This window comes from Phaseolus vulgaris, chromosome 7 (assembly GCF_051622355.1).
Source record: "Phaseolus vulgaris cultivar YP4 chromosome 7, ASM5162235v1, whole genome shotgun sequence".
Classification (NCBI taxonomy): domain Eukaryota; kingdom Viridiplantae; phylum Streptophyta; class Magnoliopsida; order Fabales; family Fabaceae; genus Phaseolus; species Phaseolus vulgaris.
In genome coordinates this window covers 23918284-23990372 of record NC_143504.1, presented here as the reverse complement: position 1 = coordinate 23990372, position 72089 = coordinate 23918284, and the positions used below count along the sequence as shown (strand labels likewise).

General features: G+C 36.9%; 2 protein-coding genes across 3 annotated transcripts; one reads left to right on the top strand and one right to left on the bottom strand.

Annotated features, from left to right (window-relative positions):
- The first annotated feature begins 20530 nt into the window (after positions 1–20530).
- On the top strand, positions 20531–24380 carry LOC137817240 (Leucine-rich receptor-like protein kinase family protein). The gene is made up of 2 exons (XM_068620486.1): positions 20531–23527; positions 23765–24380. Exons 1-2 carry the CDS (start codon positions 20839–20841, stop codon positions 24175–24177), a joined length of 3102 nt encoding a protein of 1033 aa, XP_068476587.1. The 5' UTR covers positions 20531–20838; the 3' UTR covers positions 24178–24380.
- A 436-nt stretch (positions 24381–24816) lies between these two features.
- On the bottom strand, positions 24817–66122 carry EMB2458 (FtsH extracellular protease family). 2 transcript variants are annotated; one of them, XM_090304300.1, is made up of 19 exons: positions 64040–66122; positions 61644–62115; positions 59413–59613; positions 59026–59319; positions 58653–58934; positions 52419–52508; positions 52198–52329; positions 48113–48286; positions 47039–47160; positions 46744–46945; positions 45775–45903; positions 38961–39143; positions 38654–38773; positions 37538–37723; positions 37332–37406; positions 26356–26415; positions 26177–26284; positions 25397–25477; positions 24817–25122 (listed from the first exon to the last, which is right to left on the bottom strand). In XM_090304300.1, the coding sequence occupies exons 2-19, from the start codon at positions 61884–61886 to the stop codon at positions 25060–25062; spliced, it is 2745 nt and encodes a 914-aa protein (XP_090160426.1). In that variant the 5' UTR covers positions 61887–62115; positions 64040–66122; the 3' UTR covers positions 24817–25059. The 2 variants fall into 2 exon arrangements, with proteins under 2 accessions (XP_090160426.1, XP_068476586.2); XM_068620485.2 differs by having other exon boundaries at positions 65039–66116.
- Between the last annotated feature and the right edge of the window lie 5967 nt (positions 66123–72089).

Below are 72089 nucleotides of genomic sequence, written 5' to 3'. Positions count from 1 at the left end.
CTCGTCGGCGATGTGGGCCACCGCAAGTCGCCTGACTTCAGCAAACGTCGCTGGATGAGCCCTGATCAAGGCCTCGCAGAATGGCCCTGGCTGCACGCCCTTCTTGAAGGCATAGACCAGCATTTCTTCATCCTTGGCCGGCGATCTGACCATCTGCGCTCCGAAGCGATTGAGGTAGTCTCTGAGGGACTCCCCATGGTACTGCCTTATATCAAACAGATCATAGGACACCCTAGGTGGTGCCTTATTCACAATGTACTGCTCGACAAAGATTTTCGAGAATTGTTGAAAATTGGTTATGTGGCCATTAGGCAGGCTCACAAACCACTCCATCGCCGTTCCCTGGAGCGTGCTCACGAACATCTTGCAGTAGACAGCGTCTGACCCTCCCGACAGCATCATCTGCGTGTGGAACGTGGTCAGATGAGCCTCTGGATCCTCCACGCCGGTAAAAACAGCTTTAACCGGAACCACGCTCGTGGGAATAGGCGTGTCGGTAATGAACAAAAGGCATTGGGAAAACACGAGGTGGCGTAGACGGCGCCACCTCTTCAGCAGAAGAACGTCCTTGCTGCTCCTGAAGAGCTCGACGCAGCTCCTCAGTCACCTTGCTGAGCTCCTCGTTCCTGGCGCGAGAGGCGACCAGGTCCTCATGTATCCTTGCCTGCTCTACGCGCGAGGCTTCCACAGTTGCCTGCAACGAGCGCATCATCTCTGCCATCTGCGCCATGGTCATGGCGGCGTCACCTTCAGCAGCGACAGGCGCCACGGGACTGGAGCGATTGCTTCTCATTTTTCTCATTAACTTCAGCGAACCACAGAAAAACAGCAAACAACACTTCAACCACGATCGAATCAGCGATCAATCGGAGAAAACTCAAGAAACTGCGCAAGAACCCAAGAACACCGCAAACCTTCGAAGAAAACCACAACTTCACCAAAAACCACCGTTTCCCCGCGAACAACTAAACAAACGAAAGAACTCGAATCCACCGAACAGATTGCGCGCAAGCAACAAAAGACCTCACTCCACCGATCGAAAAGCCAAGCGAACGGTTCAAAACGCAGATTCACCGAACGAAACTCAAAGAAACTACGAACGACGGTTGCACCAGCACACAACCACGCCAAAAACCTCGAAAACTTCCACGAACCCACGCTGTGGATGGGAGCAAGCTTTACACGGCCCCACGGTGGGCGCCTGATGATCCTGCCTGTTGACCGGAACGCTGGAGAATGCCTCGTCAAAGGATCGACGTGCGCACCGCTTCTCACCTCCGTTCCTCTTCGGGATCTATCTCAAGAACCTGCAAAGAAACGATACGGCGCCGCTGCGGCCGATCGCACTCCGACGCTCAAGTCAATGACGGTATCACCAAATACTAAGAACGAGAATCGTGCAAATCCTCTCTCACTCGCAAGCGTAAAGTGTATGAACTGAACGTGCGTACCTCAGAAAGTTTGTTAAGAGCTCTTATATACCTGGTGACTTTCTCTCTCCTGGCAGTTGCAGACTTGGACACGTGGCCCGCATCCAACCATACACGTGCCATCATCTGGAGGCTCCCTGACTTGGCGCTGCTTCTACTCTCATTTTGGCTAAGTTACGTATGCATGGTACTGCCCAGTGCATAGCAAACTTTGGAGTGCGATCTCTACTGGAACTGGCGAGTTAGGGCCTTCATACACCCTCCCTGTGGTCTCGCCGGCCGCCTTCATAATCTGCTTCTCCTTCACCTTCGGCGATGTGCTTGTTCTGGCGATCTCCGACTGCTTGGTCGCCTGAGTCTACATCTGGCGACTTCATCTTCAACCTGGCGATCGCCTATTCTGGTAAGCAGGAAATCGGAACATGCCAACTTAACAACTGGCGACTACACGTGCTTCCCGACTTCCTTCCTATCTGCCAACCTGGCGCCTTGTCAACACGCCTACACTGTAGCAGGATGCCACGTCATCACACCCGACCACCAGGGCGGTACAAATGGATTCCATGAAAATTCTCATTCTAACTTTCCAAAATGCATAATTCATTCCATTGAACATAGGTGGTCTATTAACAACAGATCCTTCAGCAAAAAGCACATTAAACTCAGACATTATTCCAAACAAACTTGATTAAAATACAAGTCCTAGCTCTTGATACCAATTTTTGGGTTTAATAGTGCCAAAGTTCAAGAGGGGGGGGGGGGGGGGGGGGTGAATTGACCTTTCAAAACTTTCTCGCAGTGTTTAACACAGTTTTACAGAAAATAAATCGATTTATGTGAAAATGAACAGATTTATTTCAGCACTGTTTTTGTTTGAAACGCGTTTATACAGCAAGGTTAATCACAAGATTATGCAGATAGATTTTCCAGATGCACACACATAGATATCAGATTAAAAACCAGTGAAACAAAAAACAGCAAACTTCAATTTCAAGCAAGTGATTAAGGTTCAATTGATAGCATGCCAATTAATTGAGTAACCTTTACAATCAACCTGTTCCAGTGGCTTTTAACAAACTGTGAGTGTTCTTTTTTATATCAAACCGTTTTTCAAAAATTAAGAACAATGAATCACAGAACAGCAAGCTTCAATTTTTAAGCAATTGTTTAAGGTTCAATTAATAGCTTTGACAATTTCTTGAGCAACCTATAATAGTCAATCTGTTCCAGTGGCTTTTAGCAGATTTTATATGTTCTTATCATAATCAAGCAACTTTTTCAGAAATTAAGAACAGTATGTACAGTGCCCAGAGAGAACAGATTTATTTTCAATTGAATAGATTTATTTCTTTGCTGTTTTATCAATTATGCAGAAACGAAATTGCAGAGAGTGAGAGAGAATGAACACAAGCAGTTATACTGGTTCACTCAACTGAGCTACATCCAGTCTTCACCAAAACCAGGTGGAAATCACTAAAACACAGTACAACCAAGTACAATTCCCACTATTCTTGAAACCTACAAGAACTTAGGTACTCTTGCTGAAAAAACTTATTTCAGCACACACCCACTCATCAAGAAAACCTATCAAGAAGAGTGTTCAACCAAACTATTACAGGAGATGAGAAGTGAAACGACTACACCTGATTGAGGATACAAAGATATGCCTTAAACCAGTAGGCAAGATTGCTAGAACAGTAGCTGCACCTCCCACCAAGCTTTTGGAACCAAACCAAGAACAAGCACTTTTTGATTTTTGAAATCTTTGAAGAACAAATGCTAATCCTTTGTAAACTTTTCAATCCTCTGCTGTCAAAACTTGTTTTTGAAAATGTATGAACGATTATTAAAATCAGAAACAAGTTTTCATTTTATAGAAAACCAACTTATAACAGACTTTTGAAAAACAGTTAAAGCTGTTATAAAATGAACAGATTGAAAATAAAATGAACAAATTTATTTTCAAAAGCAGTTAGAGAATTTGTTAAGTGAGGAGACTTAGTCAACCATTCTGGTGCTGAGATAAAACTGAAAATCGTTTAAGCTTGACATGGCACCAGAGACAAAAGGAATCTATTCATTTACAGATGAACAGATTTATTTTTCAAAACGAAAACAGAGAAAGTTTAACTTTTTAAAACTCAGTCGTTTTGAAAAGAAGAAGACTTAGTCAAAATACCTGATGCACAAAATCTAATTTCCACAAGACTTAGCCAAGGCATCAGTTTAAAAATGAATCTGTGTATTTAGAAAAGAACAGATTTATTTTTATGCAGTAAACGTGTTTTTGTAAAACATGTGAAAAACAGTTTAAGAAAACTTATGCTTGTTCTTATCACATGGTCAGTGGTTTTGAGGTGAGTTACTCAGCAAAAAGCCCACTCTTAGACAACCTCTAAGCACTACCTAAGACACACTTAAAGCAAAGCAAAAAACATATGAAATGTACATAGAAGTCTTCATCAAACACAATCTTCAAGGGGCAGCCACCATCTTCAACACCTAGGACTGCAAGAGGCCATGACTCTATCTTTGTGGTAGTGGACCGTTTTAGCAAAATGTCCCATTTTATTCCTTGCCACAAGGTAGATGATGCTCAAAATATTTCTAGACTCTTCTTTAGAGAAGTGGTGAGACATCATGGTCTCCCTAGAAGTATAGTATCCGATAGAGATCCCAAGTTCATAAGCCACTTTTGGAAAACTCTTTGGGGCAAACTTGGAACAAGACTACAATTTTCAACTTCTTGCCATCCTCAAACAAATGGCCAAACTGAAGTAGTCAACCGATCTCTTGGGACTATGCTTAGGGCTATCATGAAGGGAAACCATAAATCTTGGGATGAGTATCTTCCCCACATCGGGTTTGCTTATAACCGAGTAGTCCACAAGACTACTAATGCTTCTCCTTTTGAAGTAGTATATGGTTTTAATCCTCTCACACCTATGGATTTGTTACCTCTCCCTAATCCACAAGAATTTGTGCATAAGGAAGGAGTAATCAAAGCCGATTTTATAAAGAAAATGCATGAGAAGATTAAAATCCAAATACAACAACAAAATGAGAAGCACACCAAATACAACAATAAAGGGAAGAAAGAAATAATTTTTGAGGAAGGAGACTTAGTTTGGCTTCACCTTCGCAAAGATAGATTTCCAACTCAAAGGAAGTCCAAACTAAGTCCCCGAGGTGATGGACCCTTTCAAGTCCTCAAGCGAGTCAATAACAATGCATACAAATTGGACCTACCTCTTGAATATGGAGTACATGACACTTTTAATGTAATTGACCGTTCTCCATTTGTAGGTACCAATGACGACGAGGACGAGCTGGATTTGAGGACAAATCCTCTCCAAGGGGGAGGGGATGATGGAGGAGGGCCAAGCTCACCACACTATGAAAGCCAAGTTCCAAGTCTAGACCGTCTAGAACCATGTGGGGAGTGTCTAGACTCAAGAGGAGAGCGTCTAGCACAAGATAAGGGGCAGCTACAAGAGCAGCGTCTAAGAGGAAGCCTATACCGTCTAGGACCTATCACTAGGTCCATGACCAAGCACCTTCACGCACAAATGGGTCAAGCCACGGATTGGAGGGAGAAGAACTTATACATGCTACATGGAGGCCCATTAGGGGTGGCTTAGTAGTTAGTGTAGTGGTAGAAAGCATAAACTTGTCTTACATGTGATTTACCCTAGATTTTGTGCACATTCTAGAACATTGCCTCACATGGCCGGCCATGTGCCCATGTGCTCCATGTGGAGGAATTTCCATTTCATTTGGGAAGCATTTCATCTTCTCTTAGCTTTGGATTTACGGCCTCCTTAGCTTATAAAAGGAGAAGCCCATCACTTGTATTTTCAAGATTAATGAGAGTAATGTTATGCTGCCAACATTGTGCCATACATTGCTTTTGCCTAGTTTCTAGGACCTAATCTTCATCTTCATCACCTATCATAGGGCTGGCCGAACCTCCCTTATTCCATACTAATCATGCACCTTCAAGATCACCACAACTCCTAGGAGGATCTTGCACATCTCAATCCATAGCTTCCGCACCATTGATCACAAATCCGAGAAGAGCTCCATGAGAATGCCATCATCCAAGGCTACCACAACTCTTAGGAGAGCCTTGTTCCACCTACAATCCATTGAAGCTTCCGCAAACCACCATAAAAACTGTAAAAGAGAAGAGCTCAATGCCATCAATTGCAGTCCAAGGAAGAAATTCATTTCTCCCAACATTGACATCTCAAATTCACTTTTCATTGCTTCTACAAAAGCTTCACACATTTCTTCATTTGTGGATCCAAAGATGATATCATCCACATAGACTTGCACAAGTATAATATCTTCTTTTTTCTTCTTTATGAACAAGGTTTTATCAGAGGTGCCACGGTCATAACCTTGAGAAAAAAGAAACTCACTTAGCGTCTCATACAATTGTCTAGGTGCATACTTTAATCCATACATTGCCTTCTTGAGCTTGTACACATGCTCTGGATTTTTGTAGTCTTCAAATCCTGGAGGCTGAGAGACAAACACCTTATTCATTAATATATCCATTTAAGAATTCACTCTTAACATCATCCATTTGGAATAACCTGAATCCTTTTATGCTAGAAAATGCTAAGAGTAGTCTGACAGCTTCTAGTTGTGCTACTGGTGCATAGGTTTCACCAAAATCTATTCCCTCTTCTTGGTTGTAGCCTTTAGGAACCAGCCTTGCTTTATTTCTAGTGATAGCCCCATGTTCATCCATCTTGTTCTTGTACACCCATTTTGTTCCTATGATATACATCTCATGTGTTCTTGGAACTAAGGACCATACTTCATTGTATTCAAACTGATTTAGCTCTTCTTGCATAGCTGCTATCCAGTTGTTGTCTTGTAGTGCTTCCTCCAGATTTTTAGGCTCTACGTGTGAAACAAAGGCCATTTTCTTGCAAAAATTGTTAAGAGAATTCCTTGTTGAGACACCTTTCTCAATTTTCCCAATCACATTGTCAAGTGTGAGATCCTTGGGAGTTTTCCACTCTTTAGGCAATCCTGCATTCGCAACAAATTCTTTGACAACACTTGAATTAGTTGCATCAAGATCAATGGATTGATTCTTTTGAAGAATCGTTCTTAAATCATCCACACCAGGTTCATCCAGAACAGATTTAGGCACAATACAATCAGATTCATCAAACACCACATGCATAGATTCTTCCACAGTAAGCAATCTTTTGTTATACACCCTATAAGCATGACCATTAATAGCATAACCAATATGTATCCCTTCATCAGATTTAGGATCAAATTTACCTAGATTATCTTTGCCATTATTCAGAATAAAGCATTTGCAACCAAAGATCCTAAGATGACTAATACTAGGCTTCCTACCTTTATACAGTTCATAAGGATTTTTCTTAAGAATAGGTCTTATCAAAGTTCTATTAAGCACATAAGAAGCATTGTATACTGCATCTGCCCAGAAATACTTAGGTAGATTAGATTCATTTTGTTAGAATGTATGGCTTTAAACTAGAGGGGGGTGAATGGTTTAAAGAGGGTTTTCACAAACTTTTTAGTCTATAATGAAATTCCTTGCAGAAAACTTGATTCAGAATTCAGTTTGCCAAAAACACAAAGAAATTTAGCACAGCACCAGAAAAACAATCGGTTGTTTCGTAGAAACAATCGGTTGTTTATACCAATTAACAAATATAAACTGAAATTAAAGAGTTTAAGGAATAGAGAGATTGCACACACAGGTTTATACTGGTTCACTCTTAAACCAAGAGCTACATCCAGTCTTCCCGGAAAACACTTGGGAATCCACTAAGTAACCAAACCTAGATTACTTACAACACCACCAAAGAAGTGACCTTGATCCCCTCAAGACACACACTTCCTTTGTTTTTGGTGCCTTGACAACCTCAAGAGCACACAACACTTCTCGGCTTCACACACCAGAGTTTACACAAAGTACAAAAGGATTACACTTGTTACAAAATGATCTGAAATCAATACAAATTAAAATCCTATTCCACTCTCTCTTGATTAAAGCAATCTTCAACTCTTGAAAAGCAAAATTAGTGAAAAACTCAAATCTGTTTTTCTATTATTAAATCTCAGTTCTTGTTTGTTACATAATTTGAACAAACTATTTATTGCTTTCAAAGAATGGTCAAAGCATTTAAAACTGGGACGCATTCAGTTATAAAATCATTTAAAGCTTAGTCAAAGCACAAAACAGTTTTTTGTTATGGTTCCAAAACAAACAATCGATTGAATGCTCGAATCAATCGGTTGTTTTGGTTTGACAGCAAGTCAACCACCAAAAACAATTTTCAACTTTTCTTAAAACACCAAAGTATAAATTTGTACCGTCCCGTCCCCGGGCATTGACTAAAGTCAAAGTCAAAGTCAAAGATACGGTGGGACCCTGTGAGGGGCCCGAGGAAGGAGGACGAGGCGTCGCCAAGAGGAGCCGCCGCCAAGATGAGGTGTCGCCAGTATAAGGCACTGATGGCGTCGCCAGTATAAGGCACTGATGGCGTCGCCAGTATAAGGCGCTGATGGCGTCGCCCCCCAATACCCACAGGTAGGAAAGACTGTGGAGGGGCCGAAATCGCCAGAAGCCAAGTTAGGGAGAAGAGAAAGATGGCTTTAAGACCATAGTTATAATACTAATAAAGGTGGCTTCAAGGCCATAGTTCCAGTACCAGTGGGGAGTATCCTGACTCGTGAAGCCCATGCCACCTTAGGGTGATCCCTGGGATAGTTATGACCCAAGAGAGGGTCGTGCCCAGGGACGAATCAAGTGCGTGGTGCGAGAGGAAGGTAGATACACTCCCAGGGTGAGTGGCTGAAACCTGGGGAGCATGAGTTGGCACCCAAAATGTCACCCCCTACGCCAGCGGCACTTCGAGAAGGAGGGAACTCACGCGACAGAATGTCCCTAAGATTGGGATACAACGCCGTGAGGCCCTCCACGTGTGATAGTAATCAAGTCAGCGAAAAGTTAGTGAGTCAGCGAAAAGTTAGCAAAGGCAGTAAATAAGGGAACATTAATATTTCCTCATCAGGTATGTTTTTATTCCAGTTAACGTTTCAAACGCTTTAAAAACACTTTAAATGCCTCCATTAAAGGTTTTAAGGAAACGTGTTAAATGCGCCTTAAATGCACTTTAAGACGTGTTTAATGCAGGGTGGCATTAAAAGGGTTTTGAACGTTCGAAGCAAGGATCGAACTTTTGGCAAATTTTCCCCAGAACACACTCTAGTTGCTTGCACGAGCCCTCAGGCTAAGGACAAGGGACTAGGGAAGGATTGTTTGCCAAAACCTGAAAACAGCACCCAATATACAGTTCTTTACCACCATCAGAATGCCTTTCACGGTGCTTCGATACGAAGGTGCAGAGTTTTGGTGTTTCTTGTTAGCTGACTTGAGTGTCGGAGTGCAAACGGCCGCTAGGGCGCCCATTTGTTCACTTCTTTGCAAGTGTTCGTGGATTACCAGAAAAAGGTGTCCCTAGCAGACGGGCAAGGTCGCACAGAAAGACGTACCCAGGTCAACCGGCACGAACAAAAACAATCGGTTGTTTCGACAAAACAACAGGTTGTTTTTCACTTAGTTTGAAAAACACTTTCAATTAAAAAGGTTTGACAATACTTAAGCTTTGGATTCAATCAAGAGTGGATTAACACAGATAATCTACCCCAGATCCTATTCTAAAACACCTCAGCAACAACAAGCACATACAGCCTTCCATCAAACTCAAAGGATTTGGATTCTTCAAAGCTTGAACACACTTGATTCAACAATCTCCCTCTATTTGATGAAGACAAATCCCTAGTTGCTTGTGTTGGATTTGATTGAATCTTATGCAATTCTTGTAAAAACAGTATATATACAATCCAGTGTTTCCTACAACAGCAGGTTAGTTTTTCATATGTTGAAAATAATGTTCCAAACAAACAATCAGTTGTTTACACGAAACAATCGGTTGTTTCTATCAGCAGAAGCAGAAACAATTATGATATCAGAGATTTCAGCAGTTTTAAACAATTCCAGAGAAAGATACACAAGAACCAATCAATTCTTCCCCTATTTGTCTTCACAAATAGACTATAATAGGTATAAAACAAATTTAGGAAAGATTTTGAAGGTCAAGGATTCCTAACTCATTTCGCAAAAAGAAGAACCTCTCTTTTGGTAGTGGTTTTGTGAAGATATCAGCTAGCTGCAACTTTGTCTCAATAAACTTCACTTCACAGTCCCCATTGCTCACATGATCCTTGATGAAATGATGGCTGTACCGTCCCGTATCCGGGCGTTGACAAAGTCAAGGTCAAAGTCAACGTCGGGGGTCAAAGTCAACGTAAGGCGTCGCCTAGGTGAAGAGACGCCAAGTGCCAGCGTCGCCAAGAGGAAGCGCCGCCAAGGTAAGGCGTCGCCTAGGTGAAGGCATCGCCCAGTTAAGGCGTCGCCCAAATAGGGCGTCGCCCAAATAGGGCGTCGCCAAGGTCAAATGTCACAAAGGCGAGGCGATCACAGTGTGGCTCCCCGATACCCATGGGTAGGAAAGACCATGGAGGGAGCGACGCCGTGGGAAGGCCTCAAATCTCGATAATCTGGGGTAGTAATAAAGAAAAGAGAAAGGTGGCTTCAAGGCCATAGTGATAGCGCCAGTGTAGGGCAGCCTGACTCGTGAAGTGCCCCTGTCGCCGCAGAGACGCCCTTGGGATAGATACGACTCAGGAGGAGGGTCACGCCCAGGGTAGCCAGGTGTAAGGTACGAGAAGAAGGCAGATACGCTCTCAAAGTGAGTGACTAGATGTTTGGGAGCGTGAGTTGGCACCCAAAAAGTCACCCCTTGCGCAGTTGCACTCCCAAGCAGGAGGACTCACACGAAGAAACGCCCCCAGATGGGGTCATGGCGCTGTGAGGCCCTCCACGTGTACAGCAGTCAGGTCAGAATAGAAACGCCATTTTGTCAGGTACAAGGTAATTAAGGTTATTTAATACAGTTTCCGTTTCGAGCGTTTAAGGTACTATAAATGCTCCCCAGCGGTTTAAACGTCTTAAATGCACTGAACGTTTCGTAATTCAATGTGCTTTAAGACGCTTTAAATGCTAGGGTAATTTAAATAGCGCCTCGAATGTTGGGAACGGGGTTCGGACTTTTGGCAAATTTTCCAGAAACTCTCTAGTTGCTTGCTCGAGCCTTGAGGTTACGCACAAGGGACTAGGGAAAGATCTTTGCCAGGAGGAGAAAGTATACACTAGACACAATTCCTTTTTGCCACCTTCAGAGTGCCAATACACGGTACTCCGATACGGAGGTGCATAGTGTTGGTGTTTCTTGCTGGCTGACTTGAGCGTCGGAGTGCAAACGGCCGCTAGGGCGCCCTTTTGTCCTTCTTTGTAGGAATCCACAGGTAACCAATGGGAAGGAGTACCTAGTTGACGGTCGAGGTCGCGCACGAAGACGTCTCAGGTCAACCGGACGGAACAATGGCGTATCTCAATATGCTTAGTTCTTGAGTGTTGAATCTGATTTTTGGTAAGATTGATAGCACTTGTATTGTCACACAATTGACTAATGCTCAGTAGATTGTGCTTTAAACCTTCTACATAGATAACATCATGGATGACCAAGATATGTTTGTCTCCTATGGATCCTCTTCCAAGAATCCTCCCCTTGTTGATGTCCCCATAGGTAACGTGCCATTCTTGCTTATAGGAGATGCATAGAAACTTTGATTTGTCCCCAGTCATGTGCTTTGAGCACCCACTGTCTAGGTACCATTGCTGCATGCTCTCCTTCAAGGTTTCCTACAAAGAAGATTTTCAAGTACAAAGATTTGGTCCCCTTATGAATGTGGGTCCATTTGGTTTACATCCATCATTTGAACCTTTACAACATTTGGGAATCCACTTCATAAAGCCTCTAGGAACAACATATTTTCTGATTTTATAGAATCTGACAGAATGGCCTCTTTTCATGCAATAGAAGCATGTAACAACCGATTGATTCGACATATCAATCGGTTGTTTCGACAGATCAATCGGTTGTTTTTCTAGCAGTTTCGAAAATGACTTTGAAAATCTATCTTGCTTGTTTTGTGGGTTAAAACCCAATCCAGCTTTTCCAAAAACACAGTTTTAAGATGCCAAGACATTCTCAAAGTTGGATTGACCTTTTGAAAGCTTATCCACAGTTTTAACAAGATAATGAACTTTCTTTTCAAGATTTTCACAATTTTCACAAATAAGAGTATCACACTTGCAATAAGAATTTTTGTAAACTATTTCAAGGTTTTCAAAATCTATTTTTGAATTTTCCAATTCCTCTTCCAATTTTTTGACTATGTTTTCAAGCCAGCTATTCATTCCCTTTAACCGGTTGTTCAAGAGGGCCAGTCGGTTAGCTTCTTCATGTGTTTCTTGTAATGCTTGAAGCAATTGACTGTAATTTTTAGAATTTGAGGAGTTAGAGGAACTTACATTGCTTGAATCATCTTCCTTTTTGGCCATGAAGCAGAGGTTGAGGCTTTTTCTGTTTTGCCTTCTTTTCCTTCGTGCTTGATTTCTTGTCCTTACTTCCTTTGATTCATTCATGCTCCCATGAGTAGCTTTGAGTGTGTCCCACATCTCTTTGGCAGATTTGCATTTTGATATCCTGAAAAACTCATTAGTATCCAGTGCATAAGCTATTATTTTTTGAGTCGTACAATCAAGCTTGGCCATCTTACATTCTTCATTGGTCCATTGGGACCAAGGTTTTGCAATAAAAGATCAATTCTTTTTAAGCTTTGGAATGAAAGGGCCATTTTCGATTGAATCCCCAATTCCTTGATCAATGGATTCAACAAAGATTTTCATTCTAGCCTCCCAATACTTATAATTAAAACCACTGAATAAAGGTGGTTTGTTGATAGAAGCACCTTCCTCGAAAGATAGTTTTCCAGCCATTGAAAAAGATTTTCGGATCAAACTTGAGTATTTTTAAGTACCAAGCTCTGATACTAATTGTTAGAATGTATGGCTTTAAACTAGAGGGGGGTGAATGGTTTAAAGAGGGTTTTCGCAAACTTTTTAGTCTAGAATGAAATTCCTTGGAGAAAACTTGATTCAGAATTCAGTTTGCCAAAAACACAAAGCAATTTAGCACTGAACCAGAAAAACAATCGGTTGTTTCGTAGAAACAATCGGTTGTTTATACCAATTAACAAATATAAACTGAAATTAAAGAGTTTAAGGGATAGAGAGATTGCACACACAGGTTTATGCTGGTTCACTCTTAAACCAAAAGCTCCAGTCTTCCAAGAAAACACTGGGAAATCCACTAAGTAACCAAACCTAGATTACTTAAAACACCACCAAAGAAGTGACCTTGATCCCCTAAAGACACACACTTCCTTTGGCAAAGCAATCTCAAAGCAACCTTCAACTCTTGAAAAGCAGAATCGGTGAAAAACTCAAATCTGTTTTTCTATTATTAAATCTCAGTTCTTGTTTGTTACATAATCTGAACAAACTATTTATTGCTTTCAAAGACTGGTCAAAGCATTTAAAACTGGAGCGCACTCAGTTATAAAATCATTTAAAGCTCAGTCAAAGCACAAAACAGTTTTTTGTTATGGTCCCAAAACAAACAATCGGTTGTTTCCACGAATCAATCAGTTGTTTTGGTTTGACAACAAGTCAACCACCAAAAACAGTTTTCAACCTTTCTTAAAACACCTAAGTATAAAACAATCGGTTGTTTCGACAAAACAATAGGTTGTTTTTCACTTAGTTTGAAAAACACTTTCAATTAAAAAGGTTTGAGAATACTTAAGCTTTGGATTCAATCAAGAGTGGATTAACACAGATAATCTACCCCAGATCCTATTCTAAAACACCTCAGCAACAGCAAGCACATCCAGCCCTCCATCAAACTCAAAGGATTTGGAAAATTTAGAAGGAGAAATTTGTGCCTCCTTCCTAGAAGAGTTGTAGAAACCATGAGTATTTTTTAAAGTTGTTTTCAAAAGGTATGATTCCACCTTGATGGCTAGGTGAACCACTTTCTTTAAAGAAGAGTACTCATTTAATTCTACAAAATCTCTAATATCTCTTTTTAAACCACGTACAAACCATTTTATCTTTGACTCTTCATTAGCATGCATATTCATTTTAGTCAAAGTTGTTTCAAAATCTTTAAAGTATTCACCTACCATCCTATGTCCTTGAGGAAGCCTTTGGAACTTCAACAAATGTTCCTTCCTAGAAGGAGGAACAAACCTCGCGCGCATACACTCTTTCAAATCATTCCAAGAAACCACGGGAGGTCTTTCGTTACATAGCTATGCCACCATTTCATGGCATAATCAACAAATTGTAGGGCAGCTATCGTCACCTTTTGGTCCTCCTCAACCTCATAGGTGTTAAAAATTTGTTCACATTTAGCCTCCCAATCTAAATACACATTAGGATCACTATCCCCATTAAAGCTAGGGACCTTTACAAAAGAAACTTGAGGCTTGAACGCTTGGTGATGTCTTTGGTCACGGGTATAGCTCTCTCCGTGAGAATGATGGTGATGCCTCCTTCTTCTATAATTTTCTCCATGCCTGTGAGCATTGGAAGAATCCTTGGAAGAACGTCTAGGAGAATGATGTTTTCCATGGATGGAAGGTGAGGATCTTTCATGCTTCAATTCAAGTTTTGCTAATCTTTTCTCCATGTGTTTTACCTTTAAAATTTGAAGCCTTGCCTCCATTTGTCTCAATTCCTCATCTTGTTGTGCAGATATTGTTTTAACTTCTTGTAATTCATCAATGAAGTATGCTTTTGGAGGGGAATGACGTTTATAAGGTGCTGAACTTGATAAGGTATCCATTGCAAAAGCAAAACAGCAAACACAAAAAGAACAAACTAGTACAAGAAAAACAAGGTTAGAAAATGGAACAAATATAGTGCTGGAACGAAAATTAAAAGACACTCAAATCACTCCAAGAAAGAATACTTGATGGAGATCAAGCTCAAATGGACATGGAGGCCAATCATCAAGAACAAGAAGAGGTTGAGGCTCAAGTGGAGGACGCCCATGGAGGTCAAAGCCCACCTCAAAGTCTTACAAGAAGCATGTTCAAAGCTTTAGGAGCTAATGGACGTTTATTCTCTCTTTTTGTAATTTCTTTGTTTGAAGGTGCTTAGAGGGAAACATTAGAAACCTCTTTTGTTAAAGCATCTTTAAGTTTTTAGATTAGGAGTTTTAGGGGGGCTGCGTTAGTAGATAGGTGTAGGAGTAACTAGGGAGGTGCCAAAGTGAGAGAAAAGGTCACACCTTCTTCATGACCATAGTTTGGCGCCACTTGCTTTTGAATTTGGGGGGAATTTAAAATTCATTTAGCTTTGCATTTCAGCACCTCTAGGCTATAAATTAAGGTGTTGCCCTTGTACATTTCATATTTGAATTTTGATTAGAGAAACTATACTCAATTTTTGAGAGAGCATTGGAGAGCTTTGTGCCTTCTTCACTAGTCTTATCTTGATGGTTCAATGGTTACCTCAAGTGGTGGCTTGCACACTTATCTTGGAGTCTCCATCCTCCTAGTGGCGTGATCATCCAACCATACCTCTATCTTCATGAGCTTTCTCTTCTCCTTCCTTCCTTCTCTTTCAATTGTTCATGTCTTAGCTTGCTTCTCTTGAATTTTCTGTTCGGCATTTCCTTTTCTTATGTGTTTATCTTCGGTTATGTTGCTTCCTTGCTGTTCTACAATGTTTCTTCTTCATTTCTAGTCTTTATATTCGGTTCATTTCAGTTCTATGCCATTTTGTTCGGTGCAATTGCTTTTCCTTCCATTTTAATCGGTTCAATTTGACAATAATTGGAACTTCCATATGAGTTTGTGTTTTGGCACTAGTTTTGGTGAGTTCTTGTTCATAGAACCTTGATCCAATTCTATGATAAAGTGCCTATCTCATAACCAACTCAAGATGATTCCTAATCATTCAAAGTGTGCTAGTGGAATCACATCAATACTTCCCTCAACCAATCTGCTCTTGAGGCCTTAGTAACCTCAAATGAAAGATGTCAAAGCAAAAGCACTCAATCTCAAAGCCAAGCACCACAAAACCAAAGAACAACAAAGACAAACAAGAAAAGGTGTAAACAAGAAAAGGTGTAAACAAGAAAAGGCTACACAAAAGGAATACAAGAATATATGACAAACTCAAAGAGTAATGAGGAAAAGACAAGCAAGAAAATAAGGTACTCAATGAAAAAGAAGGCACACATAAGAGACCTAGAGAAAAGCACTAGACTAGATGAAGAAAACAAAAAACAAAACTACTGGAAAATATTTTTGTACAAACTGTGCGTGATGTTTACAGATTTATCTGGAATGATATAAAGCGAACTGGATTATGAAATTGTAACCACAGAAAGTTCAAGATCTTATCTCAATAATGGCACTGGAATTACTCATAAATAGTAAGCCAATTAATGGTGATAAATTTTGCAAAATCACTCCCAGATTACCGTATTTTTTTTCGGCAGAATTACACACTGAACGTATTTCATTTATCATTTTTTTTTTGTACTTTAAATTTTGATGTACTTCTTTTTTCTACTCTTTTATAACACTTTGAAGAACTCAAATCCAGAATTTCAGAAATTTCAAGTAAGCAAATCAATTGCAATAAATCGAAACAGTCAGCACGTTTTCAGAAAACAGAGGAAATCTAACAGGAATGAAAAACAGAATTAAGAACTAGTAAAGACATAATAGAAATGATGTTTAAGAACTTGTATAGGTCTAATACACAAGTATGAACTCAAGGCTAAAAAGAAAATGCACCAAAGGATCAAGAAACAAACACATAAAACTGTACTTAACACAAAATCAAGAAACAAAAATTACAACAAAAGGACCACAAAGAATTGATAACCTTTTTGGAGAAACATGACTTTTGACAAAACTTATAAGGATTCAAAAATTAAAATGACACAAACACAAAGTAATAACAACAAGAAAACAACAAGAAGTACTAAAAAATAACCTAAAACAGAAAGGTAACAACAAGAATGTAAAGTTCTTGAATTAAAAGTGCCAAAACAACTAAAAAACAAACAAGAACAAACCTAAGACTCATGATACCACATGATATGATTCCAATAACATGATAAGGATATTCTAAGGACATGTTATGGATTCATCTTGAGTTGGAATATGATTAGGCACTTTTTAAGAATTGGATCAATGTTCTTAACATTCAAGAACTCACCAAAACACAAGTAACCAAGCCAAACTCACATAGAAACCCATTTTGAACAACAAACCCTTGGATAGAAACTCAAGAACACAACATATAGCAATTATACCCATGGAGGACGTGACAAAAACAGCAAGAACAACCAATTTGCACCGATTAAAATTGAATATAAGTGCAGCAAATGAAAGAGGACATCATAAGGAAGAGATTGCACCGATTGAAAGTCAAAACAAACATGTAGAACAAAAATGGGTAATTTGGAATGAAAGGAAAATGGATGAAGAAGATGAAATGAAATAGGGAACTTATGTGGTTGGAGTTCTTGGAGATGAACACGCCACTTGAAGGATGTAAGGCTCCAAGATGAGTGTAGATGCCGCCACTTGAGGTTCCAAGATGCAATCAAGATGAGACTAGAAGAAGAGAAGACACAAGTCTCTCAATCACTCACCAATTTGGGAGTATTTCTTTACTCAAAATATCAAATCTTTTTTATGAAGACTCTAGCCCCTCCTTTTATAGAAGGATGACCGGTCATGAAAGTGTAAAGAAGCTTACAAAGGAAGCTACCTAAGGTCCCTTGCACATGTCTCACTTCTAGCGCCTATAGTGAGCTATGAAGGGTCAATCTACTATAATGTTCTAAAACTAATATCTAAAGATGCTTTACATAAGAGGTATCTTTAGGTTTCCCTCTTAGCACCTACCTAAACACTATTCTATATTATTTACAAAGTGAAAGCAACTATAAAGAGAGATATTAATTGAAGCCCATTCTTGAAAGCTTGTAGTCTTCTTTGGCTTTAAGCTTGGTCCTCTCTTTATTTAATTCTTCTTTAATATTTGAAAAGACTAGAAGGAAGAACTTCAAATGTGCGGGTGAATGACCTCTTCCTACATTGGTAAAATCCTCTCTCATTTGTTCTTCATCATACTCCTCGAGTTGGACAGAATTCGACCGCGAATTCTGAACCCCTGCATATAACAAAGTCAGTTTATTTGTACAATTAAAAGTTGAATAAAAAGGAAAACATGACGTAGAAGTTGGAAGCAGTGGGAGTTCAGAAAAGGAGGTCCTATAAACACACCAAGTGGGAAAAATTTGTTTGGGAATGATTATATGTTTTGGAAAAAGTCCTCTTAAATGGTGTAAACCATTAGGAGGTATGAAAAATTCATCCCTAACATTTTTTTAACCAAGATGGTGGTGAAGTAAGAACCTTTGGTAATGAAAAAGATAAGGAAGGAAAACACCTTGGATGTGAAAGGATAAGACCCATGTCAACTTGGCCTTCTTTGTTTTTGTCATTTTTACTTGTGGTAAGTGGGTGAGTTAGGTCTTGTTTTTCCTTGTTTATCTTTAAAGTTTGTTTTTGTGGACAATGAAGAGCTATGTGCCCAAAACCTAAACATTTAAAACATTTTATTTTAGAAGCTTTGGTAGGTGACTTAGGAGATGTAGAAGAATTTGTAGAAACTTTTTTCGGAGAAGTGGTTTGTTTGGAAAATTTAGAAGGAGAAATTTGTGCCTCCTTCCTAGAAGAGTTGTAGAAACCATGAGTATTTTTGAAAGTTGTTTTCAAAAGGTATGACTCCACCTTGATGACTAGGTGAACCACTTTCTTTAAAGAAGAGTACTCATTTAATTCTACAAAATCTCTAATATCTCTTTTTAAACCACGTACAAACCATTTTATCTTTGACTCTTCATTAGCATGCATATTTATTTTAGTCAAAGTTGTTTCAAAATCTTTAAAGTATTCATCTACCATCCTATGTCCTTGAGGAAGCCTTTGGAACTTCAACAAGTGTTCCTTCCTAGAAGGAGGAACAAATCTCGTGCGCATACACTCTTTCAAATCATTCCAAGAAACCACGGGAGGTCTCTTGCTATAACAAACGTTCGTTACATAGCTATGCCACCATTTATACATATATAGAAAAATATATGCAAAACAAAATGTTAGTTATTTTTTATCAAACCTTCTAATAAGTTTCATACTTGAATTCGTATTTTTATCTTAATTAAATAAATTGAAACAATAAAATTTTAATTTTTCAACCGCAGAAATAATTTTTTTATAATTAATGAAATTTTTATTTTTTTAAAAAAAATATTTTCCTTATGCGAGCTAGTTCGCAAGCTTGCGGGCTGCCTCTTATGTGAAACGGACTAGTGAATAAGTCCGCACTCCTAATGCAGGACAAATCAGACTAACCCGCATTTCGCAAACCAAACGCGGGACGAACCTATGTAGGTCATTCCAGCCCACATTTTAACCCCTAATTGTAGAGATGAATTTGGTATTTCACATTTTAGATTTTTCTAAAGAATGTATTTGATCCCCTACTTCCTTTTATCTTTTACTAATAATATAAGGAATGTTGCATATAATTGATGTTATAGTGCTAATTTAGTTAGGATAATGATGCAATCTCATTTTCTTCTTGATTTAAAAAATATAGTAACAATTTATAAAACTTGTTACATGATAATATCATTGCATTTTTAAAATTGAGAAACTTAATTTAATCTTAAAAATATTTATTGTATTTTAAAAAAATGAGAGACTTTATTCAGCCTTTTATCACTTAGATACCAAATTAAATTAAATAAAAAAAATAAACTTTAGAAATATTAAATATTTTATTACAATTATGGCAATATATTGTTTGCACTCCTATGTGTAGCCCAAATTTGGAGTTGGCTGCCCATAAATAATAATTTCTTATCGTTTAAGGGTATGAATATGATTAATGGCGGTGGTGGGCCTCAGTTTTGGCTCTGGAGCCATGTGGGGAACCTAATCTTTCACCCTTTCAAGGATTCCAAACTGGGTAGAAAATAATAGTGTGGCGTAGTTGTAAGCATTAAGCAGCTTCTTTTCTCTTTTAGTGGAATCACTTCCAATAATGAGGAATCAACTACTGTTCATCTTCAGCCCAGGAACTTGCCCAATTCACATGCCTTCCAGCCCTTCACCTCTCATTGTTTATGGGTCCAATTATTAATCCTTCATTGGGAAAAAAAAATAATGTATGACCCTTTCATGTTATACCTTCATAAATTTTATACAATATATCTATTATAATCTATAATAATTAGCATAGAGCCAGATGTACCCATGTGGTGGCCATAGAATGGGACATAATTGCTTTATCAAAGGGAATGGGGTTTGGTAGATGCAGACAATCATTGTCATATAACACATTCCCTATTAAAATACACTTCTCTAGCTTCTTTACATACTCCACAACACAAACTTCCAAACTGTCTTGTTTCCACCCTGAATAGTAATCTAGATTATCTTCTTTTACACAAATAACTAATTTACTTTGTCAGTGCTTAATGGCACAATTGGGCACAATAAAGCAAAATGATTCTTAATTACTTGCATTTCTGGTATGTGTGACCACTTATAAGTGGTGAAAATATACTAAAATTGAACTCCTTTTACTTAAACTCTATCATATAATATTTGCTTAAAATTCAAAGTGGTGTTGTATCATTAACAATATTTTTCAATTCGCGTAGTCAATGCATAACAATACTCATTCATAATTTTATATTAAGAAGATAAAACATCTTTATCTCACAGTAATAATACTAATATAGGGAGCTGCATTTGAAGAATGGTTTAGAAGAATAAAGTAAGGCAATGGAACAGTTAAAATTCAACCTACATTTCTTTAATCGACTCACTGAAAAGAGAGCGTTCGGGATTTTAACTGATTAATCATTATTTCATTAGTGTGCTTACTATTGAACACTGTCTAGAAGTACGTTAAAAAATGAAGAGGAAAAGAAACAGAATATGCGAAAATGTGAAAATGTGAAATGCCGAAATAAAGAATACTTGGATCAGTTAAACTACTCGCTTGGGTTGACATTATAAGCAATTCTGGAACACATTCTGTGCATGTTATGATGTCTAGGGGATTTCAAATGAGTCCAAAGATTGACAGTGATCAGTTGCACATGATTAGGTGGTTCAGATCCCAAGTACCCACGTATATCCAATAAAAAAATTGCCTTTTGGCTTATCAGTTTATCTGTCACTCATTGGATTAACTATAAACTAATTTGTCTCCATGAACTTCCTATAACCTTCCCTTCCTTGACCTTCCCTTCACTGCTTGTTCCCTGCTATGCAAAATGCACCAAGCTTAAGAGTATCCAACACCAAGAGAGCAACCACCAAAATGCAAACCCACCTGCTGTTCTTCTATTGTTACATTGGTCTCTCACTTGCTTTTACTGAAGCTGCAGCAGATGATGAATTGTCAGCACTTCTCTCAATTAAATCCACTCTCATTGACCCAATGAGGCATCTGAAGGATTGGCAATTTCCAAGCAATGTGACACAACCAGGATCACCCCATTGTAACTGGACTGGAGTTGGTTGCAACTTTAAAGGCTTTGTAGAGAGTCTTGATCTCTCCAACATGAACCTCAGCGGTCGTGTTTCGGACCACATTCAATCTCTTTCAAGTCTGTCTTCTTTCAACATAAGCTGTAACAACTTTGCTTCATCACTGCCCAAATCACTGTCTAACCTCACCTCTCTCAAGAACTTTGATGTGAGCCAGAACTACTTCACTGGCAGCTTCCCCACTGGTCTTGGAAGAGCAGCAGGCTTGAGATTAATCAATGCATCGACCAATGATTTTTCAGGTTTTCTTCCTGAGGATATTGGAAATGCAACCTTACTTGAGAGCCTTGATTTTCGAGGGAGCTACTTTGTGAGTTCAATCCCAAGGAGTTTTAAGAATTTGCAGAAACTCAAGTTTCTGGGCCTTTCAGGCAATAACTTCACAGGGAAGATTCCAGGATATCTCGGTGAACTTACTTCTCTGGAGACACTGATTATTGGATACAATTTATTTGAAGGTGAGATCCCTGCAGAGTTTGGCAACCTGACCAGTCTTCAATACCTTGACTTGGCTGTAGGCAGTCTCAGTGGACAAATTCCAGCTGAATTGGGTAAGCTGACAAAACTCAACACAATTTACTTATACCATAACAACTTCACAGGAAAGATTCCTCCTCAACTTGGAGACATCACTTCACTGGCATTTTTGGACCTCTCTGACAATCAGATCTCCGGAGAGATTCCAGAAGAACTTGCTAAATTGGAAAACCTGAAGCTCCTAAATCTGATGACGAACAAACTAACTGGTCGAGTACCAGAGAAGCTTGGTGAACTGAAAAATTTACAGGTGCTTGAGCTCTGGAAAAATTCCTTACATGGTCCTTTGCCACCAAACCTTGGGCAGAACTCTCCTTTGCAGTGGTTGGATGTATCCTCTAACGTACTATCTGGGGATATCCCTCCAGGTTTGTGTACTACAGGAAATCTCACTAAACTAATCCTCTTCAATAATTCCTTCACTGGTTCCATTCCAAGTGGACTTGCAAATTGTTTGTCTTTGGTGCGTGTTCGGATTCAAAACAATCTTATTTCTGGAACTATTCCAGTTGGCTTTGGAAACCTCCTTGGCCTTCAACGGCTAGAATTGGCAAAGAACAACCTCACGGGGAAAATTCCCACTGATATTACCTCATCCACATCACTCTCTTTCATTGATGTATCTTGGAACCACTTTGAGTCATCTCTACCGTCAGATATTCTTTCTATTCCAACCCTTCAAACCTTCACTGCCTCTCATAACAATTTTGGAGGAGATATCCCAGATGAGTTCCAGGACTGTCCATCTCTCTCTGTATTGGACCTTTCAAACACCTATATTTCTGGCACAATCCCTGAAAGTATTGCTTCTTGTCAAAAATTAGTCAACCTTAACCTTCGAAATAACCACTTGACAGGAGAAATCCCTAAATCAATCATAAGGATGCCCACCTTATCTGTTCTTGATCTGTCCAACAATTCATTGACCGGTAGGATTCCTGAAAACATTGGCAATTGCCCTGCTCTGGAATTGCTGAACTTGTCCTATAACAAACTTGAGGGTCCAGTACCCTCCAATGGGATGTTGATGACCATAAATCCTAATGATCTTATTGGCAATGAAGGTCTCTGTGGAGGCATTCTCCCTCCATGTTCTCGAAGTATGGCTGTGACAAGCCATCGAAGGAGCTCACAAGTCAGACACATCATTATCGGTTTTGTGACTGGCATTTCAGTGATTTTAGCACTTGGTGCAGCATATTTTGGTGCTAGATGTTTATACAATAGATGGCACTTATATAACAACTTCTTCTATGATTGGTTCAAACAGAACAATGAAGATTGGCCCTGGAGACTAGTAGCATTCCAGAGGATCAGCTTCACTAGTAGTGACATCCTGACTTGCATGAAGGAATCTAATATCATAGGAATGGGGGGCACTGGTATCGTTTACAAAGCTGAAATCCATAGACCTCACGTAACCGTAGCAGTGAAGAAACTGTGGAGGTCACGGACAGATATAGAAGATGGCAATGATGTGTTGAGAGAAGTGGAACTCCTAGGGAGACTTAGGCACAGGAATATTGTAAGGCTGTTGGGGTATGTGCACAACGAAAGGAATGTGATGATGGTTTACGAGTACATGCCTAACGGGAATCTTGGAACAGCAGTGCATGGTGAACAATCTGCAAGGTTGCTTGTTGACTGGGTGTCAAGGTACAACATAGCTCTAGGAGTTGCGCAAGGGCTTAACTACCTCCACCATGATTGCCACCCACCAGTTATTCACAGGGATATCAAGTCGAACAACATACTCCTTGACGCAAATCTAGAGGCCAGAATAGCAGACTTCGGGTTGGCAAGGATGATGATTCAAAAGAATGAGACAGTTTCCGTGGTGGCTGGATCATATGGATACATCGCACCAGGTTAGTACTTAGTTCTCGTTATTTGGTTAATAATTTACTCACGCATTATGTAGTGCAAATGGAAACACGCTTATATTAATAACATCGAAAGTAAGAAATCTGATCTAGCGTCGCAGATGGAAGCCTATTGCTATGCAGTTTATGCCCCAATTTCTCGTTTTCGTAACTTCTGTCTCAAACAAGTGAAAGTGAGACAATAAATGATTACCTCAATGATTATATGTCTTCTGGTTTTAGAATATGGATACACTCTGAAGGTTGACGAGAAGATTGACGTATACAGCTATGGGGTGGTGCTTTTGGAGCTCCTAACTGGCAAAATGCCTTTAGACCCTTCAATTGAAGAATCAACTGACATAGTCGAATGGATACGGAAGAAGAAAAGCAACAGATCCTTGTTAGAAGCACTGGATCCTGCTATAGCTAGTCAGTGCAAACATGTTCAAGAAGAAATGTTGCTTGTACTCCGGATTGCACTTCTATGTACCGCAAAGCTTCCCAAGGAAAGACCACACATGAGAGACGTCATCACAATGCTGGGTGAGGCAAAGCCAAGAAGGAAAAGTGTTTGCCATAATGGGGGTCAAGAAAGCAGTAGCATGGAAAAGTCCACTGTCTTTACCACCTCCCCAATAGTAAGTCTTTTGTAGCAACTCTAGAAATTAGTATAATATTTTTATCTGTTTTTTCCTGCGTCGACCAAATTTCTCTCATAGTAAAGATATTGTTTCTTTTACTCCTTTTCAATTGAGGAAGAAACGGTGAACAATAAACATAGTTAATATGTGCTTAAAGGGTGTACAGAGTCGTTGACTCTGACACCATTTTAATTACAGTTCACCATTTCATGCAAGACATGTATAGCATTTGCAAACTTTTTATGGTCATTTTCCACTATTAACTCGAGATTTCTTTCACAATTGTCGTAATGCGCGCCGATCGTTTTTCAACTCAAAATTCTTTCACCGGTTCTTTCCAGTTATGCCTTCATTTTAACTAGTTCAGCAGTCGCACATTTTAAGAGCTTCGGTGCCTCTAATGTAAATGTCGCACGGTGACGAGTTAGAACACTATTCCGTAAAATTTATGCTGCACTCAAATTATAAGAAAATTCTAAATTAAAAAAAGTGAAAAGTTATCCACTTCGTTTTCCCCAATTATGAATGTCATCATTCCGAGTTAATCCAAGCAATTTTGAAAGAAAATGCAATCACGACCAGTACATACAGTTCCGCTGATTCGTTATAGTCTTCGAAGAAATAAAGAAATGTTAATAAAGCAGAAGTGAATTGGATAGGAAGTCCAATAACATTAATATAAACAATTCACGTTACAATGGTAAAGAAAAAATATTGGGATCCGTTTGACATCAAGAAACGAAGGCCGAGAAGGAAAACTGTTATCTATTTTGTATCCTAAACTATGTACATTTATCCAAGTACAAAATGACAGATTGCCCTCCAACAAAATCATTCATAAAAAGCACAATAGCCTCACCTCTAACTGTCCCGTACCCTACACTTCCCACTAATCTAGGATGCTATTAGAGCACTTCCTGGCGCATTTCCTCTTTCAAGGAAGCTGACAGATGTTGGCTGGAAAACATTGATGGAAACAATAGTGAGATTAGTCCACATGTACACGGCAATTCGGATATTGACTAAATTATACACGTAGTACCACTCTTTAGAAAGAATATTACATGTTGCATACAAAACATTAAAACATCTTTGACATGCAATTCAATCCATAAGACTACAATACATCCTAAGAACCATAGGCTAAAGCCAATCAAGAGTATCCGGAATAAGTTTTCCAAAATGAGTTTTATATCTTTTCAAGAGATGATAATAATAATAATAAATATACCTCACTAGCTTGGATTTCACCAAGCGTAAATGGCTCTTTCTCCCTGATTACACCATTATCTTTAGTAATTCTTTCTAAATCCTGCTAGAGGGAAGATTAACGGTGTTATGAGCATGAAATAAAAGATTGCAAAAGGAAAATTGTTTGGGGGGGCAGTCGAGGCCGGGGCACTAGAGGCCATATAACCATAGACACTTCAATACAAAACTGGAATTTTGATGTGATATGTTACTTTCAGTATTTCGAGCACAACATGATACTAAATGAATTTTTAAAATCAAGATATGCACACAAATTTTGATAATTACCACAAAAATGGAACCAGGTGAGTTTACTAAACAAAAAATTTAATATCTTCTCTACTTAATGAAAAGAATGTCTCTAATGAGTAACACAGGTTGGTAACACTCCCACCAAATATAAAAGATTGCAGTCAGCAAAAAGAAACAAATAAAAGCAGGCTTAAAATACATTAATAGATTTTAAAAGGGGTTAGAGAATGCAAAAAAACCACGTAAGATGAAATTAGGCTTTCAGATGGGTATTTTTCCTAAATTCACAAAAATTGACCTTCATAGAAATCACAATTTGTGGTAAATTATTCAGCTGCACTGTATTCTCTGTATTTGGAATCACATACGGAATTTACAAAAAAAATGTGCACTTTAATCAAAATTTAGAAAATATATAATCAGGTTAGTTTAGGTATTAAAAGATACTGTATGAGAGGCAAGTAGACAAAATACTAGATACAGCATCTCAAACACTGCCAATCATTACCTTCCCAGTCAAAATTTCAAACTCAAGTAATTCCTCCACTATCTTTTCTAGTACTGGGCGATTTTTCAGCAGCATTTCTCTTGCTTTGAGATATGCCAAATCGAACATCTAGAAATATCACAAAAGATCATATTAGATATTTTTTTTATATAAGTTAAACTTCTGCTAATACATGATACCTTTTCAACTTTAGCTGCCATCACATATTCATGGTCATCCCCCATGCTTAATGCCGTGACCTATGTCAGTAAAAAAGTATAAGAAAAAGTCTATAATATACTAATATTAAAAAACAAAGGTCAATAAACATGTAATCCTTTGTTATGCAGTTGCCACAGAAATCTTCCATTTGTTCATTTGATCATAGCCACCTCAATGGTTTTGTTTATCAGATTCAAATGGCAGTGCTTTCCATTCATGAAGGACAGACCGAATCACAACTTCCACCAGGAGTCTTAAAACAGCATTTCACAGATAATGGCTAAATACAGTTAAATATGTGTTTGAGGTATCGGGTAACACTCAATTAATTATCAAAAATGTGTACCATCCAATAGTTCTTTATAAAAAAGTGCTTTTCATTAATAGAACCATTTAGTTATAATGGGTAAGAAAATAAAGTAAAAAGATGTATAGGATTAATCTCTTGTGTATAATGAACACATAGGGTTATGTATTTAAAGATAAAAAAAATACAAAACATATGGACCAAGCCCGTTACATCTAACACTCCCCCCAAGCTGGTGCATATAAATGTAATCAATTCTAGATTCTCGTAAAGATTTAATGAAAGTACATGTTAATTGATCATTCAAATTAACAAACTCAATCTTGATGTCTCAAAATATAATATTTTCTCGAATAAAATGGCAATCAATTTCAATATGTTTGGTACTTCCATGAAAGACGAGATTTGATCTAATATGAAGAGCAATCTAATTCTCACATATAAGTGTCATTTGAGTGAACTCTCCAAAATTCTTTAATTATCTATTTAAGCCAAATAAGCTCACAATTAGCTGATGTCATAGATCTATATTCTGCTTCTGCACTAGATCTTGCCATAACATTTTGTTTCATGCTCTTCCAAGAGATCAAGTTATCACCAATGCAGTCTGGATGGTTCATCTATTAGATGGAGATCATGCCCAATCAGCATATGAATAACAAACAACTTATGGTTATTGCAACCATTTAACAAACCTTTTCGAGAAAAACCTTTAAAGAATGCATTCCAATGATCTACACATGGGGATTAAGAAATTGACTCACCACACTGACTGTAAAGGAAACATCAGAACGAGTAAAAGTAAGGTAGTTCAATTTTTCAACTAATCTTGTGTACTCCTCAGGACTTGAGAGAAGCTCCCCTATTAGGTAGGAGTTAAACATTACGATCCATGGGTGTGTCAACAAATTTTGAATTCATTAACCAAATTTCTTCCAAAGTATCCACAACATAGTATTTTTAGAGATAATAATACCATTGTTGGATTGTGCTACCCAATCCCCAAGAAATATCAGAGTTTGCTAAGATCTTTGGTTTGAAAGTGGTGACAAAGGTGTTGTTTTACCTATGAGATGCCATGGTGATAACTGCCTATAAGAATAATGCCCCCATCAACATATACCACTAGATAGATATACCTAACACTCAAGTGATGGTCCTGTTGTGCAAAAATATAGAGGCTTCTAAGCTTGATTTCTAGTGAATATAAATTTGTTGTCAAATCTACCTAACCAAATCTTAGTTGAAAGACCTGGATTTTCCTTTATTGTAGATGTAACTGCCTCCCTTTTGTTCTTTCTGCAAAATGATAGGCTACAATCTGTCCAAGTGTAGGAATTGCCCTGTGCGAGATTCATCAAACACTGGTTAGTCCATAAAAGCTAGTAGTCACAACCAATCAGTGTCTGCTCCTAATAGAGAAATCCTGCATGTTTACCGTCGCAAGCGAACACAAAATCAAACCCTGCGTAAGACCTCTTTGTAGGTACATAACACTAATAATATCCCTGTAGAGCCTGCAAATGCTGATTTGCAAGAAAATCCTTTTGTTGCTTGTTCCACATGAGAAAGATGGAGTTAATAAAAAATGATTCGATATTGCAGTTAATCATGAAGGGAGGATGATGTCTTCATTGATATGCCTTCTTTGGAAAGCGTCCAAGAATCAGGAGAAAATCACTTGCAAAATTTAGGACAACATCAAAAGGAAGTGATGAATGGGACTTCTGCTATTGCAAACTCTGTTGTAGAAGTCCTTTTAGCAAATGCCAATCAGGTTCTTTCTAAATCTAACATTAATTACATGCCTCTGCAAAACAATTTTGCTTCTCTTGTAAGGATAGAAAATGGAGAATTGATTGTTCTCTTAGAAGAGGATCCTAAAGTCTCTTGTTGTAGTCAAATTTAAAAACAAAAGTGAGACTATCTCCAAGTTCTGAGATGATTGGGGGCAAAAGGAAGATTCATTGAGTGAGATTGACGAAGATACAGTACAAACTACAAGAAATCCAGGGTGACCTTCTAAGGCTAGCAACAAGATTATCAGACTCGAGAGTCTACTCAGACTCGTGGGAGGCCTGTAAAACCGACTCATAGACTCGTAAGAGTTTACTTCAAATTAAAAATTTAACAAAAAAATTCATGATACCAATTCCATAATATTAAAATAAACAACTTCATACACGAACAAAATAACTAAACAAGACAAATGTTATCAAGTTTAAAAGTCTCTTTCATCTAATCCTCTAAGGCAATCATCTCCAAGATCTTCATGATCATCTCTATTATTACAAAGTGGACTTTAAGCCTAACTCAACCCCTTAAAACCGGCTCATGAGATGAGGCTTGCACCCACTTATATATAATGAAATGTTCTAATCTCTAGTCAATGTGGGATCTCCAACACACCCTCCTCCCGCCGAGATTGACAGCTCGTGCGTGGGATAACATATTATGGGTGGTCCGATAACGGCCCGATAGCGGGTGGCCTGATAAGCCCAACAAACATTCGCTAGGATAGGCTCGAAAATGGCTCTGATACCATATTACAAAGTGGACTTTACGCCTAACTCAACCCCATAAAACCGGCTCATGAGGTGAGGTTTGCACCCACTTATATATAATGAAATGTCTTAATCTCTAGTCGATGTGGGATCTCCAACATACCCCCCTCACGCCGAGAGTGACAGCTCATGCGTAGGATAACATATTATGGGTGGTTCGATAACGGCCACATAGCGGGTGACCTGATAAGCCTAACAAACATTCGCTAGGATAGGCTCGAAAATGGCTATGATACCATATTACAAAGTGTACTTTACGCCTAACTCAACCCCATAAAACCGGCTCATGAGGTGAGGTTTGCACCCACTTATATATAATGAAATGTCTTAATCTCTAGTCGATGTGGGATCTCCAACATACCCCCCTCACGCCGAGAGTGACAGCTCGTGCGTACGATAACATATTATGGGTGGTTCAATAAGAGCCGGATAGCGGGTGACCTGATAAGCCCAACAAACATTCGCTAGGATAGGCTCGAAAATGACTATGATACCATATTACAAAGTGTACTTTAAGCCTAACTCAACCCCATAAAACCGGCTCATGAGGTGAGGTTTGCACCCACCTATATATAATGAAATGTCTTAATCTCTAGTCGATGTGGGATCTCCAACATCTATCATCATCTCCATAACCATCTTCATCTTCATCTGCCAAAAATCTTACAAAAATAATTCAATCCCCAATCTGCCCAAAAATCCACAATCTATCCAAAAATTTCCAAACCCTAAAACCTAAAAATAACCCTAATTAAAAAATCTCTAACCCTAAACCCAATTTAAAATATCCTAAATCCAATTTAAAATAACCATAAACCCAATTTAAAATAACCCTAAACCTAACCTAGAACACCACCAACAAATACTTTCGCGGTGATTTGCGAGTGGGACGCGGCGCAGTGCGACAACGACGATGCACGGCGCAGTGTGATGACGAGGTTGTGCAGTGCAACGACGAGGCTGCGCGATGCGACGACGACAGTCAGGAAGATGGCACCGCGAAATTGAGGTATGGGAACCAAAGAAACCCTAAAATCTATCCTAATGTTAATGAAACACATTGTTTTTTAGCCTTTTTATCTAAACTCGGTGACTCGACCTTGAACTCGCGACTGCACAGAGTCCGACCGAGTCTGTTCGGGTCTGTTCCGAGTCCACTCAAAAACGGGTTTGGTACCGAGTTGACTCGTGAGGCCTCAGCAGACCCTTAAACTCGTAAGGGTTTAAGGGTTAACCCTGGGGTTTGATAACCTTGGCTGGCAACGAAGGAAGCAAGAAACCTGCAAAGGTTGAACAAAAGAGAAAATGGTGGAGGTAAAGTTTCGTTTTTGGAATATCAGAGGTTTAGCCAACCAAAAATCTGCAAATATGTTGACTAGATTGATTAAACAACAACACCCTCAAATTGTCTTCATTGTTGAACCCATGTTGGCTTTCTCTAGTTCTATTGAAGCCTTCCTCAAGGGTCTTAATCCTTCCCTAATTGCCAAGACTAATGGAAATCAAAAGCACGCTAGACTTTGGTGTTTGGCTCCTCCTAATACTATCATTATGGTTTTTATTCATACTCAATTTATTACTGTTTTTGGTAGTATGCAAGGAAATTTTCATTTTGCAGGTGTCTATGGAGCCAATTCTCACACTGAAAGAACTTTTATGGGATGAGTTGAATTCTATGCAAGGTCCCTAGTGTGTTCTTGGGGACTTTAATGTTATCCTTTCAGCAGTTGATTGTAAATGGGGTGTTGCTCCTAATCAAGTTTTATGTTCTAAGTTTCTAGATTGTATTCATGCTAATAATCTATTGGAGATGCCTTATTCTGGTCCTACTTTTACTTGGAGCAATGAAAGTAAAGGGCAAAATAGAATTGACAAAACATTAGATAGAGCCTTTTGCAATCTCGAATGCATGGATGTTTGGTCCTCCTGCAAGTATTAGGTTTTGGTTAAAAGTTGTTTTGACCATACTCCTATTCTTGCTAATCTCTAATTCTACTATGAGTCATAGATATGCCTACTTCAAGTTTCTTAAGATGTGGTTGCAGAATCTTAATTGCATGGATGTTATTAAAAGTTCCTGGGTTGAGCTAACTAGTGGCTACCCTATGCTTATTCTTAAGCAAAAACTTAAGCAATTGTCTTACTTCTGAAGTCATGAATCTCTTGTCGAAATAATCCAAAGGAGGTAATGTGGCTTATAAAATTGATATCCAAAAACCCTTTGATACCTTGCATACTACCAAGTAATCCAAAGGAGGTAATGCTGCAGGTTTTAAAAAAGTTTGGATTCCATCCGGTTTTCATTGGCCGAATCCATAACATTCTGAAATCTGCTATGCTTTTTATCAAAATCAATGGTAGGATGGTTGATTTCTTCCCCTTTAGTAGAGGGGTTAGATAAGGTCATTTTCTTTTTTGTCGTGCTAAAGAAGTCCTGAGTAGAGGCTTTTTTGTTCCTTGCTAAAGCAAGTTGATCAATGGGTCAAAAATTTTATTTGGACAGTTGACATTTTAAAACAAGGTTTGGCCACTGTCAACTGGTCTAAAATTTGTGCTTCCAATAATGAAGGTAGCCTTAAGGTTACCAATCTCCATATTGAGAATAATGCTTACCTCTTGAAACTTGCCTGGAATTTTGCTTATAGCAAAGAACCTTGGACTCTTCTTAAGGCTAGATTTCACATATATAAATATCATATGATTATCATATATAGCTCTTTTTCTATTTGTTCTGAGATTAAAGACTTATCTGATCTGGTTCTTGAGCATACTTCTTGGATAGTTGGTTCAAGTATTGATATCATATTTTGGAATGATTTGTGGTGTTCCTCCAGGTGGATCTCTCTTATTGCAAGTGTTCCTTATATTGATAGACTCAAACTCTCTTCTAAAGTTTCTTAGGCTTGGAGTGGTTCCTTTTAGTCTTTACCTTATGATTTATCTTATCTACCTGATTCTCATGTTATGAAGGAAATTTTTATCTCTAATGAGATATTCTGAATTGGACTCCTGAGGATTCTGGAATTCATAGTCTGAAAGATGCCTAAAGGTTTTCTTCCCTGCCTAGGGAGTTTTGTAATTGCGATAAACTTATTTGGTCTTCTGATATTCCTCTTGCCAAGACTCTTGTTTTATGGAAGATTTTGCATGGTAGGTTGCCCACTAACATTGAGGTTCAGCGTAGAGGTGTGACTCTTTGCACTATGTGCATGTTATGTAATAAGGAGCAAGAGTCTATTTCTCATCTTTTCTTTGGCTGCTCTACTGTTGTTTACTTCTGATATTCCTCTTGCCAAGACTCTTGTTTTATGGAAGATTTTGCATGGTAGGTTGCCCACTAACAGTGAGGTTCAGCGTAGAGGTGTGACTCTTTGCACTATGTGCATGTTATGTAATAAGGAGCAAGAGTCTATTTCTCATCTTTTCTTTGGCTGCTCTACTGTTGTTTACTTCTGATATTCCTCTTGCCAAGACTCTTGTTTTATGGAAGATTTTGCATGGTAGGTTGCCCACTAACAGTGAGGTTCAGCGTAGAGGTGTGACTCTTTGCACTATGTGCATGTTATGTAATAAGGAGCAAGAGTCTATTTCTCATCTTTTCTTTGGCTGCTCTACTGCTGTTTACTTCTGGTCCTTAAACAAGTTTTCCCAAGGAACTCTTTCTCTTCTTCTGATGATCTTATTGATTTTCTTAAGTCTCCTGGGAGTCCTTTAACTAAACACATTAGGCTTGTTGTCATCATCTTCACGGTCTGGATTCCAACAAAATTTTACCATTAAAGGTTTTATACGAAGTTCATGGGAGCTATTATCCCTCAAGAGGAGGAGCAAAAGCTGGCTATAGACATCTCTGGATGGAATGTGATTCTACCTTAATTTGCTTGACTTTCTCTTCTAAATCTCGTGTGCCATGGTCTTTAGGCAATAGATGGAATAAATGCTTGTCTTTTTGTTCAGGGATTGATTTTAAAATTTCTCATATTTTTTAGAGAAGGCAATCATTGTGCTGATAAAATTGCCTCTTCAGGTTTACTTAATAGGCTGGAGTTTGTTTGGTATGCCTCCCAACATTTCTTTAGACTATTTTCATAACAGGTTGAAACTCCCATGGTTGAGATAATCTATGGTAACTCAATAGTATAATGCGGAGAGAAATTACGGGTAAAGCGCATACCTTTACGGATGACAATGGAAGAGCAGATTCAACTGTAGGAGTCAAAGGATATGGAGGAACTTCCACTAAAAGAGAGTCATCGAGCGGACAATGGGAAGTTTGTCGACGATTGTACATTAGAAGGGTTGTTGGGAGCGGGGGAACTTCAAGTGCATTAGATACAACAGGAGGATCACATACAATTGGGATACTGACATAATCAGATGGAGACACAAGAGGAGAAGGAGGAGACTTAAAGTAAAGAGAAGACTCAATAAAGGTGACATGTTAAAATTAAATAACGGTTAAGAGAAGTAAAGGAATATTTATATTCTTTAAGTGATATAGTGAATCCTAAAAAGACATTTGTGTGACCTAGAAGACAATTTATCAAAACTAGGACTAAAATTATGAACAAAACATGTGGACCCAAAATCTTTAAGAGGTAAGCAATGGAGAGGAAATAAAAAAGAATGAGATATTTTATTATCTAAAATCAAAAGATGACACGCAATTAATTAGATAACTCACACTAAGAACAACACCCCAAAAGCGTTAGGAACCTCGCCATGGATTAAAATTGTGCAAGTTGTTTTAACAAGATGTCTATTCTTGCGCTTCGCCGCCCCATTTTGTGGAGGTGCATAAGCACATAAGGTTAGAAGCAGAATGCCATTAGAATACAATTTTTTTAAAAATGAGAAGGATACAAGCATTATTAGTGCACAAGGTTCATACAGAAATGCCAAATTGAGTTTTAATTTTATTGTAAAACAATTGAAATAGATTTTTCAATAAAAACAACCATCTACATCTTGAATAATCATAATATAAGTAGCAAAATAGTAAAATCCTAAATTGGACATAACATGACTTGTTCCTAAAAGTCAGAGTAAAATAAGGAAAAAGGAAACAAAGCATTGTGTGAGACACTTCTAGAAAAAGACCTACGATTGTGATTTCCAAATTGACACGACTCACAAGAAACACTTGATAACTTGGACAGCAATCAAAGTTATTGCATCTTGCCAAGACTGAAATGACCCAAATGAGAGATGGAAAATTCATTATTGTGTCAACATGTGCAAATGTCTACAGGTGATAAAGACCATGGAACTCACATCCAGTGTCAATCATCCGTCCCAAATTTCAGTCCTGTAAACAAGCAGAATCTTTGATAAAAGAAATAACATAGTCAAGGAAGCGAGTGAGACGACTAATGGATAATAAGTTAAATGGAGACTCAAAGACATAAAAAATTGGATCAATAGATAAAGAAGGAAAAAGATCAATAATACCAACACCATGTGATGAAATCACAGAACCAATGTCTTTGGTAACAAAAGGTAAATAACTCGAAGTAGACAAAGAGAAAAAAAAAATTGTTACCAGTAATGTAATTTGTGGCACCTGAGTCTAGAACCCAAGGACCAAAAGAATTGAAGTAAGGCCACCAAAAGATGTACATGTACCTGTGTGTGCAACAAAAGCAATGGAACCCAAGTTCTAACGATCCTCATATCACTTGAGAAATTCATTGAAAATAGTAGGTTGTCTTGAGGTATAAGACTAAATAGGATCCAAAGTAGATTGTTACGAAGGAGCAGTTTAGACAACTACAACAGATCGAGGAGGACGACCATGTAAGGCAAACAACTCTCAACTATCATTTATGTGGCCTAGCTTGTGACAATGTTCACACTTGTGACAATCATGACGTCGGGGTACCAAAGCGTAAGAATCATCAATGGTTAGCTAGCCTGACACACGCAAAGGGTGGAACAAGTGGATGTAAAATTAGGCACAACTGGGAATCCCAAAATCTAATCAAACATGTGAATAGTCATCAGGAAGTCCATGTAAAGCCAATAATGTGAATAACTTTGACCTCTGCACAAGTTCTTGAGAAAGGGTGTAGGAAAGAGGTAACAACTAATTGAACCCGTGAATACGAGAGTGAACTTTACCCAAATGTTCAGCCATTATACCATCAACACGTTTGAGGGCAACAATATTGAGGAGATTTTGACAAACAACATAAAGACGTTGAGTATCATTGGTGTACAAGATCTTGGCCTGTTCCCAAACCTCTGAACATGTCTCATAAGCACAAAATATTTGTTTTAAAGATGAGTGAAGAGTAGACTTGAGAACTGTTAGATATAATTAGATATTATTAGATATAATTAGATATTATTAGATATAATTAGATATTATGAGATATTATAGATATTGTTAGATATTTCATATTTATGTAATGGGCTTAGCCCATATGTTTCTTTTCCTATATAAACATAACCCTATGTGTTCAATATACACAAGGGATTTATTCTATTCTTTCTTTTTCTTTAATAAGAACAATGAATACTTAAGAATCAACTTTCAACATAAGGGAAACCTCATTTTCAAGAATAGTGGTCACACTCTAGGTAAGATGATCAAGATAATTGTGACTCTTAAGCCATAGTTTATGTTTTATGCCCAAGTACCATAATTAGTTCAATCCAATTTGTCAATGGATATATGTACATTGACATAATTAGTATGCATGGACAGATCTGGCATAGTGATAGCTGAAGAAGCAAAGATGAAGAGAGAGCAAAACCCTAAAAAATCAAACAACACTGATATGGATGACAAGGACAAATTTAGCACGAGGAGGACAGAGCGATCCCGACGCTAGTCATTGCCGCCATAAAAAATGTCTGACACGCCACCATGCGAAGCCAAAAGCGGTGGCAATGATGCGGCTTGGAGGCGTGTGATGGCACGTCAGAGCTCCATTCGCCACAATCTTTGCGGCATGGTGGTCGCCTGGATGAGACGATGTGAACAGAGGTGTTGTCAATCCAAACCATAGCGGTAACAGAAGAAAAAAAATCACCGATGAACAATGGGTTCACCAAGAAGCCAAGGATTTTACCCAAGCTTTAGATACCATGAGACAAAAAAGTGAAAAAGAGGTATAGAATTAATCCCTTGTTTATAATGAACACATTGGGTTATGTATTTATGGATAAGAAAAATACAAAACATATGAGCTAAGCCCACATCTGACAAGAAACTATCATTATTCATGTCCAAATTATCGAAAATATAAATGAAAAGAATATGCAATTTGAAAAGACATCTTGATGACCCATGAAAATATATTTGATTAATATGAGAAATTTGATGGGGAAGTAATGCCTGACATATACATGTGCCCATTAAATCATGGATCCATAACTTGAACCATTCAAAATTTGTGGACTGCATTAGTTCAACTATGCTTCCATTATATTATATTTAGAAAAATATTCTCGTTGAAATTATATCAATAACATAGTTCACATCTTGTAAGTTATGCAGATCAAATCTGCTATAAGCAAGGAAAATAAATCACACATTAACTGCAAACAAAATAAGAGAGATATTGCTAAAAAAATAAATCTGATCTGATTCAGACATTCCCCTTAATTTGATCCTACAAAAATGGACAGATACAACATTCCTCATTTACTCATATCTCCATAATTTATTCTGAATCATAAAATCCTAATGTTCGTAACTGATCCACATTCTATATCTCAGATTCCACATCACGTAGCTCTTTTGGGAGATTGCCTATCTAACATTACGTTATTGTCCTCTTTTATAAAGTCGGGCAGTGCTTGCTCTATTAGCAGTTTAATACTTATTTTCAGTAAAGATATAATAATCTTCCTAACCATATTGAATAATTTTTATGCTGTTTGAGAAAGAAAGGAAGACATATCTGTGACCATATTGAATATTATTAACCCCATTTGAGAAATAAAGACATTAATGATGTGCTATGTTAAAAGTAAGCTTAAACCTATCAAATAAATCAATCAAACTTTTCAATGATCACACAATCAACATCAAGAAAAAAAATAAGTAGTTGAAATGCACATGAGGTCTATATACCGCATTACTACGGTAGTAAATTGCAGGACTGTCATCAGGTCCCCACCCATACTGAATGACCATTCGAGTAGCTATCTGTTGTAAAGAACAGAATGGTCAGAGTTTAGACTTACATCCTTTGGTTAATATTATCATTTTCCAAGAAAGTATAATATAAAAAATAATCGGATATTTAGCTGACTGAGTTAAGTCAAATATAAACCAACCTCTTGCGCCTGCTGTATTTCAGAAATAGAAAGTAAGTTTTCTTCCCCAAAGGGAAGTAACATTTGCGATGCAACATATGAACCAAAACAAAACACAAGCTTCTTTTCAATATATGATCTGGATTCTGAATTCCCATTGATGGAACCCTCATTTCTTGCTTTTGTGATTTTTGTACATCCAATTCCCTGTACAATTGTCAAGAATCTATCTTAAACAAATAAATATGACAAGTCAGTTTTTTTAGTAATAAAATAAATTAGCTATATTTTCCGCTATTGGCCTTAACTAACAGAAATGTAACTACAACAATGACTAGGAAGCATGTTTGGAGAATACAGGCTAGCAATAGTTGGTTTCCTATAAGCTACTTTGTAAGCCATTTCTTTATCAGAAATACAAATAAAGAAATTTAGTAGTATATAAGTGGGTGCAAACCTCAACTTATAAGTCGGTTTTATAAGGTTGAGTTGGGCTTAAAGTTCACTTCTTAATATGGTATCAGAACTATTTAGAATTTATCCTAACGAGAGTTTGTTGGGCTTATCGGGTCATCCGCTATCAGACCACCCATAATATATAATCTCACACACGAATTGGAAGGTTTCGGCATGAGGGGGGTGTTGGATATTCCACATCAACTAGAGAGACATCTTAATACTTAACTTCATTAATATTCTACCTAGAAATTTAGTCTTCCAAAATCAGTTACATATATTTATTGTGAACATTTACTTTCAAAGCATTGGCTAGTCAAGGAATGCTACCAAACATTCTTTTATACATTCTTACTATTGTGTGAAATTCATGCTGCCCCTCTAAATAAAAAAATACTAAAATAGAGAGTGGCTCACAGATTAGCAAACCTCACATGAATTTTACCCAATAATCAGTGTGTTTGGCAGTTCTTCTCTTGGCTAGTTGTCCAGATTAATTTATAAATCCAGTCGTCATACTTAGCAAATAACAGAAGCCAACAATATATAACTAGAAAGCCTTGCTACAACAGCAGTAGAAATGGCCTTTGAAGCACAGACTAGAAAGTTTGATAACTAAAAAGCATTGCTATCATATTGACAGGTAATATATTTAGCAGTCTAATAATAAGTGAGACTAACCTGCCATGATAGAGGTTCAAGCCAAAGATTATCAACAACATCAAAATTTGGTAATAAAAGAGCAGTAAGACCACGACCAGCTGCCCAGACAGCATGTGGAAACTTGGTTTCCCTTGTCCACTGAATGACAAAGAAACATCATTTAGTTATATTTGTAGCAAGTCAATTATTTTTCATCTTCTAAAATAGAAAAATAAGCAAATAAGTGTAAGAAGAAACTCAGTAATAATACATATGAAAATAAGTAGAAGGCAAAACCGTGCTTTGAAAAAATAATAGGTATTATGAGGAGATGACAGTTTCTTACGTCAAGTGGAGGGCTCAAAAGCTCTATCCCATTGCTTATTTGGCTATATGGTTCCATCAAATCAACAACATTCTGCAGATCTTCTTTTCTCAATGTCAGTCCAAGATGATTCACCATTGCTTTGCTAAACTTATTGAAACTTTTGGTCTTCCGCAACCATGAGGGAATCATAGAGCTGAAAGTCTAAGAAAAAATAGTAAATATATTTCACTTCATACAGGAAAAACTATCTACACACTATGACTATAAAAAGAAAGTGATTTCTATATAGCGGTTATGCAATAATGTTTTCAATTTGCTTTTTTCGCTCTATTTCTTGATAAAAATGAATTATATGAAAATTTGCAACAAAAAAAGGGACAATAAGATGTAAAATGAATCATATTATTCATTATCTTATTGTATTATTAAGTTTGAATTCATCATGTTTAAAACAGATCACACACCTCTGTATAGTATTTTTAGAAAAAATATAAATAGATGTGACTGCAAAATTGATAATCAACAACTAATTAGGGATTGTTCAGATAAATATTATGGTAATATGACTAATTCTAATAGCTAAAAACAAATTTAAGATTCATCTCCTCTTTGCTGCCAGTAAGTTATTCTGACAGCTGTCAGTTAGTTAGACTGCCCTGCTTGTTACATTTCCCTTGAGCATGAATGAATGATATTCCGGCCACTTTTTCTCTTTGAATTCTTTCCATATTATAGTATCTAGAGCTTGAGAGAGTCTCACATGGCTTTCAATCCTATACCTCCAAGCTCGCTGTGGCCACAGTAAACAAGCCAACTCTTTTACCACCATCACCTCTATTGGCAGAGCCATATCTTTGAATAATCCTCAAGAACCTTTTAAGACTCATGCATTGACTTTAGGCTACCCTCAGAGCCTAACACCAAGATCTAACAATTTATTAGGATCGCCAAATCCTGTTATAACTTAATCACTCCCAATTCACTTTTATCCAATTACAAAAGCATTGGATGACTAGAACTATCCTGTGTGAAAGCAGCAGAACAAACATGTGCTTCATGGTGACAAACTTCATCAGTTTCTTCTAAACCTAGAAGTGCCACCAACGTATCTCAAGCAAACTGTAATGCTTATTGGACATGGCATATTGATGATAAACGTTTCACATCTAGTGTCTGTCTCTTTCTAGGGCCAACCCTTATTTCATAGTGGTCCAAAAAGCAATTTCATAGCTTCTGCTGAACTCTTATGGTGCAATCTCTTCTTAGGAAGCTCCAAGTTTCGGCTGGGCCCCGTTTTCAGGTTTTTTTTTAATGGGCTGAGTCACGAATCGAAGAGACTCAGAGATCCTCTGATCCGGCCCATGACTCGCCGGATCACTCTGACCCGGCCAATTTCCGATCCCCCCTACAATCCAGCACGTTTTGCTCCCAAAAAATCAAAAGATCGACAATCCTACGATCTAGATTTCGATAACATTGGTATAAAAAGCATAATCTATGATATAATTAATAAACAAAACAATATTTCAAGTTTAGCATATAATATAATAACTATATAATTAACTAAAAGCATAATATGTGATATAAACTAAATAATATTAATAAAAACTAAATAATGTAATAATAAGAAATATATAAATAATAAGTAAAAAAGAATATAAAAATCTATTGAAATATATATATATATATATATATTAAAAGATTATAATAGGTACCACAAAAATCTAAATAATGGTCATCTTCCCCTGCAATCCCACTCTAGCATTTATGGAGGGGTGGCTGCTATGTGCTGTTGACTACTAAGCTACCAATTATGTTAGTTGGATAAGATTCTCAGTTTGTTATTCTGAATAGTTAGACTGTCCAATTTGTTACACAAGACATCTGTACTCTATAAATACTGTCCTATTGCTCTTGAAAAATATGGATAAATAATATTCAGATCACATTTGCTCTCAATTCTCTTTTCATAGTGTTAGATATTATTAGATATAATTAGATATTATTTGATATTATGAGATATTATAGATATTGTTAGATATCTCATATTTATGTAATGGGCTTAGCCCATATGTTTCTTTTTTCTATATAAACATAACCCTATGTGTTCAATATACACAAGGGATTTACCCTATTCTTTCTTTTTCTTTAATATGGTATCTAGAGCATAAGGTTAGGGTTTAGGGTTTAGGGTTAAATTTTTATTGGTGAATCCACTATTCACTGGAATTTTCCAGCCACCACCCCACTGTCTCGCCGGACCCGTCGCCGGACCTTCGCCGGACCTTCGCCGGATCTTCGCCGGACCTTCACCGGACCTTCACCGGACCTTCGCCGGAGACGCCGCCGGAATCGCTGTCGGAGCCTTCATCTTTGTTGCTCCCGCCAATTAACCGGTGACTGGATTTGTCCTTATCTTTTATGGCTTCTTCCGCTTCCGCTGCCACTATGGCTTCTTCTTCAGTCATTATGCCGGATTCATCTATTTATACTAATTACGTCAATGTTCATCTTTCCATTGACAAATTGGATGGAACCAATTATGACACTTGGGCATCAGATATTAAATTATGGCTTAAGAGTCAAGGTTATGTTGATCATCTTACTCATCCTACTCTTGCTGAAAATGAGGTTGGTCGTTGGTCGAAAATTGATGCTCAATTATGCATTGTTATCAAATCGACCATTCACTCATCTTTAAAACAAATTTTTCGTACCTATGAAACATGTTCAGAAGTTTGGGAACAAGCAAAATTATTATACACAAATGATACTCAACGTCTTTATGGTGTGTGTCAAAATCTTCTCACAATTGTTGCTCCCAAACGTCTTGATGGTACAATGGCAGAATATCTAGGTAAACTTCATGCTCTTCTTCATGATTTTAACGAGTTATTACCTCCTGCCTCTACTCCTTCTCAAGAACTAGAACAAAGATCCAAGTTCTTCATGTTATTGGGTTTACATGGTCTTCCTGATGATTATTCTCACGTTCGTGATCAAATTTTGGGATCTCCTATTGTGCCCAATTTTACTTCCACTTGTTATACCCTTTTGCACGTGCCACGTAAACACACCGCTGATATAACGTCTCATGTTGATGACTCTTCTGCTTTAGTATCTCAGCATAATGATCGTACTCGCTCTCACAAGCCGGGCAAAGGGCGTCACAAGTGTGACCATTGTGGCAAACTTGGCCACAAAATTGACAGATCTTATGCCTTACATGGTCGTCCTCCTAGATCTGTTGCGGTTGCTCAAATTGCCCCTGTGCAACCTTCTACCATGGACCATACTTCAATTGATACCCCAAGCCAGCCTGCTATTTTCAATGAATTTCTTAAATGGTATGAGGATCGTCAGAACCCTAGTTCCACGGCTTCTGTTGCACATTCAGGTACATCTTTTGTTGGCCTCACTCACTCCACTTCCCATGGCCCTTGGGTTCTAGATTCAGGTGCCACTGATCACATTACTGGTAATAAATCTTTTTTCTCTTCCCTATCTACTACGGGTTATTTACCTTCAGTTACCATGGCCAATGGATATAGGGTACCATCACATGGTGTTGGTACTATTAATCTTTTTTCATCTTTATCTATTGATAATGTTCTTTATGCCCCTGGGTCTCCATTTAACTTATTATCCATTAGTCGTCTCACTCGTTCCCTTGACTGTGTTATTTCTTTTACCAAAGATTCTGTTACTTTACAGGACCGGAGTTCGGGACGGATGATTGGCACCGGATGTGAGTCTCATGGACTTTATCAACTACAGATCTATGCACATGTTGGCGCAATTATGGATTCTCCATCTCTCATTCATGCTCGGTTGGGTCATCCTAGTCTTGCCAAGATGCGACAGCTTGTTCCAAGTTTGTCTAATGTGTCTACTTTATCGTGTGAGTCGTGTCAGTTAGGGAAACACATTCGTAGTTCTTTTCCTCGTAGTGTCTCACAACGTGCTTCATCTCCTTTTGCCTTAGTTCACTCTGACATTTGGGGACCAAGTCGTATTAAGTCTAATTTAGGATTTCAGTATTTTGTTACTTTTATTGATGATTATTCAAGATGTACTTGGGTATTTTTAATGAAAAACCGTTCTGAGTTGTTTTCTATATTTCAAATATTTTACAATGAAATTAAAAATCAATTTGGAATTTCCATCCGAATTTTGCGCAGTGATAATGGACGTGAGTATCTTTCTCATTCTTTTAAAAATTTTATGGCTTCTCATGGTATTCTTCATCAAACTTCATGTGCTTATACACCTCAACAAAATGGGGTAGCTGAGCGCAAGAATAGACATCTTGTTGAAACAACTCGTACTATTTTAATCCATGGTGATGTTCCTCAGTGTTTTTGGGGTGATGCTGTTCTTAGTGCATGTTATCTCATTAATCGCATGCCATCTTCAGTTTTAGATAACAAAATTCCTCATTCTATTTTATTTCCACATGACCCTCTCCACTCTTTACCTCCCAAAGTTTTTGGGTCCACATGTTTTGTTCATAATTTTAGTCCTGGTCTAGATAAATTATCTCCTAAGTCACACAAATGTGTCTTTTTAGGGTTCACTAGATCACAAAAAGGGTATAAATGTTTCTCACCGTCTTTAAACGGTTATTTCATTTCAGCAGATGTCACCTTCAGTGAATCTTCCCTTTACTTTAAGTCTTGTCCTTCTCCTTCAATTTCTTCATCTAATCAAGTTAATATTCCTCTTGTTGTGCCTAGTGCTCCTAACAATTCACCACCGCCGCCAACTCTTCAGGTGTATAGTCGTCGTCAACCGTCTCATCGTCCATCAGCAGACTCTATTCTGGTGCCAACACCTCATCCCCCTCCGGCTCCTATAGTTGAACCTCCGACTGTTGAACCTGATCTTCGTATTGCTATCCGTAAAGGTATACGTTCTACTCGTAATCCCTCTCCACATTATACTGCTTTGAGTTACCAAAGACTATCTCAACCCTTTTATACCTGCCTTTCGTCTATTTCTTCTGTATCCATTCCAAAATCTGTAGGTGATGCCTTAGCCCATCCTGGTTGGCGTCAGGCCATGCTTGATGAAATGAATGCGCTTCAGAATAATGGAACTTGGGAACTTGTTCCTTTACCATCTAGGAAATCTGTTGTTGGTTGCAGGTGGATTTTTGCTATCAAAGTTGGTCCTGATGGTACTATTGATCGTCTCAAAGCTCGTCTTGTGGCTAAGGGTTATACCCAAATTTTTGGTTTAGACTATGGTGATACTTTTTCTCCAGTAGCAAAGATGGCCTCTGTTCGCTTATTCATAGCTATGGCTGCTCTTCAACAATGGCCTCTTTATCAACTGGATGTTAAAAATGCTTTTCTTAATGGGGATTTGCAGGAAGAAATTTATATGGAGCAACCTCCCGGTTTTGTTGCTCAGGGGGAGTCTTCTGGATTGGTATGTCGTCTTCGCAAATCCTTATATGGCCTCAAGCAGTCTCCTAGGGCTTGGTTTGGAAAATTTAGCAATGTTGTTCAACAATTTGGTATGACTCGCAGTGAAGGCGATCATTCAGTTTTTTATCGTCACTCGAGTGCTGGGTGTATCTATCTTGTAGTATATGTTGATGACATTGTTCTTACAGGCAGTGATCACCATGGCATCTCACAAGTAAAACAACACCTTTGTCAACACTTTCAGACCAAAGATCTTGGCAAACTCAGATATTTCTTGGGGATTGAGGTAGCACAATCCAATACTGGTATTGTTATCTCTCAAAGAAAATACGCATTAGATATTTTGGAGGAAATTGGGTTGATGAATTCGAAATCTGTTGATACTCCCATGGATCCCAACGTCAAGCTTCTACCCAATCAGGGGAAGCCTCTTTCAGATCCTGAGAAGTACAGGAGATTAGTTGGAAGATTGAACTATCTCACTGTTACTCGTCCTGATATTTCCTTTGCAGTCAGTGTGGTGAGTCAATTTCTTAATTCTCCATGTGAAGATCATTGGAATGCAGTCATTCGTATAGTGAAGTACATTAAAGGCTCTCCTGGAAAAGGTTTGTTATATGGTCATAATAACCATACTAAAGTCGTTTGTTATTCAGATGCTGATTGGGCAGGATCTCCATCTGATAGAAGGTCAACTTCTGGTTATTGTGTCTCCATTGGTGATAACTTGATCTCTTGGAAGAGCAAGAAACAAAGTGTTGTGGCAAGATCTAGTGCAGAAGCAGAATATAGAGCTATGGCCTCGACTACTTGTGAGCTTATTTGGCTTAAACAGTTACTTAAAGAATTGCAATTTGGAGAGGTTACTCAAATGACACTGATATGTGATAATCAGGCTGCTCTCCATATTAGCTCAAATCCAGTTTTTCATGAAAGGACAAAACATATTGAGATTGATTGTCATTTCATTCGAGAAAAGATTATATCAGGAGATATCAAGACTGAGTTTGTTAATTCAAATAATCAATTAGCAGATATTTTTACTAAACCCTTACGAGGACCTAGGATTGATTACATTTGTAACAAGCTGGGTACATATGATCTATATGCACCAGCTTGAGGGGGAGTGTTAGATATTATTAGATATAATTATATATTATTTGATATTATGAGATATTATAGATATTGTTAGATATCTCATATTTATGTAATGGGCTTAGCCCATATGTTTCTTTTTCCTATATAAACATAACCCTATGTGTTCAATATACACAAGGGATTTACCCTATTCTTTCTTTTTCTTTAATACATAGAAACTCTGTTAAGACGAGACAAAGGTAAGTTAACTTTTTCCTATTTAAGTTTGTGAAAATTAAGTACCCCAATAAGCAAATACTTACTGCAAAAAAACCACAGTAGCCCATCAATTCATCTGTGTCAAGAACTTTGCTCCGGAAGGCACTTCCTTCTAAAGCCATTGGAACAATTTTTAATTCTATAGGCCGTAAAAGAGCTGTCTTCTCAGCAACCTGAAAATTTAATGAACAGTTTTTTAAGTCCAAAGGTAGGAACAAACATTAGTTATAACATAAGACTTTTGATAAACTAGTTATCAGTTATGAACCTAGTGAAGTTATTTGTTTTTGTTACTCTTGGTATCTTCTGTTTCCCTTGTCATTGTCCATTTGCATTCAAATTATGTAGTTTCCCTTTTAGGCTCACACGTAAACTATCATCATTCAATAAGCTATCACCAAATCCCCACATCCCCACCTGCCTTTCTGCATGCCATTTATTTGCTTTATCATTAATCCTCTATATTTTAAGGGGGACAACCAACCACTTAAATACTCCACCAAGCATCCCATACCCAAGTCCCTATCAATTATAAATGACAGTTGTTGTAGATTCAATGGCATCATACACACTCTCCCAAAATATATAAGTACTTCTAGTTCAGAGACAGAAGACTACTTATTTCAATAATGTAAGGCAGTTACTTTCTTATTTCAAAATATTTCGGTTTCTTGGTAGGCACAATGAGAATAAAATCTTTTGGTGGTGTAAATTTGTGGTTATTTGGTGTATTTAGTTGGAGCAAAATGTTAAACCCTCCAACACTGTCCTTGTTCCCTTACACTTATTTATTACTTAAATGGTTTTTTGTGCTGTATTCATGGTTGTTCAGTAGAATCACCATTTCCTTCACAGAGACTGGGTACTCAGCCTTGCAGATTAAACATGTTTCTTATTCTTTGTTGTACCTTTCTTTCATCCTTTGTGGGATTCTTACCATCACCCTAGTTGAAACTTTCACCATATTCTTGGTGGAGCACTGTTCTATTTGAAAAAGAGAAGGTAGGAAAAACCTTTTTCCAGTCAACATAATCAATAAGCTGATTATCCATGGTTTCCTTTGCTGCCAAGTATAATATTTTTTCTCTCTCGGCTTGTGTCGGTCTTTGAAGATGAAATATTCTATCCATGCGACCAGGCCTCTGCAAGGCCTCATCAATTTGCTTGAGATTTCTTGTAGTAGCCATCAAAACAACCCCATCCTGTTTCTCAAATCTGCATTGAATATCAACCAGTTATAACTTACTCCTGCACATATGGCATATTTTCATTCTCTGACTGTCAAAACAAGCAAAGACTACAGGTTACCCATCAAGTTCCACGAGGAGTTGATTGATGAAAGTTTCATGATCTTGATTTTTGGTATGAATATATGTACCACGTACACCAGCAAACAGATCAAAATCCTCCACAAATATTATCACAGGAGCCTACAAAAAGCAACAAACAAATCAGGAAATGAGGAGACATAATGTAGGTTAAAAAATCAACAAACTCATTCAACCAGACAACATACAATATATAGCATGCATAAATAGAAAATAAGTTACAAAAATTGGACACCAAACAGGGAGAAAAAATGGATGAGAAGGATAGGTAAATGTGTTTGATAACAAAACATTATCTACATTGTCTACATTAGAAAGATAGGTAAATGTGTTTGATAACAATGTTAATTTTTTTAGCATGTATTAAAAGAAAAGAAAGAATAGGGTAAATTCCTTGTGAATATTGAAGACATAGGTTATGTTTATATTGAAAAAAAAAACATATGGGTTAAATTCATTACATAAATAGAAATATCTATAATAAGTCATAATATCTAACAATATCTATAATAACTCATAATATCTAACAATATCTAATAATATCTAACAATATATAAAAAGAAACATATAGAAAATATGGGCTAAGTCCATTACATAGATAAAAATATCTAACAATATCTATAATATCTCATAATATCTAACAGAAAATAAAGATTACATGCATCATTTGAGAGAGTTGAAAATATAAATATATTTACTATTATTTCCAATTTAACCTATCTTTGAAAAGGTTTTGACTCACCTCCAATTTGGAGGAAACCGTACCAGAAGTGGGGCCAGTTGATGTTTGGCCACCCATTCCAGTCCAGTTCCAAGATTGTCGGAATGAACATATTAACATAAAGGCCAAATGAACAAATGTATGATGCATAAACTGACTGAATCAAGTGTATCAAGGTACAGTAGCAATAAAGGCCAAATGAAACTAAACCATGAGAAGTTCATATAGATTTACTTATATAATTGATAACGTATTAGACTCATAATTAGGCATAAAAATGGTGAAAGATAAGAACATAAGAAATAAATATTAAGCTGGTTTAAAGAGGATAACCAGATCTCTTGCTGTCTGAAACAATTCACGGACATTGGAGGCACTTTGTCCAACCCACAGCCCAGCCTCCAATTGCTGGGCCTTAATTTCAACAACAGGAACCTTAGCCTCAGCAGCAATAGCCAATGCTAGAGAAGTCTTACCAGTACCTCTCTCACCTACAATAAGAACACCCTGCAATACAGAAAACAGTTCCCAAGAGTTGCTATTGGTGTTTCAAACCAAAGAGTATGAGATATTAGTTATTTGATGACTGGGTCACCAAAATGTTGGAAAGGCAATCAACTACAAGTTTATATTGCTAAGAAATATCATCATTAGAATAGAGAACAAAATATGTTTAATTCAACCCAAAGACTAGAGGATGGCCAAAGACTGGACATCAAGAGTGAGGTTTGAAGGATTAAACAACTATATATGGCCCAACAGCAAGACCAAGGTGAGCTAAGATAGTGTGTCAAAGTTGAATTGAAAACAAAACGACTTAATTAAATGCCAAAAGCTATAGACCAAGGGAGGGGAGTAAATACCAATATTTTAAAACCAAACAGATCAATAAAAAAATTCAAAGTTCAATGGTTTGATTATAGTTGAACTTGAATAGGTATTAATAAAACAATATCAAAAAATATAATAGCATAAATTAATAAGCTAAAAACTAGAAATCAAAGATAATTTATAGGTTCTTAATATTCAAAGAATGCATAAAACTTCAAATCAAATATATCATAATATTTATGTCTAAGTTTCAACAATACACTAGTAATAATATCTATTAAGAAGGACTAGTTTACATTTAGAAAAAAAAAGAAAATCAGAAATTTCTTTAGGTTGAATTTTGACTTTTTTAAGAAAAAATTAAAATAATGTTGTATTGGGTGTTTTTTGTTGACCCTTTAGGTACCATTTCTTTTGTCAATTTTAACTTATTTTTACTACTTTTACCAATTCTTTTACCTTTTTATCCAGACCAGCCATGTCATTCATTGAACAGTTGAATTGCTCATCGGCTTCCTAATATGATAGATTAGTGTGGTCCGATTTTCAAAGTCAAAGGTAAATATTAAAGCTCTCATGGAAACGTTATTTATTGGAGTCTTGTAAATTTTACATCAACTAGTCAAACTTATGGAAATGTTATAAGTAATGACAATTCTCACCCCATAAGTTAGCTTTCCGGTTGAGTTTTGCTCAAGTATGGAAATGTTGTTTGCCTATTGGATCATCATTATTCAATTGCTATCAAACCCTTCAAATATATGCAATCCTGCAACCTTTATGTTGGAGATATCTAGTCCTCAAGTGATCAATTGTGTTTTAAGATCTCACAGGGATTTTTCCTCAAACATCATGTGCCCATAGACCACAATAAAACAAAGTTGTTGAACTCAACAATCATCATGTAGTGGAAACGGCTCATACCCCTTTCATTAAAATGTCCCACAACATTTTCAGGAGTATGCCATTCTTACTACATGAGATCTAATTAATGACATGCTCTCATCAATCCTAAACAATCAGATTCCTTAATTTATCTTGAATAGTAAATAGGACCTTCAACCCATTCCTTTACGTGTCTTTGGGAGTACATGTTTCAACCATGACCTCACTATAAATAAAAATACATTGTCAACAAAATTCCTAAAATATATTTTTCTTATTACTTTTGTCTCTAGAAAGGCTGCATATGTTTCTATAAGAACTTTGATTTTACTTTCTTAAAAATACTCCTTTCTTTTCTTCCATCATTGAAGATATTCCTCAAGAGGTTCCACCTATACTTCCAACCCCACTTCTTGCTCCTGTTCTAGCACCAATTTATATTCCTTAATCAACTCCATTACTCAAATATCATGACACATACTCACTTGGCACCCCCTCTAGCAAATACTACATCGTAATCTCTTGCTCCAAATGTCATTCCACTATTGTCTCATGCACCCAAACTCTCTTTAACACTTAACAAATGTATTATGTACACTTGTAATTTTAATCCTAAACATCACTCTAATTGTCTATGTCCCTCCTATTACTCTTTTATCTCTTCTTTGGATTTTGTCTCCCTAGTCTATAGGTGATGTCATGGTTGACCACAATTGGAACAAAGTTTATGCAAGTAGAAATGGTTGCTTTATAAGCTAGCAACACAAGGAAGCTTGTCCCCTTGCCTGCGAACAAATCCACTTTTGGGTGTCAATGGCATTATACAATCAAGATAGCATTAGATGACACTATTGACCGCTACAAAGTTCGCGATAACTAAGGGTTATGTTCTAATTCTTAGACTTGATTATGGTGATACTTCTTTACTTTTGTTCGTCATTTCCTCACTATTGGTTGTCATTCATCATTTGCCATTTCGTTATTGGACATACAAAAGTTTTTTTTCATGGAGCATAGCAAGAAGATGTGCATATGGAACAACCCGATTTTACATTCTCCAAAATCTAACGCCTTATATGTAGGTTGCACCATTCCTTGTATGATTTAAAGCAATCTCCTTGGGCATGATTTGGTGGAAATCTCCTTTGCTCTGCTTCACTTTGGTATGACTAATGAAGTTGATCCCTTAGTCTTTCACCTTCATTCTATATCTAGACTTTGCATCTATCTTATTGTATATGTTAATGATATTGTCATCATCGGTTATGATTCTAACGGGATCATGCATCTCTCAAGTCTAATCTCCATAGTCAATCTCAAACATAGGACTTTGGTCTACTCAAGTACTTCCTTGGCATTGAAGTTCCCAATAATTTACTGCTGTTTTAATTTCTTAGAAAAATATGCCATTGACATCCTCATAAAATTTGGCATACTTGGTTGTCGCCCAAGTGACAATTCTATAGATCCTAATGTGAAGCTTCTTTGGAGTAGGGGGAGTAAATTTGGCAGGAATTGAAAAATAAGGGAGCCAAACTCTATCCACGCCTATTCCCCTGGAAAGGTAGGGGAAGTGTTTCGAATTTCAGAATTGTTCTAAGATAATTACATTGAAATATTATCATACCTCTAAGTCTCCTTCAATAGCATTTACAAGGATATATAACAGTATTATATTGCTCATATTTCCCTTCCCTCCCATTGCAAACGAAGCAACAAGACCTCACTTCTCCTTAGAACCAAATGCAATAGGTGCCATTCAAGCAAGTTAACATATATAAACACAGCTGACAATAAGACAATGAAGAGCATAATAGAATTAAAGTGAAGTAAGGAACTTGTCAACAAATAGACATCAATTTGACCAGGTTTTAATTTGTTAGATATTATTAGATATTATTAGATATTATTAGATATTGTTTGATATTGTTAGATATTTCTATCTTTATAATAGACTTAGCCCATATTTTCTGTTTGTTTGTTTTTTTCTATATAAACATAACCCTATGTGTTCACAAGGGATTTATCCTATTTTTCCTTCTCCTTTATTTTAATATAATTTTTTTCAGTTGATCTATTATGAATAATAAATGATAAACTTGTGAAATTCATTGGAAAACACAAGAAACTGACTCGGTGAATGAAGCACACAACAAAGGATGGAAGACATGGGCTTAGCCCATATTTCCTGTATTTTTTTTTCTCCATATAAACATAACCCCTATGTGTTCAATATACACAAGTGATTTATCCTATTTTTCCTTCTCTTTTATTTTAATATAATATTTTTCAGTTGATCTATTATGAATATTAAATGATAAACTTGTGAAATTCATTGGAACACAAGAAACTGACTCGATGAATGAAGCACACAGCAAAGGATGGAAGACGGTGACTTCAATTTATTTTTTTGTCCACTTTTTTTAATCAGAGAAGAGGAAGGGGTGAGTGAAAGAAAATTAACAAGAATTATTAACTTAAAATCTCATAGCCTTTCTCACCCTTAACTGAACTAAATAAATAGGCTTAACTTAAGCAGGTTTGAGTAATTTCAAGGTTTCTTTAATTGAAAACAAATATTTTTGTGCATCAATTTACAAGGGTGCAGGAAAAACCTAAAAATTGATAAAGAAAGTTATCACATCCCAATTTTGCAAGAATATATAGAATAACAAAAAAAGAATCTTCATGCAATATCATACCCGAGGCGCCTGTGCACCCATTTCCTGGAATGCCCTTGGATTCTGCAAAAATGCCACAACTTCATTGATTTCCTCTTTCATAGACTCAACACTAGCAAAGTTCTTCAATGGTATTGGTGGTTTCTTCACCCGCTGCAGAACAGCTATAAGTCTCAGTTGTTTCCTAGATGAGAGTATTATCCAGTATTAAAACATAGAATAAAAAGTTCTCAAGCTTTAACCTTCATCTGTTCAAATGCGGTCTTTATGGGATCAATGCCATCCTTTCTCCTCTGCTTGATTTTTTTCAATTTTTGAGAAATGTAATACTTCTGCAAGATAGCCAAAAAGAGAGAATTAATACTCAATTAAATCTTGCACCATGGTAACATAAATCTGTGCACTGGTCCTCATTCCATTTAATACAGGTACAGACCGACAAATACAAACTATACTGGCTTAGGACCACCCAATTTTTATTTTTTAGGTGTGTCTGCAACAAGATAAATTAGTATCATATCTGATGATATAACAACCACATACATTAGAGAAAGCACTAAAAATGAGAGTGTCAAGAACCAACCCACCTAAAAGCTTAACCTGTAACATGCCCAGTCACACAAGAGTTATAAGGACTAAAGCACGGACAAACTAAGCCCAATTTACCTTCTGAAACTTTAATTTAATAGATAGGGGTAATCTAGATCAAACTCACTTGGTGTGTGTTCTGAGCAAAAATACAAAAAGAGGGGTAAAAACCCACACCCCACGGGAACCTATGGACTGAGATACAACAAAATATCAGATTTTATAAAGCTGTACAATAGATAAAAAAAAGAACTTTTCTGAAAATTCCCCCTCAAGTTAGATCATACAAATTGTATGCACCAATATATATATATTCTAATAAGTAAATAAAAACACCTAAACTTTAAAACATGTTCTGATTAGATTTAATAACCAAGAGGTCCAAAACTCAGAAGCAAAAGCTGCAACAAAACAACCAATAAACAATCCCAAAATAGCAAACAAGCCAATCATCATGCCAAAAAACAACAAAGGAATCAAACCAAATAAGTTTTTAACTGTTAGATATAATTAGATATTATGAGATATTATAGATATCGTTAGATATTTCATATTTATATAATGGACTTAGCCCATATGTTTCTTTTCCTATATAAACATAACCCTATGTGTATACATAAGGGATTTATCCTATTCTTTCTTTTCCTTTAATATGGTATCTAGAGCATAGGGTTAGAGTTCAATTTTTATTGGTAAACCCACGGTTCACTGGAATTTTCCAGCCACCGCCGGACCCTCGCAGGAGCGAGCACCGGTGCTGGAATAGCTGTTGGAGCCTTCATCTTTGTTGCTGCAACCAATTGACCGATGACTGGATTTGTCCTTATCCTCTATGGCTTCTTCCGCTCCCGCTGTCACTGTGGCTTCTTCCGCTGTCATTATGTCGAATCCGTCTATTTATACTAATTATGTCAATGTTCATCTCTCCATTGACAAATTGGATGGAACCAATTATGACACTTGGGCATCAGATATTAAATTATGGCTTAAGAGTCAAGGTTATGTTGATCATTTACCCATCCTAATGTTGCTGAAAATGAGGTTTCCCGTTGGTTGAAAATTGATGTACTCATCTTTAAAACAAATTTTTCGTACCTATGAGACATGTTCAGAAGTTTGGGAACAAGCAAAATTATTATACACCAATGATACTGAACGTCTTTATGGTGTGTCAAAATCTTCTCACAGTTTTAGATGACAAAATTCTTTATTCTATTTTATTTCTACATGACCCTCTCCACTCTTTATCTCCCAAAGCTTTTGGGTCCACATGCTTTGTTCATAATTTTAGTCCTGATGTTGATAAATTATCTCCTAAGTCACACAAATGTGTCTTTTTAGGGTTCACTAGATCACAAAAAGGATATAAATGTTTCTCACGTTCTTTAAACCGTTATTTTATTTCAGCAGATGTCACCTTCAGTGAATCTTCCCTTTACTTTAAGTCTTGTCCTTCTCCTTCTATGTCTTCATCTAATCAAGTTACTATTCCTCTTGATGTGCCTAGTGCACCTAACGATTTACCACCGCCACCAACTCTTCAGGTGTATAGTCGCCGTCAAACGTCTCATCGTCCATCTGCTAACTCCCTTCTGCCAACACCTCATCCCCCTCCAGCTCCCACAGTTGAACCTTTGACAGTTGAACTTGATCTTCCTATTGCTATCCGTAAAGGTATATGTTCTACCTGTAATCCCTCTCCACATTATACTGCTTTGAGTTATTGTTGCATAATCAAGAGAATTATTTTGTAATTAAGTGCAGATTTTATCAGAATCCCTACATCAGTACAAGAACCCTTAAAAGTTGAGAATTGGGTTCGAGCCACGAATGAAGAAATGGATGCATTAGAACGAAATGAGACTTGGGAGATTGTAGAGAGACCAAAGGATAAGAAGGAAGTGAGTTGTAGGTGGATATACAAAGTTAAGTATCAGTCTAACGGCACATTGGATCAATGTAAGACAAGCTTCGTTGCAAAAGGGTACACCCAAACCTATGAGATCGATTATGAGGAGACTTTTACTCCAATGGCAAAAATGAATACAATTAGGATTATTCTATCCTTGGTTGAGCGCTCCTTGGTTGGGAGATGCATCAATTTGATGTTAAAAATAATTTCTTGGATGGAAGCTTGGAGTTAGGAGTGTACATGAAGATTCTACCTGGTTATGGTGCAGTTAATGAAGAAAATAAGGTGTGCAGACTTAATAAGGTTTTGTATGGTCTTAAACAATTACCTCTTGCCAGGTTTAGAAGGTTTACCCAAGCTATGTGAACCAAAATCATTCCAAGTTCCTTAAGGAAAATGGAGTTGTTCATGAATTAACCTTTGTGAATACCCCTTCAACAAAATGGGGTTGCAAAAAGGAAAAATTGTCATCTTCTTGAGGTTACTAGAGCTCTACTCTTCCAAACGTCTGTTCCTATATCTTACTGAGGGGAAGCGGTCTTGATTGTCACTTTATTGCTTATGACCACATTCTATCCTTCTGATCCGGCCAGTTGATTAAACGCAAGAATGCTGCCTCGTCACGATATTTACTCACCAGCTACAACTCCACGTGTACCTCAAATCCTTGCTCCAGAATTCCTCTGCTAGAACCTGAAATGACAGAATGGCGCCACTACGGCCGGTGGCACTCCGACGCTCAAGTCAACAACAAGAACACCAAAAACTCAGAGAAACTAGACTCTGTAGAACCGCGTTCAAGTGCTCTCTGTGAGAAAATGAATCGTAATGAAATGTGTACCCTGTAATTCTGTTAAGTTCAATTTTTATACCTGGATTTTCTCTCTCCAGACAGTTACACTTTGGACACGTGACTCGCATCCAACTCTACACGTGTCATCATCTGGGCGGAGGTAACTTAAGCGTCATTTCTATGTATCTCGTTACACGACTAAGTTGCCCATACAAGAAAATAACCTAGCGCGTAACACACCCTGGAGTGCACACTGGGATGCAACAAAGTACACCATCTCTGTAGTATTGCCAAGTGCCACCTTCTTTACTGACACGCCATGCACGTTCTAGCTAAGGAAACCTCGTCATCAATGAATGTCCATTCTGGGCAACCCCATCACCGATGAGCAAGCTGCTTCCTCCAACTCACCTCTCATGCTAGGACATGAGCATCTTGTATCTCAACTTTCTATGTTTTGTGTTGATGCTAATAAACATATCCACCGAACTTATACACCCGAACTTCCCAACAGCTTTTAAGTAAGCTTTACCGAAACACCCGGCGATGTGCTTCTTACGGCGATCTCTGACCACCTGATCTTCCATTACCTAACACGGCGATGATATGAAAATCTGGTGACAACCGCCTATGTACGCTGAAGAACGCCGCTTCCACAAAACGGCGACTATGTTAACTTCTTAGCCACTCATCTTTTTCTTGACCACGTATCCCGCCAAGTATGCCCCACATAGTCACTTGATGTCCACGTCATCACACCCGATGACCTGATCGGTACACATTCTATTCTCATTTTGACTAGTCTTCAGAATCATGTCTTTGGTTGTCCTGCTTTTGTCCATGTCCATAGTCCTTATCGGGGTATGTTAGATCCTCGTGCCATCAAATGTGTCTTCATCGGTTATGCCCCCAACAAAAAAGGGTACAAATGTTATCACCCTCAAAGTCAAAGTTTATGTTTCCAAGGATGTCACCTTCCATGAAACAGAGTCTTTCTTTCCTAGTTCTCAGCATCAGGAGGAGAGTATTCAAGCAGCTAAGGTCCTTGAGTTGTCACATTTTCCTTTGTTGTAGGATTCATTCTTAGGGAGAATAACAAAGACCCTGTGCCAGCATCATTACTAGGGAAGAATAATGAGGACAAATACTTTGGGAAACAATATCAACGAATGAAAAAGAACATGTCCTCGTCGAACAACAACTTCAATTTTTCGAACCGGAGGTAAGAACTTATACTCGTGAGACTCTTGAGGACACCTTAAATGAACCTAACCTAGATGATTTACCTATTACCTTGAGAAAAGAAAAAAGATCTTATGCCAAATATCCTATATCCCAATTTGTGTCTACAACAAACTTTCTATGTACCACCAGAGTTTTCTTTCAGTTATTGATTCTATCAGAATCCCTACATAAGTACAAGAAGCCTTAAAAGATGAGAACTAGGTTTGAGCCATGAATGAAGAAATGGGTGCATTAGATAAGAATGAGACTTGGGAGATTGTAGAGACCAAAGGATAAGAAGGCAGTGGGTTTTCGGTGGATATACACAGTTAAGTATCAGTCTAATGGCACATTGGATCGATATAAGGCAAGGTTGGTTGCAAAAGGGTACACTCAAACCTATGGGATCGATTATAAGGAGACTTTTGCCCCAGTGGCAAAAATGAATACAGACAGAATTATTCTCTCCTTAGCAGGGCACTTTGGTTGGGAGATGCATCAATTTGATGTTAAAAATGCCTTCTTGCATGGACGCTTGGAAGAAGAAGTATACATGGAGATTCCACCTTATTAGGGTGCAATTAATGAAGGAATATGAAGTGTGCAGACTTAAGAAGGCCTAATATGGTCCTAAACAATCACCTCGTGCTTGGTTCAGAAGGTTTACTCCAGTTATGGTATACATTCACCAGCTTGAGGGGGAGTGTTGCATAATCAAGAGAATTATTCTGTAATTAAGTGCAGATTTCATCCTCTATTTATTAGGACAGATTTCATATTTTTTAGTGATTTAATTTATATAGTTTTAATTATCAATTTTTTTTCCTTAATAAGGTCGTAAATAGTCTATAAATTTAGACTGTAATCACAATTGTAAACACATCTCAGAAATACAATCCATCTATTTCGTTCAACTAAATATTCTACAAAAAGATTGTGGCATCTCTAGTACCTTGAAATTTTTCTTTTCAACCAGAAGCAATTCGTCTAACTTGAGTATAACACAATATTATACAACCATCAAAAAATTAGGAAAAATTTTAAAAATATAGTATACACCAGATGTAAGGTTTTAATATTATTGATGAGAATAAACAAAAACTAAAATGGGAAGCAGATGCTGCTCTACTTGGTAAGAAATCAAGATTGTGGCATCTGTAGTACCTTGACATTTCTCTTTTCAACCACAAGAAATCCATCTAACTTGAGTATAACACAATATAATATCACAATACAACCATCATAATATTAGGAAAAAAAATTAAAAAAGTTAGCATACACCATATGCAAAGTTATTATTGAAGAGAATAAACAAAAACTAAAATGGCAAGCAGATGCTGCTCTACTTGGTAAGAAGTCATGATCATTGAAGGGCACTAAGTAAGGCAATATGTCAAGGATGTTGAAGCAGTAGCAATAGTGATTCTGAAGTGTGTTCAGGGTGGCATATGATGTGACCTGTGAGTGCGACCAAGCTACCTGAAGTCGTTGTGAACTAGTGATAACATAACCCAAGACTTATTGAACATTTTCAGAATTTAAATTAAGCAATAAAATGTGTCACCACCACCAGAAGTAAAACCTACATTCTTATCAACATTAGTCAGTAGACCTTATATATTGCAACTTATAAGTCTTTGTTTAAAACCTAAATCCGGTAAATTCAAGTAAATAATTTTTTTATCAGTCCACTCAGCAAAATTGAAATAAACTCCAAAATGATAGTGGCTTCTGCAGTACTTTTAAGACTTTCATTTTCAACAGAAAGTGATCGGTTTAAATAGAGCATAATATTAGTGCAACATAATATGAATCCACAATACAACATGAACTTGGTATTAATGGTAGCCATATAAACTAGGAGCAGGGTTTTAGGAATTCTCGAAACAGTGATAAGATAACCACCAGAAAATTATGCAGAAATCTAAAAAATAACAAAATGCAAGAACAAACTTATACCACTCGCCGCAACTTCTGCCTATTTGGATCTCTTCGCAAAGGCCCAAAACCAAGAAGGCTAGGAAGTCTTCTCCTCATAAATTTGATCACATGAAACAAAACAAATCCATATATAGCAGCTCTCACCAAAAACCAAAAAGACCATGAAGTTTCTTCATCCTCATCAGCTGATTGTCTGGATTTAAAATTTGATTCTGCCTCTGATTGCCATTTCAAGTACCATGTAGTGTCAACTGTCTGGTATATTTCCTCTGGCCAAGCCATCCCCAATTGTATTCTCACCTGTATCATAATGACAACAAAGGCTTAACAAATTTATTAGTTAAAATTAATAACCTCAATTGCAAATGGAAAGCACTGAGTTCAACAATACCGGGTATGGGACCAAAAATTCCACAATGGGAAACCCCATCACCACCATTATGTCATCAGTTGTATCCTTAATTTGGGTAAAGATCCAATTTTTCGCATATGTGACAACTCTAGAATTCCACAAGCCACTACAAATCCCATGAGATACTCTTAATACCAAGAGAAACTGTTGGCGGATATTCAATTCAGAGAAAGGAATCCACATTAGATGAACCGCTGTTGGAATACCACATGCAAGCATTTTCATATAAAGTTCATCAAATCCCCCCAAATCTTCAAAAAGCATCTCAAATTCCTGAAAAAAGAAAGCATATTGAATAATCACCAAACAAGAAATAAAGCCAAAAAAGAATTTATCAATAAGAAATAGCATATATACAACTACAACCTTTATGTCTACATAAAATTCTTTGTCCTCCCCTTTTAATACGATATACATGGCACCCCAATCATGCCTAATGCGAACATACTCTATTAACTTTTTCGAGACAGCATAAGGAACAGCCACTGGATCCATTTCCCATCTCTTCTTCCCTTCATTATACCAAGTCCTTGAAACTACTCTGTCGCGGTCCAAAAGAATCCGTTCCTGCAATGGAGAAGTAGTAAGTAGGAACAAATGAAAAGAAAACTGTAATGCCTGATGACAAACAACAAGAAGCAAGCATTCTCCGGCTTAAAGCCTAATAATAAAAGGCAAAAAAAAGTTCAAATCCAACATCTTGCACAAAAATGTGTTGAACAATAATATATCCATCATTAACACCTCACAAAAATACATAAACTTCTGATCTATGTCACTCCATTGATATGACTAGAGAAAAGTCACATGAAAAGAACCACTACAACATACAACATAATTATTAAACAAGACGATCTTCAAACTGCAAATCATCTATTTTTTAACTTGCCCTTTTGAAATTAGATTATGGTCTTGGCTTCAAAGCATCACGGATCAGCAGCTGGACACTTCAACAATTAAGACAAGTATACTCCCCAATAAGAATAGGAGTAATTTGGTGGCAGCAGTGATGTTATTTGTTGTTGTTACTCGTACAGTGGCAGAAAAAATGGAATAGTGTAATGGTGGGATGGAGTGCCTCCTTATTTTGTCTTTGATTTTTGTAGTGATAGTGGTCTCCCACATTACAAATTTTTTAGTTGGTTTTGGTTGGGTCCCCCACTTTTGTATTTCTTTTTTCTTTTAATAGTATTAACAATGTTACATATGATCGGTTCAAGTTGTAGTACTAACCTAGTTAGGGTTGTATAGTGTTACAATAACATTCTTTCCTTTTTATTTAAGAGAAAAGATATTGACTACTGATAACTAACAAACAAGTGAATGAATCCCATCTGAATTTGACATGTTCCATCCCATTCTATTGAATTAGAAGTATTTATCGATGTTTTGAAAACTGGATCGGCCAATTAGAACGGTGAACAATTCTTAGGTAACCAGTTCAAAGAAACCACAAAATCAAATTGAAGAAGAACCCCAAACCAATAAAAAACCGGTCTAAAGAAATTCAATTAAAAAATTTCAATAATAAATTATTTTAACTTTTTTAAAAATAAGAAACAACCTAAATATTTGTCCTCGTCTTTTTATTCTACATATAACTTATTTTTGTTGATAAACATTGATGACTACTATTGAAATTTTAATTTAAGAATGACAATATATTTTATTTTAATTTTTATATTTCTTAAATGTTGAGAACCTATAAATTTATGTTTTATTTTAGCTTTTAGCATCATTATGATGTTATATTTATTAATGTTATTTTATATATTATTTAATTATGATAATAATTTCATTAATATTGATCCGACTCCAATTCAACCTTGGTTGAACCATTGAACCTTGATTCAGTGCCTTGACTGGTTCAATGACTTGTCTGATTTTAAAAACATTGGTATTTATGATACATTTGTGTTCCAACAATTCCAGTGAATAATTCACAGAAGATAAAAAATGAAACCCTTAGCATTATCAACATTTTGAATGAACTTTTACATATAGTTATCCTAAAATAATGTATGCCAATAATATTACTCAAAATGTCCTTGAAGAGATATCAAATCTTACAATAACTGACTCGATGATTTAAAGTTTGAATCCATGATAAGCTCCATTTGACTATCTAAATTATCAGATAAAAAAACTTAATTTGGCAAGCATGCATAATAACATATTCATGGGATTAGAGAGTCTAATAGTCCACCTATATGGAAGATATACTCTATGAGGACGCATAGGATGTAGAAATCAGATCATGTGGTTGTTATGTAGGACAGTTATGCCTTTAGTTATGCAGGATGGTAGTGTAATAGCTGTATTTAACTCTGGCAGACAGTTATCCAGAAGTTGGGTCTAATGCAGTGTAGTTATGTAGCAGTTATGCATCCTAATATAGAGTGTGAGGAGGATGACGAGGCAGTTATTAGGTAATTTGGACAGGGTGAATTTTTGTAGAAGTTTCTCAACCCTGGGACATAATTCCTGCTGTAACTTTTGTAGGGCTCGGTGTTCAATCATAATAAACATTACTTTAATTGGTATTATATCACATCAATAAAGAAATACAACGAAAAAGTGAAATGGAACTTCCGAACCTGTCTTTCAGCCACATATTGTCTGCAAAACTCAGCATCTTTTATTAAATTTTGTTTTAAATTTGCCTTAGCTTCTTCACGCCATTTCTTCCAACCATGGTACAGATGGAGACCAACAGCTTTGGGAAGCACAACCTCCTTATTTCCAAACATCCATTTTAACTCAACTTCAGGAAAGCCCTTAACCACATCTTCATCTGGTGAGTAAATAATACTGCGTTTTTCCTTGCCAAACTTCTTCATTTTTTTCCTTATCTGAGCCTCTAAATTCCTCTGCTTCTCCCTGGAATCTTTAAGAACTCTTTTTAAACGATGGGCAAAATTAATAGAGTCTTGGTGAAAGAATGGCCCAAGATCTTCAACATCCAAAATGCTAGGAAGAATTATTTGTTCTGCATATTTTCTATGCACAGTTTCCAAATCTTTTTGAATGACAGATTTTGAGAGCCTGGTAACCGAGCCAGTAGGCAAACTGCAACCACATGACAAGATGTTTGCATAATGACATACAAATTCAATAGTATTATGCTAAAACTAACTCACATGACAGAACAATTGATAATACTTGCCAATGAGAAGAAGAAAATGTATTCAATTGAATAGATATTAAACCAGCACAAGAGAGTGTATTCTATAAAACTCTACCACCTTAGAAATAATAACAGTAATTAATAAAAACTCTTTGTATCCTTATAGTAATTAATAATTGATAACATCTCTCATAACTCAACACTCCCCCTCATGCAGGTGAATGGATATTTATCATAGCATTTTGCATGTAACATCATGAAACCGGGGTGGGAAGCCTTTTTGTAAACAAATATGCCTGGGACATAGGAAGTCGTTATGAGACTATTATCCAAATTTTATTTTAAGAAGAGCCAGTATATCTCTATGTGCTTAGTCCACTGATGTTAAACTGCATTGTAAGCAATACTCATAGTTGATTTATTATCACAAAAGAGAGTCATAGGTTCTTCACAATTCACTTTAAGATCACTCAACAATCTTCAACCATAACAATTCATTCACACACCCCTTGTGTCATAGCTCAAAATTCAGCCTCCACACCAGACTTTGCAACTACATTTTGTTTCTTACTTCTCCAAGTCACCAAGTTTCCTCCTAAGAATATGCTATACCTTGAGATGCACCTCCTATTTGTGACAAACCCAGCATAGTCTGCATCAATATACATTTCCATATTTAATTTTCCATCCTTTTTGAACAACAACCCCCTTCTAGGCTTTGACTTCAAATATTGAAATATGATACTCAAAGCCTATAAATGTCACTCTCTTGGATCATGCATGAATTGTTTGACCACACTCACAACATAAGCTATGTAAAGTCTAGTGTAGACTAAGCAAATAAGCTTCCCTAAAAGAATCTAGTTTTGTTCTATAGGAGATTTGATGGCCTTACAATCAATCTTACCAAATTTCTCCGAGGTCTAGATCATATTTCCTTAAAGAGGTAAAGATGTCCCTTTTTGAGTAGGTAACTTCTATCTCAAGTAATTACTTCAATTTTCCTAGATCATTCATCTCAAACTTTCAAGACCAATTTTTCATGTCCATCATCCCCTACAACAACCATGTCACCTACATAGACCAATAGAAGAGTAAGTTTCCCTCTTAAGGAATGTTTGATAAACAGAGGAAGGTCACCTTTTCTTTGTCAGTATCCCAAGGAAATCATAGCCTAAGTCCCCCAAACCAAGCACGAGTGACTGTTTGAGTCCATACAATGTTTTCTTCAACTTGCGCACTTCATTCCTTTCTTCAATAGACTCAAAGCTAGGTGGAATCTCCATGTAGACTTCTTCCTTTTGATGCCCATACCAAAAGGCCATTTTTGAAATCAAATTGTTGTAGCACCCAACCAAAATGCGTTGTAGCTCCCAACCAAAATGTGTTGCTAATGAAAGGATGATTCTAGATGTATTCATCTTTGCTACTGGAGCAAACGTCTCCTTATAATCAACATCATAAGTTTGATTATATCCTTATGCACCTAACCTTACTTTGCAATAATCCAATGTGTAATCAAATTGATACTTCACAATGTAGATTCACCTGCATCCTACACCCATTTTATCATGTGGCCAGTAATCAATCTCTCAAGTATGATTCTTTTTTAACACATCCCTCCCTTCACTCATGGCTTGACCCGAATTCTTAACATTCAATGCCTCTTGAATGGATGTATGGACTACAATTGCATTGATAGCAAAGAGAAAATTAGAGTGTTGCACAAAAAGGTGTTTAGTGAACACAAATTGAGAAAGAGAAAATGTGGTACAAAACCATTTTCCTTTTCTCAAGGCAATAAGTTACCAAGGTTAGGCTCACAGTTATTATTCAAGGAATTTTCTAAAAGTTATGAACACTTACCTTCAACTTAGATGATCAGAGTTGTTCTCGAACCAAGTTAGATTCCTTTTGTTTCCTCTGGTATTGAATACAGAAAAGACTCTCTACCATTAATATTTGATGTTAATCCTAACACAAGAACATATTTGTCCTTATCAGAAGCATCCATGTGAGGTGTATAGGGGTAGTATCAATATGACTTTTGTACCAAAGAGACAAAAGACGACCCACACGACTTGGCTTCTATAGATATCTTTAAGCTCAACATCACATATAAAAATATTTGTTTCTTCAAAAGCAACATCCATATAGGTATAAACTTTTCGACTTAGAGGATGGTAAAAATGATATCTTTTTTAAGGACATAAAATGACAAGTGTCCAAGATGTTGATGGAGAAACCAAATTTGAAAGGGTTAGAAGTAGTGGAAGACTAACAAAAGACATTCATTTCTTTACTGAGACTAGTTCCCAACCCTTGGAGATAGTATAACCTTCCTTGTTCCTTCCAATCATCCCCCATGTGCAAGATTGAAAAAAACCCAATGAGAGGGAAAGAATGTTACTTGATAGTCTAGGTCATGAGAGAGTTTGTAAACAAAAATAAGGTTATGAGAAAGTTTTGGAACATGAAGGACATATTAAGGGTTAGATGGTAGATGAGACATAGTGTCATGTCCAATTATTGGAACATAAATCCCATAGCAATAGTAATGTGGTTGTGGTTACCAGAAAGACAAACATGATGATAAGGAAAATAAGGAGTCATATGGCAGGAGTATGAAGAGGCGGCAAGCAACCCAAAATCTTCAAACGTACAGAAGTTACACCCTGGAAATTCTAATATTCGTCCTTGACACAAGTAACACAAAAAAACTCACCCGCATCCTACCCTGATCTCCTCGTTCATCTTGCTATGAAAACTAAACGATAACATAAAATTGCTCTCAGAATTAAGGAATACACGTACAAACACATCACAATAAAAAACGCATTCATTCAAGTTATCAAGACATGTGACCTTTCGAAGTCCTTGCGCCTAATTTCCTGTTTAAACCTCTCCACTAGCTGTTCACACTCCCTCTCTATGAAATTGATTTCCCTCACTCCATAACTCAACGCCAGCGTCTCCTCCCTCGAAATCTGGTCCTCGATTTCCCCAACTCTCTCCCACACCCCATTGTACTCATTCTCCATCTCTCCCACAGTCTCCTCCAACTCCTTCATCCTTACCTTCTCCTTCTCATTTGCCACCGCCTTCGCCTTCAATCCATCGTACTCCGCCGTCGCCTTCAATATAGCGCGGAGAATCTCCCCGGACCGTTTCCACAACGCCTTCTTTTCGTTCCTCAGCTTCTTCAACGCGGGGTAGAGCCTCCCGTCAATCTCTTTCCGCATCTCTTGTTTCTTCGATTTCACGGCCTTCAACGCCGCCTCCACCTCGCTCGCGTCACCATTCCCCTTCCTAGCTTCATCTACGGCTCCCAACAAAAATGACACCGTCTCCAACAACTTATCGGTACAGTCCGAATACTGATGACTCTTCGCTTTCTCTTTCTCTTTCTCGGCGCCTATCTTTCCTAATAGACTCCACGGAACTGCAATTGCGAGTGCGGGAGGAGGAGCGCGGAATGCGCCGAGCGCGGAGAAACCAACGGCAAAGCAGAAGAGCGCGCGAACGAAGTGTTTCAAGAAAACATCGTCGCTAGGAGAGGGTGCGAGTGTGGTGGACTTGGCAGCGGAAGTGAATGGTGGAGTAAGGGTGATGGGAGCGAGTGAGAGTGGGGTTCGTGGTGTTCGGCGGTGATTGGCGATGAATGTTCGGATAGGAATGGGGCGAACAGAAGTGAAGAGAGGGCGGTGGGGAAATTGAAGTGGCGAAGAAGCGATGATGGAGTCCATGAATGTGGTTGTTGGGCTTAAAGAAGAGGAATGAGAGAGGAGGATATAGACATTGAATTGAATGAAGTGAAAAATGCGCTATCCTGCCACAACTGCAGGAACAAGAAAGGGGGAGGCATTTGCCAAGGGGGGATAGACAAATGGGTCATTGGGTTTTATTTTAGCCGATAATACTGCTTCGAGGCTTAAGACAAAAATATGACTGCTTCTTCCTCCACTTCCATACCTTCTTGTGTCACCCCCATAAATTTTTCTTATTCCAAAAATACCCTTTTCAATATTCCGGATTATATAATTCGGAAGTCTTTTTCTAGATTCAGAATTAGCTTCCAGATTATGTAATCCGGAAGTCTTTTGTGATTAGCTTCCGGATTACATAATCCGGAAGTCTTTTCTATACATAAGATTAGTTTTCGGATTATGTAATCCAGAAGTCTTTTTTTCATATGTGTTATTAGCTTCCGGATTACATAATCTGGAAGTCTTTTCTAAATATGAAATTGACTTTCGGATTATGTAATCGGAATCCGGATTACATAATCCATAGACTTATTATTTCAAATCCAAGGGGGTGAAAAAGAAAAGGATAAAATGTTATTTTCATATTTAATATGGGGGTGGTACAAGAAGGTATGGAGGTGTAGGAAGAAAGAGTCCAAAAATATAAGTAGCTAGTGCGTAGCGAGTAAAACTACACTTGTTTGTGAGCTTCATTTGCTAAAAAAATATTTAGGATCGCCACATCCTTCCCGGACATAGATATTGTTTAGCATTAGGTATGCATTGTATGGAGTCATTTATCATTCATGGATTTGATTTCTTAATGACAACTATGTGTGTGGTAAGATGAGAAGAAAATGGGAGGTTTTGTGAATTGTTAGTAAATTACATTTTTACTTTCAATAATACATTCATGTGAAAAATGGAAGTTCACCGAGTTATTCCTGTCAATAAAAACAAAGACATTCTCATAGTGATAATCTGTTATAAAACTATATGTTTAAAGTATAATGACTTTGGTTTTTATAATTGATTATAGTTAGTTATGATGATGTTGCTTAATTCATTTGAATTTGTGTTCGGATACCATTCATATATGAAATTTTAGTTCTACAATGAGATAAATATTAATTACGTATTTATTGTTATAATTCATTATTTTAATATTTATAGGTTTATATTTGTTTTTTAATGGACTTGAGATCAAGAGAACTATTGAATCTTTTTTTGGTCAGTTAGTCTGCCCCTCACTCCTTCTTCTTGAATGAACTCCTGCAACGTTCTTCCACTCCTCGTCTTGGTGAAGTTTGGGCTCGGATGGTACCTGCAAAAGGCACTTTAACGCTCAAGTTAGACTTCGACACTCGGCCCTCAGTATTTAGTACTAAATGATTGCGTATCTGATCCTTTGGAATTTGTTCTTATTTATATAATTATTATGGACCTTTCATTGTTAGGTTTGATCAAAGAATTAATTTGTAATTAAGAATGCATTATTTAATGCTTAACCTTTGATTAGTTTGTTAGTCTTCTGCGTGATGGTCTCGGTCAGACTCGACGGAACCCTAAACTTGACTCGGTCTTACAGGCTGACTGGTACACCTGCTCCCAAGTTCGAAGATGTTGAATTTGAAGAGTCTTTGTGAGGGTTGAACTTTCCTAGACGAGATGTGACGTTGGTGGCCCCAAACGCGTGATGTCACACATAATGATTACTAGAATTTTTGGTGCCATTTAATGTGGGTGATTGGATTATATAATTTTGTAATAAATCAATTATATAGCTATTCTTTGTATTGTCTCATGCTATTAGATAAGGCTTGAGACCAAGTTTACTATCTAGTAACCTAACAACATATATACATTTGGGTTCATATAAAGCACTGACAACACTGCAACTTTAAAATTTCTCATTCTCTCTCTTAGTTTCGTCTCTGTGCAGTAAACCAGTTAGCACCAACTAATTTAACTATTTTAACTATGTATCTATTGGAAATGATTTTATTGTTTGAAAAGTGTTATTTTCTCCCTTTAAATATGAAAATGTAGTGTTATATCTATTATATGTGTGTATAAGATTGCTACAAAAGGTTTTGTATATGAAGGTCTGTTATTTCTTTAAATAATTGAAAAAATCTAAATTTTAACTTATTTCAGGCTGCCAAGGAAGGGGCAGAAAACAAGAATTAACTTCATGTTTAGAAGAAGAAAAGACAATGAGGGTGATTTATTTTCCGTAAATGAAAATGTAGAAGCATGACAAAGTTTCTTCATGCCTACTATTTCTAACTTGGTTATTTTACCTATAATGTACTATTTTAATTGTATTGTTTCACCAACATTCTAAATGTTTCGGTTCATTGTGATATTGAGGAAGCCAAGACACGGGAAAATGAAAAGCTTCACTTTATTACATTATTTATTTTTTTATTGACATGTATAATGTGTTTAAGAATATAGACGTGTTTTTAACATGGACAATGCAAAATAATATCTAAGATACTTAGGTAATTATGAGGTAGTGAAATTGAGAAAGTAGAGTGACAGAGAGATTAGGCAAATGATATCTTTTTTATCAAAAAAGTATTTTTCATATAATTACCTATGTATATATATTTTTTAATTGTATAATAAAAAAAATATACTTATTTTATTCAAAAATTATTTTTTATTAATTTTTTAAAATTAGTATTTTTTTTGTATAATAGAAAATATACTTTGTATTGAGAATTTTCTAAAAAAATAAAATTAAATAAAATGGCATGCAAAGAGAATATAACTCAATATTTTCCTCTTTTATCTAGATTAAAATTTGGATGAATATATGACGTGTAAAACATTATTTAAATTTTTTAAAAAATAATACTTTTCTAAGACGATCATTATTAAATCTATGATAAAAAATATTATTTTTTATGTTTGATTTATCTTTAATCATTATGAAAAATGATATATTTTATGACAGTTAAAATATTATTTATCATAAAAGTAATATATTTTATGAAGGTTAAAATATTATTTGTCATAAAAAATAGCATATTTTATGACGGTTAAAATATTATCTATCATAAAAAATGATGATTTAATGTGTTTTTATGATGGTTATATAACCGTTATAGAAAATACATATTTTCTATGTCTCGTGTATCTGTGACGGGTATAAAATCCTCATAAAAATGTATGTTTTAACCGTCATAAAATGTCATTTTTTTATTTGTGGACTTACATAACTGTGAAGAGTCTGTGGTATTCTTAGTCATTTGTTTTTCAAATTGGGTTGTATCAAACATTAAATATTTATCTCATCTTCAAGCAGCATATCCATAGTTTGTTTGACTTATCAAGCTTAAGTTAAAGAGTTTTTACTCAAATTAGAGTAAACCAAAGGATCATAGGTAGATAGTATTTCCAAAGTTAACATAGAGGAGTTTCAGAATGGTTATTGGCGCGTGTCAACAATTTTTTTTTTTTGTCTAGATAGTAAAAAATGATAGATAAATGAAATGGAATTAATTTAAGAAAAAAACAAAAAATTGGTAAAATTTTAAAATATAGTAAAGTATTAAAAAAGGATTAAATTAAAAATAAGAAAATGTGTTTTACCTAGTTTAACAAAACTCTAAAACACGTTAAATAAAACATTATAATATTTTTGTCTACCTAAAAAAATATATAGTTTCAAATAAAATTTTATAAATATAAAATAAATAAAATATACTAATTCATTTTCTCCTCCTCTATTTTTTCTCTCTCTTAACACCCACTTTCTCCCCTCTAACTCACCACTATCTCATGTTGATACGACCCAAATCCACAAGAAGATGACCAAGGATACCAACTATGAAGGATCATCTCAACAATCAAGGGAAGACCTCGTAAGTAGGAGGAATGGACAAGGATTGGAGCACCTAAAGTTCTTCCTACTAGTCTTCTTAAATATTTAGAAAAATGTTGTAAATAAGTTGGGCTCATTTGTAGGGGTCAAAATAGTATAAATAAGCTAGAATAAAGTGTCTTTAGCATAGTAGGGGGTGTGGGTAGCATTCTAGCTTGTTCCTAGCCCATTTGAAGGCATTTTGACCTAGTTTCTAGAAGAATAAGCCTAGAATACGGGATTGACTTAGTCAAACCCTATGACTGCCCACTTTTTCCTGTTTCCCATTCTACCCTTTTTTCTTCTTTTCCAAGGCTCCTAAATCTATAAATAGGGAAGCCTACCTCATGTATTGACATGTTGAATGAAGAGCAAAGTTACTATACACAAATTGTGTTAGAATTGTGAGTGAGAGATTTTCCTCCTAAATTGGTCTTATCTTGTGAGTGTTGTGAGCTCTCAAGTGGTGGCACATACACTTATCTTGGATTCAATTCACCATCCAAGTGGTGTGCTCATTCACAATTCTACCACTCCTAAGTTTCCTTTCACTCATCTTTTTCCATTCCATTTCCATTCCTATTTTCAATTTCAAAATATGTCTTGTTCTTGTTTTTGTTCTTGGTTCTTGATTTCAATTCGGTCATTATGTTTCTGTTGCTCATCTTGTGTTTGATAAATTGCAGCACCTTAATTTGTCATTCATCTTCACCATTAATTGTGTTTTTCCTTTGGCCTTATGGAAATGAACCTTCACATCTACTCAACACTTGTTAAGTTAATGTCCAATGGGAATTTTCCTTAGGTTTCTCACCTTTATCTGTCTATGAATCTTAATCTAAGTAAAATGTCACTAATCAAATGAACAATCCTAAAATCAACTCACATCACATGTTCTCATTCTTTTCCCATTCATAGTTCAATTAAGTAAATGTTTCTTTCACATCCACAAGGGAAATAACTCTTACTTGACAACTCTGATGTGGCATGGGTTGATTATGTGGTCAAGCATAGTTTCATCCTTTTCTAAAAATTAAATTTTGAAATATTGGAAACAAGAAATTCAGGAAAGAGAGGTGCGTACAATTTATTCATTGCGCAATGATTGAGGGAAAGGATTGAGAGTTGAAATTGCAAAGGAGAGTAAAACCCCAAACTGGAAAACCGCCCCACAACGATAGGACTGAAGGAGAGGAGTGAGTTGAGAAATTGTATCCCAAAAGCGAAAAACCACACCACACTCGAAGGACTAGAGATGACAAGTCAATGTAGAAAAGCAAAAAACCACCCCACAACGAAAGTATTGAAGGAGACGAGTGTCGAGTGAGTGCAAAAAAGCAGTGGAGGGTTTGCTTTATATGGTGTGTTGGTAAGAGTTTAGGAGTGGCTAGTTTGGTTTGTGTGTTGTTTGGGTTTGATTTTTGGGTTTTTTAGGGTAGCACTTTGCATTTGTGATTTTCTCTTCCCATTTAAGATTTGGTGATTTTTTTTTCGTGTTGGTGGCATTATGGTGGTTTCGTTTTGGACGTGGTACATTCTTGGTGGTCTCGAGATTATTTCGTTCCAACAAAGGTAATGCATTTTTCCCTATTGGTTTATTTTTGAAAGATTTTGTTCAATTTTTTTAGGGGAAACATCTAACGTGAGCAGTGGTGAAACATCTAACCCTAAGTATTCACGTGTCATGAATGTAGTCTTTCCCTAGAAACCCTAACCCTAACGGGCCTTAACGCCTCCATGGAACACTTGCTTGTGCCGTACCCGAATGTACTATACACACCCCATGCATGATCTTCTCATGACTTAGGTATTTCTGATATATGGGTGTTAACTCACGTTATTTGTGGGGCCCAGCTTACGTGGCCCATTATTACTGTCGAATCACCAAGGTCCGATGTCGACCTCTTCTTCAACTGAGGTCTGAGGTCTAGCCTGTACAAAAGCCCTTCAGGCTTGAGCTATAACTTGTTTTAGCGAAGAGGCTAAGTGATCATTTGTAGCGACCTACGTGGCACTGGGGTGACCGGATGTGAAGAGTGCACCGAAGTGACGTCTCACCATAATTTTTAATCAGTGTACACGTGGCAAGATCAACGGCTAAGACTCGTTGCCGCTTGCGCTTCTTTGTATACGTTTAAACCCTTCAAACCCCTACGCCCCTTCACTGTTTCAATACTTCTCTTTATCATTTCTCAAGCATTTTCTTACTCTCGAAACACTCTCTCTTCTTCCTCAACCACTTCAACCCTCGAACCTTGATTGTTAAAAGATATGCTTTTTACTTTATGATCGCCCT

Coding starts and splice junctions, on each gene's coding strand:
- LOC137817240 (XM_068620486.1), top strand. CDS start 20,839: ATGCAAAATGCACCAAGCTTAAGAGTATCCAACACCAAGAGAGCAACC. Junction 23,528..23,764: donor ATATGGATACATCGCACCAG/GTTAGTACTTAG, acceptor TTCTGGTTTTAG/AATATGGATACACTCTGAAG.
- EMB2458 (XM_068620485.2), bottom strand. CDS start 65,919: ATGGACTCCATCATCGCTTCTTCGCCACTTCAATTTCCCCACCGCCCT. Junction 62,116..65,038: donor AGGCGCAAGGACTTCGAAAG/GTCACATGTCTT, acceptor ATGTGGTTGCAG/TTTGCCTACTGGCTCGGTTA. Junction 45,904..46,743: donor ATTATGTTGACTGGAAAAAG/GTTTTTCCTACC, acceptor TTAAATTTTCAG/GTTGCTGAGAAGACAGCTCT.